The 72,089-nt window shown below is 35.5% G+C and overlaps 2 protein-coding genes and 1 pseudogene across 3 annotated transcripts in view; 2 read left to right on the top strand and 1 right to left on the bottom strand.

Moving 5' to 3' along the window:
- Positions 1 to 16,161: 16,161 nt before the first annotated feature.
- On the top strand, positions 16,162 to 42,303 carry LOC143531206 (auxin response factor 2B-like). 2 transcript variants are annotated; one of them, XM_077026551.1, is made up of 15 exons: positions 16,162 to 16,354; positions 17,134 to 17,249; positions 17,348 to 17,443; positions 17,973 to 18,029; positions 18,118 to 18,273; positions 18,374 to 18,458; positions 18,542 to 18,632; positions 18,724 to 18,888; positions 18,982 to 19,101; positions 19,177 to 19,252; positions 19,340 to 19,511; positions 20,318 to 21,135; positions 21,225 to 21,415; positions 22,041 to 22,209; positions 22,282 to 22,440. In XM_077026551.1, exons 1-14 carry the CDS (start codon positions 16,294 to 16,296, stop codon positions 22,180 to 22,182), a joined length of 2,346 nt encoding a protein of 781 aa, XP_076882666.1. In that variant the 5' UTR covers positions 16,162 to 16,293; the 3' UTR covers positions 22,183 to 22,209; positions 22,282 to 22,440. The 2 variants fall into 2 exon arrangements, with proteins under 2 accessions (XP_076882666.1, XP_076882667.1); XM_077026552.1 differs by lacking the exons at positions 22,041 to 22,209; positions 22,282 to 22,440 and adding an exon at positions 42,231 to 42,303.
- Positions 42,304 to 44,951: 2,648 nt separating this feature from the next.
- LOC143531166 (uncharacterized) lies at positions 44,952 to 48,161 on the top strand (annotated as a pseudogene).
- Positions 48,162 to 70,921: 22,760 nt separating this feature from the next.
- Positions 70,922 to 72,089, bottom strand: part of LOC143531190 (transcription factor ICE1-like) — a 1,987-nt gene continuing 819 nt past the window's right edge. Inside the window, exons 2-5 of the mRNA XM_077026537.1 lie at positions 71,931 to 72,089; positions 71,553 to 71,816; positions 71,268 to 71,438; positions 70,922 to 71,194 (exon numbers count right to left, since the gene is read on the bottom strand). The exon at positions 71,931 to 72,089 is cut by the window's right edge and continues 180 nt beyond it. Of these exons, the coding sequence (XP_076882652.1) occupies positions 71,111 to 71,194; positions 71,268 to 71,438; positions 71,553 to 71,816; positions 71,931 to 72,089 (678 nt within the window). The 3' untranslated portion in view covers positions 70,922 to 71,110. The remainder of the gene's footprint in view (positions 71,195 to 71,267; positions 71,439 to 71,552; positions 71,817 to 71,930) is intronic.

The raw sequence follows: 72,089 nt of genomic DNA, 5'->3' as shown, positions 1-72,089 counted from the left end.
TAAAACACTAATACTTGAATTTTTTTTTATTTTACAAAAAATAGCCACCAACACAAACTCATGTAACATAAATCAAAGCAACTAGATGATTAAACCGTATATGCATTGATGACTTAACAAATTTAATCCAACCTCAAAAACAAAATGTTCGAAACTAAAGGCAGCCACAAAAAAATTGCATACGAAGCATTTAAGTGGTGTTTGTCTTCACTCTCCACTAGTTAGGGTCATTGTCTTCGATCTTCATCTCTTCGTTCTCCTTAGCCATGGGTTCATTCTTTTGTGTGGCATGTGATATGGGTCCTTTGACAAATAAATACATGAACTAGTGGGATGACCAGATAAGGACGTGTCAAGTCTTCTTACTCCCAACGTTGTCGGTGGACCGCTGTAAGTCCTTGATTAATAAGGTAATTAACTAGATGAGGTTATTTCTCTTGATTCCAATGTTCATTCTGGCGGGGGGGAAAAGAAAGAAAGAGAGAATGTTACGCGGATCCAAGCAAGGGTTGGTTATTTGATAAGGGTGCAGAAATGTGTTATTTCAGATACGCTAACTGTCTACCGACCCAAATCAACCACCCCATGTTGAACACATGAGGGCCTGAGAGGTAAATCAAACTCATTATACGGCAAGACGACAAAGGGTGTTAACCATATATATGGATCAAACACAGGACCTCTTGTTTGGTAAGGGTGCAAAGCACTACACCCTCAACCAACCAAGCCACATGCCTCATGGTTTAATTTTAGCTTTAATGTTTTCATACTTTAATTTGACTTTTAAATCCAATGTAATGTGTTTTTAACTTATAACAATGTTTTTTTAAACCAAAACATTGAAGATAAACCACCGTTATTATGCCAACCGGCAAACCAAACTATTAATTTTAAAACAATTGTTTCTTTCTTTTATGCTACCTTATCACCCATTTACCCATTTTAATTTCCATCACATCTCTCAAAGACGAGCTAGCAATATGCATATATAACACCCCAAATTCATTTATAATAATTTATTATCGAAGAACTACTATATTTTGTGGGAACTTAATATTAACAAATTCAAAAAAAAATATATTATTAATTCTTGGTGTAATACCAAGTTGAAAAGGATGCTTATAAATTATTGTCATGATATAAAAATATAAAATTGAAGTGGTGATGGGCTATACACAAAAGTTGAAAGATAAATAGTTGAAATGATTGAGTGGAATATGAGGAAACACCATTTTATTTGTACCAAAAGTAAAGTTTTATATGTGGTTTTGGCCGTTGGTATTGGGTGCTTCTAGAGAGATATACAAGGAAATTGATAATGAAGTTGGATGAGTATTGCTAGACAAATTCCTTGTTATTCTCAAGCTCTTGATGGATATACATATATATTATTTTTGAAAGGCAAGCTTTATAAATCAAGAAACAAAACAACCCAGTTAGCAGACCGCTAACCAGAAAAGAAACATGCCAATTACATGAAGAGAAATTTTACAACCAACCGATCCACTCAACATTACATTTACTATTACAACCAGAATACCATAAACTTGGAAACGTGTATGAGGTTATTCGCTTTATCTTGGAAAATATATCAAGGAGTGGGTTCATGTTCATATTTGAAGTGGGGGTTGGAGACATGCATAAGGATATCATAACACTTGGTGAACAATAACTAGTAACATCATTGGATATCACATGCTTCACGTGAAATATGAACATATATATATAAAAGCAGACTTTGAAATAGTCTTTTATAACTACGGGTCCATTCTTTTGGTCTTGACTTTTTATACATAAAAGCGCGGTTTTATATTATTTTTGATAAAAAGATCATGGGTTCATTCTTTTGGTCTTGAGCTTTTATACATACATTGTCATCATCATTGACGACTTGCATGATGGTAACGGTAAAAACATACTAACATGTAAAACTAAATGCCATCCAAACTTTTTTCAGCAACACTTCATTTTCCGTTAGTGTTCGCCTCCCATCTTTATGTGCAAGCATGCACATCCTACACTCGAGTTGCACTTATGGCATACATTGTAGAAATACACCATTGCACAACAGATGCAAAACACATACTTCATGCTAGACATCAATCACACAAACAACCACTACCGAGACACAAACAACGACCAAATCTTACGATAATACACACTAAAAACATTATATACATACAGAAACAGACATCTATCGTCCTTATAAGAAAAAAGCATGTGTACAAATTAATTAAGAATTTAAAGAAAACAAGTTGTGAAAGGATATAAAAGAGAGCATTGACAACCAAAATAAAAGAACATGTATTACTTGGTTAATATTATTAGATACATTTTAAATAAAGGCATCACACTTAATATTCGCACGTTTTTCATATCATAAATTGTCCTAGAAACAACATGAACATGAAGTATTGTCCATTCACATGTTTGTAGCCTTCAACGCAATGCACGTTTCTTATAAGATTTTTGTTTATCCTACACGTAATCATATTCTAAAGTACATTACTTTTTATTTATTTATAAACATATAATCAAGCTTCTCGTATTAGGCTATGTATGGTGGAGGGCTACAAAGTAGGGATGATTTTCAACACGTGACACCACTCAGCAGAAGAACGATTTTTATTTTAGGGGTGTACTGGTTTTGTAGCCCCATCACATTACGTGTGTGTGTGTATTACACATACTTAATATAATTATATTAAATCCAAAAACACACCAGGCGACATGTATACTGTCGCCCCTCTTATCACCCGGGGGGGGGGGGGGGGGTTCCTCGCCCAAATCACCCCCTGTCACCCCATATTGCCGCTCACTACACAATGTCTTACAATATTTTTGAGTGAATCTACACGCCTTCGTTGTAAAATTTTGTGTTATATGTAAACTAGTATTGTACCCGGCGTGAACGCGCCGAGGCAGTTGGTAAAACCTCAACCGGGTGCTGGTAAAACTCGAGTGTTGGTAACGGCCGAGCGTTACGTCGGTGTGTCGACGGGAATTAAGTCAGTATTGTTTGCGTTCGTTATGGTATAGACACCATTGGTAAAACCTTAGCGTTAAACCCCAAAATATATTTGTCAAAAGTAACATATAAAAAATAAATTATTTAAAATGATGTTTCTTTGGTCGGTAAACCCGGGTGGTGGTAAAACCCAAGTGTTATCAGTCTCATGCATTGAGACGGTAACTGGACACGAATTCGGTTGGTTTTGGCTATGCTCGTTATGGTACCGAAGCTACCAAAAGGGAAAATATAAAAATTGACTGGACCAAAGGGTGGTGTCGGTCAGTAAACCCAGGTGTTGGTAAAACCCGAGTGACGTCGGTCCCGAGCGATGAGGCAGCAAGTCTATGCGAATTCGGTCGGTTTCCGTCACGTCTGCTACTTTATCGGAATTAAAACGAACAAAAAAATTGTTGTTCGGTAGGTACCGAAACGAAAAAAAAAACAAATTTCTATGGATGAGTAAGGTGCCGTCGTTCGGTCGGCTTCCGTTATGCTCGTTACGACACCGAAACGGAAAAAAAATTACTAAGGACAAGTAAGGCGCCGCCAAGTGGCCCAGCGGCGACTTAGCGGCACCAAATATAAAACGATATTTATTTGGTTAGTAAAACTCAAACGTTTTAAGAGTTGGATTTATAATAAACATTTTTTATAAACACTTTAAATTTATGTTAAGCAAAACATGTTTTTAAACATTTTAGCGGTACCAAAGATAAAACGATATTTATTCGGTCGATAAAACTCAAACATTTTCAGAGTTGGATTTATAATAAACATGTTTTATAAATACTTTAAATTTATGTTAAGCCAAAACATGTTTTTAAACAGTGGGAAAAAATGTTGAGATATTTACCTTTGTGAAGAATCGAACCTGCGCCAATCAAGGAAACACAATCTGCTCTACCAACATCACCAAAAGCCAACAAACCAGAACTAACTTAGGGGCTGTTTGGCAAGTGCTGAACCATTAAGTGCTGAATCAATAAGAGATCTAAATGGTTAAGAGAATATGAGTCATTAAGTGTAGAAACAGTTATGTCTGTTTGGTCGAACCTCTGAATAACTGTGCAAAATGACTATCCTACCCCTCTGAACTATTTCGTGCTGAGTGAAATTTATTTGTTTGGTTAGAACTCTGAATGATAAATAATTATAAAAAGAAAATACAAAACATCATAGAAAATCCAAATTACATATTATTTCGTGCAGAAGGTATACATAATAATCATAAATGCAAGTTATGTATCTTTTTTTTTAACTAAAAAAACGAACTTTCATAACCAACAACGACAGTTATGGTACAATGGAAACTCAACAAGGAGCTGAAGTAAACATAAACCACATGGAAATCTAAAAATACCAAATCAAAATCTCCTACAGCATGACAATGAGAAGCTATAATATTCATGGTCACACCCACCGTTTGGGTAGGCCTTCTATTTGGGTTGAGCCATCCAATCATTCAACATAAAATTCTTATCCATCTTGTATCTTAACTAGCATTCAAACCCCCGCGTTGTGGTGGGGCGTCAAATCAACCAACCGTTAAACAAAAGTTGTTCTCAAATTTCATCAACATTCGTAGACCAGAGATCCACGGAGTGAAGATCGAGTAAACACATATCCAAGATTAGAAAGCTGCATAATAACAATATAGAATGATCATATATATAATAAAAAAACTTCAATCATAAGAATCAATATTCAGAATCTCTTTATACCTTTTCTTAGAAGCTCCACTGCTGCATTTATGCTTAGATGATGAGCTACACAAATAGTAAGTAAAAAACCACACAATTAGCTTAAAAATCAGTCAATTGATAAATTAATAAGTTTGGAAGCATAGTTTCAGACCTTTGCAATCTTGTGTACCAACCAACTTGTGTGTGCATTCTTCATAGAGCCCAATCAGAAGATCAGAACATCATAAATAAAATTATAATCCAAATTGATTTTCAATGCATATGAAGTTACCGATATAAGCAGGGCCGGCTCGGGGGGGGGGGGGGGGGGGCAATGAAATGGAAGGTGATCTCATCAAAATTTGTCAACTGCCTGAAAGTTGAAGTTCATAAAGATATAATTGTAGCATGATGTGAATTGAATCCATAAATAATTGAAGCTTTGCTAGAAGCAAATTAATTATTATATTAACATACCACATCTAATAAGTGTATTTGAGGGTAAATAAGGTGTGGCAGTCTGGTATCAAACTGAATTTGTGGACAATAATAAACTTCAATTATAACTTTATTGATGACATTAACCAAACGTAAAACAACATAATCTAAGTCATAGTTCATGGCACACATACCGAATCATTAGAACAAACTCACACTTCCGAATTCTCTCTTCTAATATCTTAGAAGCCAGCAGCTTGGCATGCTTATCGGTTGCACTGCATTTTAATTGGGCTTTTTTGTACTCGTCCTCACAACCTCATTAGAACAAGCGCACACTTCCGGATTCTCTCTTCTAATCTCTAAGAAGCCGTTGGTTACCGTTTTAAAATTTTAAAACCGACTGACCGGGAGTTAAATAAAAAAACTGACTACCGGTTTGAATGGTTTACTGGTTTGAAACCGAGCCCTTAACACCCGTAGTTTGAACGGTTTGACGGTTTGATAACTTAAACTTGTTTGAAGTTAGACAACCAACACATTTAAGGTTATACGAAACTGAACACACATTTGATCAATTTCTTATGCTAATAACTCAATACATGATTACAGCATTATATAAAAGATTATGACATACTCTAATAGCATTCCAAATCTAAGAAAGATGGGCCATAAACTGAAATTAACACATGTGATAAAGAGATAGCCCATTGATATAAACACAAACACAATATACATGACGAATCCCACTTTATTTCACCATTTTGGTGAAAAATAAAATTGAAACCCTAATTTCCATAAATTATGACCAATCCTATCAATCATAAATAATCCTTGTTATAAAGTATAATCATATGCTTAGCAATTCGGAAATAAAATGGCAAATTGCTATTAGAGAAAAAATTACCTGGGTACAAATGGGATCGATTGTGTAGCAGATCTGTTAGGAGGGCCGACCGATTGGTTAGCAACACCGTATAATCGTGATTTGGGAGGGAGGGAGTCGATGATTAGGTTGAGCAACGATAATTGGATTTGCAGATTGTTTGAAGAGGTTAGAGCATTCCCGGTGGTTGTGAAAGGAGGAGAGATAAAATGTTACTGTTTATGGTTAAATTTGGGGAAACACAATGTTGATGTCTATAATTTTTTAATATTTTTGAAAGTGGTTGTGAGTGAATGAGAGAAAAAAGGTAATGATAAAAGTATAAAAAAAGTATTATTTAATTGAAAATGAGAGAGAAAAGATGGTATTTTTAATGTAATTATATGATATATATGGATATAGGGTAGGGAATGAGTTGAGAATGCTTATGTTGTGTCTAGGGTTATTCTTGTCTCTTTTTCATTCAGCTTCAATATTGTCACCGGCCGATTAAGAGGTTCAACTTTCCATTCAGAAGACATTTTTGAAATAGCCAAACGCTCTTATCTCTGTGCGATTCAGATATACCATCTGAATGGTTTCATTCAGTGGCAAACAAACACCCCCTTAATTGATTTGGTTGCATAAATATCTAATATATATGAAATGTTGGAACCTACCTTTGTGGCACAAACCTTCTCTTTTACTATATATAGATGATGTCTACATGACCCTAAGTGATGTCACCAAAAGTTGTCTAGATCTAGTAACGAGTGCTACTAGTCTGCTTTTTATATTATTTCACAACAAAATGTTTTGTCGCATGTTTGCGGTGCGCCCATATAATGTATATATGTGTGAACCCTCGGGTGGACAAAAGTGAAATTACACTTGTCACACCCCGAACAATAAAGGCGGAAACGTTGAGGCGCGATATGATTGTTCATTGCGCAACGACACTCTAAAGTGACAATATTTAAACAACACATTTAAATCCATATCATCATAAATAACACAACAATTATTCATACAAAAATGCCAAATAGATAGATAAACAAATAACTTGTTCTTTCATTTTCTAATATCCTAAAGCCAAGATGATAAGTTTCTTCAAGTAATCCAATCAAGCTAACATCAAACCTGTAACATTGTATAAAATAGAGTTTGTCAACACAAAGGTTGGTGAGCAATTTTCATAGTTTTGGACAATAAGTATATAGTATGAAATCCACAACTAGTATATGAAAACAATAAATAATAGCAACAATTTAGATAATAAAACCGTCAATAAGAATACATTGACGAACCGTCAATAAGAATATATTGACGACAATAATGAAATCGTCAATAAGAATACATTGATGACACCTTTCTATATGGGGATACCATATATACTCGGATTAACGTATGATCATACTTTGATGAGGCTACCCGCCTTAGTATTTAAGAATTTGCACATAATCATGTAAAGCATATAACACAAAATCGAGAATTTATTTAAGAAAACATATACAATAAGTGTTGTGGTTTAAGACTCAAGTATAAATCATTTGAATTTGAATAAGTATGCAATGTCACCCCAAAATGAAAGATGGAAAACAGTGGATGAAAAAGTACTCACTTTAACAAGTAACTTGAAAGAGAGTGTCGTGAATAATCGGAGAGATCGGTTTAACAAGCAAGACCTATATTAAACGGGTCTTGTGTTAGTAGGTAGTCTTTGAAGGGTTTAAAGTAAAATGCATGACAAATAAAGTAAATAAATAAAGTTTAGGGTTTAAAATGTAAATATTTGAGAAATTAAAGAAACGCGTTTTGTAAAATAAGTTTACTCGAAACCGGGTCTCGGTATTCTATTCATTAGTTTTTTTTTACTCAACCTATGTTAAGTAATAATGTGGGTTAAAATGCAATATTGCAAAACCCTTGGTTATAAGAATACCAAAACGAGGTTTAAACGAGTGTTCGGGTTTGTCGGTTCGAGATTTGATAATTGACCAGGCTCAAAGTTAACTTCCCAAAATAATAAATGTTATGAGATAACTCAATAAAATCAAAATAGACTTAACCAAGTATGTAGTTCTATTGTGAAGAACCTTAACGTTCGTTAAGCGAGTATCAACTTTATCGGTCCGAACTTGTTATAAGATCAAGTTGGTTACCGACATGCCAAGTATGTTTAGAAATTAACTAAAATTGTTTTAAAATATAATCTTGAAGAAAAATATGAGTTTTAGTGGCTAAAAACACACTTGTGTGTCTTAAGCGAGTGAACTCGGTTTAGTTTGGTTTTTGGTTCGGTCCTTGACTCGGAGTAAGACCGAGGATGGTTACCACATACCCAATTACCATGGAACTTGTAAAATAACTTATAAATAATACTCAGGTTTTACATTCAAAAAGTTAACAATAAAGCTTTTAAACGAAAGTTCGGTTTTTGCTTCGGTTCTCAACTCGGGATGAAACCGAGGCTAGTCACCACATACCCAATACCATGGAACTTGACAAATATGAACAATAAACTAAAATATGCAGAAGTTAAGCAAGTATAACAAGTTATATGGTTAGATTTGTTAAATATGTAAACAAGGACTACAAAGTCCTCCATGTAACTTTGCCTTACTAGCCCGACATTTCAACCGGCCGAGACCGGAGAAATGAAAGACCGAAGGTAAACAAGGAATGTATATTATATATATGTTGTATATGTTGTAACATCAAGCTTTAAGTATCGAGAAGTTCGTTAAAATGAAAGATTAGCTTAGTTTGACCTTAAGAGTCAAACTATGAAGAACAACCTTAGAATTCAAGAATTTGAGAGAGAAATGAGGAAATGAGCAAGCACAAATGAAGAAGATGGGTGTGTATATATAGGGTAAGTTGAATGGGTCTTTCATAAAGGGTGTTGCATGAAAATGGGTTGGTTATAGACCCAAAAAAGCACAAACTACAAATGGGTATTTCAAGTCTCCATTTTGGTAGTTTTAGTCCCTGGAGTTCGTTTTGAGCGTTTTTGGGGCATTTTAAGAACCGAAAAGGGTGTTTTTTTTAGATCCGACAACTATAAAACAAATATGTAACATAAATTCATCATTTTGATAATTTCGAAATGTTCGGGATACAAAACGGGTCGGGTTTACATTAAGAATACAAGTATAAAATAACCTAAAATTGACAAATGTCACAACATTAATTTTGACATTATTTTACTAATCTCGTGAAAATAACGTTAAAAGTGGTGGAAGGTTAATCAGGCATCATGTGGTGGCGTTGATAGCCGAAAGACAAGGGTACACGCACCAATCGGCCGGTGTCCCAGTGGTTGAGTGTTATGTGTCTTATGTCCAAGGCTTGATGCAAAACTACTATCGAGCCGGGGGTCTCACCGGAAGCAGCATCTCTATTCCTATGGGGTAGAGGTAAGGCTGTTTACATCTTACCCTCCTCAAACCCTACCATAACTTTGCTATTGATGAGATTTACTGAGTACGATGATGATGATGAATAAAATGTTTTGTAGGCAACTAGGCAAGTTTGATCATTATAATATATCAAAATGGATTGAAATATATTCTTTTTCATGTAAAATGATAAAATTTTTTGGTTAAAAATTTTTTCATGCAAATGAGAATATATGTTGTTTCTTTTATGGTATCAATCATCGTGGCAATTCTTATTATTAAGAGTACGATGATTGAGGTTGTATAATAACTAGAAAGCATCTTGCGTGCTACGGTCGACACAATTGTAACGATGATATAACATTGTAGCACATAACCTTAGATACATTAGTTTATGCATAAAAACATATAAATGACTAAGTTTGGCTGCATTTGACGTTTGATATTGTTTTATGTTCGAATTTGATTATGCCTGTTCAATTATTACCCGACTTCATCGGATCTCCAACCCACATATATGTTTTATCATTTACAAATGGCCTCCATTCCACCGTAGTGGTTGTTGCAATTTGATTATTGGTTTAAGTCATAAGTTGAAATTTAATTAATGTAATTTAGAGGCTTAATATTTGAAATTTTTGAAAAGAGGTATGACCTATGAAAAAAGTTAATTTGTCAGATTATTCTTGTGATTATGAAGTTCAATAGATGAAAATTTTGATCTTGATGATTATTCTTGCAATTCATATGGCCTTTTTTTTTCAATTCAGTTTTGGCTTCTATGATGATTGAAGGATCCATGGGAAGAATGCGTGAGCTCACTTGCCAAACTTAAACATCCTAATGGAATGTACAACAAATACCATCTCGTGCGTTCTTTGGTTTGGATTTCAATCCTTAGTCTCGTTTTATGTTTTTGGACGAACCAAATTCATAATGGTTAAAACTAAACAGAATACCGTTGAATTCGATTTAGTTTTCGTTTCAAACTAGGTTCCCCACTTATTTAAAGCGCCAGATGTTGATGAGATGCATGCTTATAAAAAAATCAATAGCCATATGAATTCGTTTTCTCAATGTAACCTAATTGAATTTATAGAAATCGAATTGGTGCGAATAACTAATTTGGTTTGGTTTTTAAATCGTTTCGGTTACATCTGATTTTTATTTAGTCAATTTGTAATCGAGTATTAAAACGCTAATTCCATTTAGAAAGAACTATCAAGACATATAAGTGACTAAATAAATTTGAAATAAAATTAAAATTCAGCTGTATCATATTTTTTTGGTACTTCAAAGTTATGATTTAATATATAGCCTTACGTGTAAGTCTTAATATCATTATCAGCATTGTATACCAACATGGAGTTAATAAAATATCGCATATTGCTATTTCTTTTCGTATTGTTGGAATATTCAATGTTTTCATAACCGGATCGGACACTGAACCGGTCGGGTTACCGGTTCACCGGTTCAACCGGTCGAACCGGCCGTACTAAAAAATTATGAAAAAAATGTTAAATGAAAAAATATATAAAAATTCCATAATAAACCGGTTGAACCGGTCCGGTTCACCGGTCTGACCGGTTAAACCGGTTCGGCCCGGCCGGTTTTTTGAGAAGCGAGTGAACTATATCGAACCAGACTGGTCGGTTGACCGAATCCCGGTCCGACCAGTTGGATCGGCCGAACCGATCTGGTTTTAAAAACATTGGGAATATTAATTTAAATAATAAAATGTACACATAAACACAATTCAAGTTGGGTGCAACAAAGATACGTACTTTAGCTCTACAAGTTACACAACACATGTCTATTAGACTATTAAAAAATAATAAACATAATCACCATAACTTAATGGCCATTTTCGTCCCTGTGGTTTGCTACTTTCGTCACTTCAGTCCAAAATTTGTATTTTTGTCAATTTAGTCCTCATAGTTTTAAATATTAGCCAATTACGTCCTATCCGTCTAACGGCATCCAGCTATGCCGTTAGTTTAAGGCTATTTTTGTCGTTCTCTTTTTTATTTTGAGTTATTGGTCATTTTCGTCCCTGTGGTTTGATACTTTTGCCAATTCAGTCCAAAGTTTGAATTTTTTTCAATTTAAGTCAGTTTTTTTTCTACAACCCTAGAGAGCATTATCCAAGCCCAAAACAAGTTTGCATTTACTCTGTCGACAACAGTAATCATACCCCCTCCTCTCGCATTTAGTTTCTAGACGGTTCCTAAACTCTCCCCCATGGTGGAATTCAATGGTAAAGTGGTCAAAGCAATTCTGTGAAACCGAATTGCACGCAAAAACTAAAATCGTTTCTTTGATGAATGCATAATATTTAGGGTTTAGAGATTAACATATCATAACGAAAATCTGGGTCGTAATCAACTATTATACATTAATCAACAAAACAATTTATAGTTTTTTCTGTATAATTCGGTTTCAGGGAATTACCTTGACCACTTTACCATTTAATTCCACCATGGAGAAGATTTTAGGAAATGTCTAGAAACTAAATATAAGGGGGGGATTACTGTTGTCAACAGAGTAAATGCATACCAGTATTTGAGGTTGCTCGATGGTTTTGGGCTTGAATTATGCTCTTCAGGGTTATAAACAAAAAACATAAAAAATAAAAAAAAAACTGAATTAAACTGAACATTAAATTGACAAATTTTCAAACTTTGAACTGAATTGGCAAAGATATTAAACCACATGGACTAAAATGACCATTAACTCAAAATTAAAAGGAGAAAGACAAAAATACCCTTAAACTAACGGCATAGCTGGATGCCGTTAGACGGATGGGACGTAATTGGCTAATATTTAAAACTATGAGGACAAAATTGACAAAATTAAAAATTTTGGACTGAAGCGGCGAAAGTAGCAAACCACAGGGACGAAAATGGCCATTAACTCTTCCAACAATAATAATAATAATTATTATTATTGTTATTATTATTATACTAAAAGAGTAAACGTTGGTCAATAAGCTGGTGGTGAAATGATATGGGAAACTAGATGTTATATGTGATCCATGTTTGATTTCTGCCTATAGCATTTAATTGCAAAGGCATCAGGGTGATGATGAGAAACTGAGCGAGCATATGACTTTCATTAGTTGGATCCTTGAACCAAGCGGGTTTTATCTCACCGTATTGTCGTGCATTCGAACGAGTGTTCACATGCATCGGCCTTATGTGAGAATTTTCCCCAGATCAAAAGACGAATATATCCCGATACAAAAAATTTAGCAAGTAGCTCATTTGAAAAATTCATTTACCGCTCGAAAAAGAGGAGTGAATGTTTGGGGAAAATGAGGAAAAGGGGAGTTGTCCTTTTCAAACAAGTGGGAAGAAAGGATACAAAAGAGGTGACTAGAAAGAAGATAAGGCGTGAAGAGGGTGCATGGTAAGCTTACAATGCACCTTCACTCATGGAACAATAATCTACTTGTCGGACAAAGATTCCTGTGTTTGTTACATGTGGTTGTAGACAAATCATGGGTTTGGTCCCTACACCCTTCCATCAAACACGTGACATTGGTTCCTTGTCACGTGGTCGTCTCTTTGGGGTTTTGAAATTCGCGTTGAAGTTAATCAAACCCTATATTCTTAGTCTGGTCAAAGTGTGATATCGAGTCAAGAAACATCACGTGTAGCCAATGCGTTTTGAACATATTAATTGTGAATAAGAGAAAAGTTTAGTATTGATGAGAAAGTTTCAATCTAATATTCAAAGACAAATTTGTGAGCAAATTATTGACAAATTAGACAATATTGATTAGTATGGGGTCGGATATTAGCGATGCAATTCAATATTATATAAATATAACTATGCAACTATGTATAAGTATATATTTATCCTGAAAACTAGAAGTCATAATTTTATCGTATGCTACTTTTAATCTAAAGTTAAAAATAAATAAATCATTGTGTCATTTATGGGATGTAATACATGTCATAAAGTCGAGAATTAGTATATTATTCAAATCATACACCAGAAACTGAAATTCAAACCAAAACTTATTTGGAATTTGAATTTTTAATTTTCGAAACTCGAATAAGTTACCATCCAAATTGGGTTTCGAGGGCGGTTGGAAGGCGGTTGGAACCGAGTTTGAACTCAAAACTTTAAATTGATTTAGCCTTCATATTCTAATTCAAATTGTCATTATAGATTTATAGTTCTGTTTTTTGGACCAACACGACCCGAACTTTCAAAATTTGTTCTTTTAGTCGTTTTTTAAATCAGTCTGAATTCAAATTTATTTTAACCTTTTAAAAATTATATAACCTGGTTTGACAATCCAATCACAAAGCCATGTACATGACTAAAAGAACTTAAAAATCTTAAATATATATAAAGGAAACATTCATACATTCTTTCACGTTACCAAATTGTTTTTTTTTTCTTTTTTTTTTTTGTAAATGGAAGCTTTTTGTTGTATGGGTTGCACCAACCCCAAATAACCCTGAAATGGGTTAACATTTCATTAAATTAAAAATTAATTTCACCAGATATTTGATATGAAAATCCTATAAATAGGGATATACTAAAAATTTGTATCCGATTCTTAAAAAATAATATTATTTATAATTAAGAAACAATTTTATAGTAAAAAGAACACGGGTCATGGGTTTCATCAGACTCAAATAGTTTTTAAACTGGAATATAATATCTTATTTATTTGTGAACCTGTTTTATAATCAAATTTTAAGTATATTATTAACTTTCTAACAATAAATAAAATTAAAATTCAAAAAACATATAAATATTAGAAGCGTATAACGTAAAATAATCCGTGATACGTAGTTATATATAAAGTAACTTTTTATGTCATTTAATTTATGATTTATTATGACACATATTTTCCTTCTACAAGTGGCCTCCCGGTCCTTTAAAATGTGCACAAGATTTCCGGTCTGGAAAACAAGGATCACTATTATTGGCCAATCAAATAAATTATTAAACGACAAAACCACCCTCTACATTTGTTTATATACCATGTTCAATTTAGTTTTCTTATGTTTTATAATCAGATCTTTTCATTTTATTCCTTTCATGTTACATTAGTTTTATATTATCAGTTTACATTGAGTATCTTTACGGGGTTCTATCACGGCAGGTTTTCGGACAACGGGTTTTTTCTGGAATAGGAGATAGTGAGCTTAGGCTACTCAGTGCTTTCTTGCGGACATATAGGATCACATTTTACCATTAGGCTGCCCCACGCGTTAATAAGAAGTAGATTTATGAAGTGTTTTATCAAAGAGTGGTCCATTATGTAGACTTTGTAAGTGGTTAACCTAATTTATTCAAAGACGGGTCCATTATCTAGCCATTGACTGGTCCAGTAGCTAAGCATCTAGCCTTATTTTTTCCCTATTGATTTTATTACGAATTAAGGCTTTTAAACACATTTTTTTACCTATTTATATTTTCCAAATAATAAGCACGTGAAAGTTAAGGTTATATATATATTTTTCCGGTCACACATTATTGTAAACGGGAATGATATAGTTATTTAAAAAAATATTGACAATAACAGCATCTCCAATGCATTTGGTTTTAAACGTTTACAAGCGTGTTACATTATTTATTAAACCGAATTTTCACCTGTTCAGACACACTCATTTACTATCCAATGATAAGTCAACTTTTAAGCACTTTTTAAAAGTTATAAAAATAAATTATATATATATTCATGTCCAACGGGATTATTTAAAACGAACCAAATAACCAATTACATAGGCATTTGCAGGTCCGTCGATTTAGATTTTCATGTCCAACGGGATGATTTGAACTTTGAAGTCTAAATTACATATTGTGAAAATGGGTTCTAATGAGTATTAGAAAGAGCAACGAAGTTTCCAACGATCATGAAACTTGAAAAGAAAAAAGTGGATACTATTCGTTTTCATATGTTTCAATGAAAAAAGTAAAAATAATATCATGAGTTTGGTTCACTGATGGGAGGCTTGTCTAATTGTCTTTCTTAATGAAGATGCATGTTTGATTCTCATTCGGGCCAGTTTGACGGACATATGGGTGAATGGACGAATTAGAGTTTTAATCCCAAGTTTGAACCTGATAGGGGTAAGGAGGGTAGGGTCTCATGGTGGTAAAGTAAAGGAGTCAACCTTGTATACGCCCCAAACATGATAGGTTTACACGTAATATTTATCTTTTTTTTAAAACACCGGCTTTCTTGCATTTAGGCTATCATACTCTCCGAATTTGGGGACCCCGATACCCACTCTGGCCAAACTATGTTATCTTAGCTGGACCACGCTAACTTCAGAGTTTGGCTTAGGCGTTCTCCCGGGAAACCATACTGCCGACTGCCACTTGACAGTCGTTGTGCCACCACAAGAACAGAACTCTCTAGCGAAACACACAGTAAGATAAAACCCGGGTAAACTTTGTGTTAAACTGACAACCTTTACGTTAAAAAAAAAAGGTAAAAACATGTTTTCACAATGAAGGAAAAAATTTCTCTGTTTACACATCCAACCGTACTATTCGTGTAACACTTTATTCCGTACTTTCCCTTCTTATAAAAAAATATCATTAACATAACATAGGTCCATGACCACATTACCACAGTGCCAATTGGCTGCAAAAGTACAAAAGCCAAATCACCGGCTACAGCCGGTCACCACACGCACTTGTGCTACACAATTACCACCCGCCAATAATATTATTATTGCATTACCAGTCTTTCTCTCTCTCTATATTTACTAAAATCTTATTCATTCATCACACAATTTGTGTACCTAATTCGTTCAGTTACTTGCTTAATTAAACTCCGTTATTTATTTAACTTGTTTAACGTTCAATTTGAGCTGATTCACAGCTGCTGAAAACGGAGAGTTAGGGTTTCGTAGGAATAAGATGACGTCATCTGACGTTTCGAACAGAAACGAAGCAGTTGCTGATTCGATCAACGGCAAAGGTATATTCCGGCGTGTTTTGCTACTGTTTCTAGGGTTTCGTGCTTTAATTTTGTTGTAAGCTTGTTATTGATTGTTAATTATTTGTAATTATGATTCGATCAACGGCAAACGTATATTCCGTCGTGTTTTGTTACTGTTTCTAGGGTTTCGTGCTTTAATTTCGTTGTAAGCTTGTTATTACTTGTAATTGTTTGTAGTTATGATTCAATCAACGGCAAAGGTATATTCCGTCGTGTTTTGTTACTGTTTCTAGGGTTTCGTACTTTAATTTTGTTGTAAGCTTGTTATTGATTGTAATTGTTTGTAATTATGATTCGATCAACGGCAAAGGTATATTCCGGTATATTCCGTTATATTCCGGCGTGTTTTGTTACTTTTTCTAGGGTTTCGTGCTTTAATTTCGTTGTAAGCTTGTTATTGATTGTAATTGTTTGTAATTATGATTTGATTTACGGCAAAGGTATATTCCGGTGTGTTTTATTACTATTTTTAGGGTTTTGTACTTTAATTTTGTTGTAAGCTTGTAATTGATTGTAATTATTTGTAATTATGATTCGATTAATGGCAAAGGTATATTCCGGCGTGTTTTGTTACTGTTTCTAGGGTTTTGTACTTTAATTTTGTTGTAAGCTTGTAATCGATTGTAATTATTTGTAATTATGATTCGATTAACGGTAAAGGCATATTCTGGTGTGTTTTATTACTATTTTTGGGGTTTTGTACTTTATTATTGTTGTAAGCTTGTAATTGATTGTAATTGGTTGTGATTTTGGTTTAGTTGATGCGGATATGGCGTTGTATAAGGATCTATGGCGAGCGTGTGCCGGTCCGCTGGTTACGGTGCCGCGTGAACGCGAGCTGGTGTTTTACTTTCCACAAGGACATATAGAACAGGTTTTGATTTGAATTGTTTTGTGAGTTAGGGTTTTGAATGGATTGAAATTGACGATTGGTGTGTTTTTGAGTGATTTGTGGTGGTTATTGTTGTGTAGGTTGAGGCGTCGACTAATCAGGTGGCGGATCAACAGATGCCAGTGTATAACCTTCCGGCGAAGATACTTTGCCGTGTTGTTAATGTCGAGTTGAAGGTACGGTTGTTGAAGATGTTATTTAATTTTAACGGTGTGCATGAAACTGAAGAAACAGATCAGAAACTGAAAATGGCAAAGCGAAACAAAAATCGATGGTTTGGGTTTGTGTTTTTGTAAAAACCGAACTTACGGTTCGGTTTTGGTTTTGCATCTAATGAAAACCCAAAAGCAAACCGAACTGGATTTATAGATTTTCATTTTAAATTTTTTATATGAACTAGTGTATAAGAATATAATAATTATTTAACTCAAATATTACAGCCCAGATGTGTTATAATCAATTAGCTATTAATTAACAAAATGATTTTGGCCCAAAATCATTGTTGGCCAACCTATTATTTTTGGCCTTAAATTTTCAAGCTCATAAAACCGAAAAAAGCAAAATTGAATGGTTTTTAAAAATTTAAATTCAGAAGTTTCGGTTTTTAGCCCAAAACTGATTCAAACCAAACCGTGAGCACCCCTAATGTGAACTTATGTTGGCTGGTTTGATTATTTTGTGATGGATGTGTGTGTGTGTGTGTAGGCCGAACCGGATACAGATGAGGTGTTTGCACAGATCACTTTGATGCCTGAACGTAATGTGAGTATCAGAACTTGATGAGTTAAAATGATTCTGTTATTTTGTGATCAGATTGTTGATTGTTTTACCAACATTTTTGTGATGGCAGCAAGATGAAAATGCTGTTGAGAAGGATACACCACTGCCCCCGGAACCAAAGTTTCGTGTGCATTCGTTTTGCAAGACGCTGACTGCTTCGGATACTAGTACACATGGTGGATTTTCAGTTTTCAGAAGACATGCTGATGAATGTCTTCCACCATTGGTTAGAACGCTTAATGAAAAAGATTACTATATATTTCTTTTCTTAGTTGGTTTAATTTGTATCATTTGTGAGTGGTGTTTTCTTGTTCTCTCTGTTTCAGGACATGTCTAAGCAACCGCCAACACAGGAATTGGTGGCGAAGGATTTACACCAAAACGAATGGCGCTTTAGACACATATTTCGCGGTAATTGACTGATTGCTGAAATTTTTATTGAGTTGATCAAATGGTAACTTGTTTGTTGATTAATAATTGTTTATAAATGGCAGGTCAACCACGAAGGCATCTGCTGCAAAGTGGTTGGAGTGTTTTTGTTAGTTCTAAAAAGCTTGTTGCTGGTGATGCTTTTATCTTTTTAAGGTAGAATAATTAATGTCACTTTTAATAATCCATATTTTTGATTAGTTATCATTTCATGTTTTCTTGACAATTGGATTGCAAATATATGCAGAGGTGAGAACGGTGAGCTTCGAGTCGGGGTAAGACGTGCAATGAGACAACAAGCAAACGTTCCTTCATCTGTCATATCCAGCCATAGCATGCACCTTGGTGTCCTTGCGACAGCCTGGCACGCCATTCAAACTGGAACAATTTTCACAGTCTATTACAAACCTAGGTATGTTGTATGATGGAATATAAATGTATATATCTATACTTATTTAAGTGGCTATCCAACATTTTATGGTAACATTTTGCTTAAATTTCACAGGACCAGTCCCGCAGAGTTTATTGTTCCATATGATTGGTACATGGAATCTATCAAGAATAAGTACTCTATCGGGATGAGATTTAACATGAGGTTTGAGGGTGAAGAGGCGGCAGATCAAAAGTATAGTTGTCACAAGTTACTCATCTTCTTGAACAATCTCTTGCTTTCAGTATTATAATTTGCTTAATATTGTAGATTTACGGGAACTATCGTTGGAATTGAAGAACGTGATCCAAAGAGCGGTTCTGAATCTAAATGGAGATGTCTGAAGGTATTAATTTACTGCTAATCATGTGAAACTGTACCTTACTTTATGATGGCTATCACAAATGTTAAAAGATGTTGTATGTTATTTTAGGTGCGTTGGGATGAAACATCTTCCATTCCTCGTCCAGATAGAGTGTCTCCATGGAAAATAGAACCCGCTCTCATGCCTCCTGCGATTAATACACTTCCGGTACATAGACAAAAACGACCTCGGTCAAACGTTTTGACTTCGTCTCCCGATTCCTCCGTTCTTACCAGAGAAGGTAGTTTTTCCAAAGGGATTCTAAAATGGGTTAGGCAACAGGTCAAATTGTCAAAAGGGTTCTAAAAACGAGCGAGACTAGATTGAGTTGACTCGTGAGCTTTTTTTTTGGTCTACTTTTAACTTTTTTTTTAAAAAAAAATTATGAATGCTTTAAATGATTAAAAGAAGTATAATGTATGTGGACTGTGGAGCCCACCAAGTACTAACTTTTCTGGTTAAAGCCACTCATATATTGAAAGTTTGAGACTACCTTATAGGACCCATCATCCGTTGTTTATACCAAATCCAGCCAAAATATAATGAAATATTGTAAAACGACCAGCACACTTAGTTTTTTTGTTTACATTGAATTCATTTGTGTTTTGATAGATCGATACAAGGGTATTTTTGTCTTATTGGCATTTTTGTTATTAAGCAAGATTCTGGTATAAATCAAACCAGGTGCATGCTTTTAAAGTAGTTTTAGGATATAGTTGACCTTAATGAAAAAGGTCGAATACATGGATGGCCTCTGCAATCCACATGCATAATCCCTTTTAAAAAAATAATTTACTATGATAATCTAAGTCTTTGAATAAGTTAACTTAGTAGATTGTACACATTAAAATGTCTTCTGAAGACTTTTTAAGCTGTTTGACCCATTCTCTATTTAATTAAGATTTTCTTTTTACCCGTTTGAGATAAAACACGACTAGGCCTGTTAACGAACTGACCACAAGGCTTATCCAACACATTGATAGTTGACTAATCTAGCAAATGCTGAACTAATTAGCATGTTGACTTTCTTTTTTCTTGGTCGTATAGGTTCATCAAAAATGCCTGCAGCAGACCCTTCACCAGGAAGTGCATTCTCAAGGGTCTTGCAAGGTCAAGAACTATCGACCTTGAGAGGCACATTTATTGATAATAATAACGAGTCAGATTCATGTGATAGACTGATCCAATGGACACCATCTGTAAAAACAGATAACGAAAAAGCCGACCTTTCTGTTTCTCGGTGTTACGGGTCAGATAAACTTTTACCTGTTAGCAGGACAACTGAATCCTCCTTTACAGACCTATTATCGGGTTTCGGGTCCATCAACGGTTCTGTTACTTCTGCAACTGAATTCTCTATACCAACCAGTGGTAACACAAACCCATGGTCAATGTCCAGTTCACCCTCCAATCTCTCACTCAGCTTGTTAGGCAGCGGTATGAAAAGTAACTTTCAATCAAGTCAAATCTCATACCCGACAACACGCGATGTTAGGTATAGTGCTTTTGACGATTACGCCCTTCATCCTAGCCCGCAACACGGGAAATGGTTGATGCCACCACCTCAGTCCAGTGACATGATGCAAAAACCGGTTAAGCAAAATGAGCCTACAATACCTAAAGATGGAAGCTGCAAAATATTTGGTGTACCCTTGGCTGCTAACATAAACGCATCAGATGTACGTCATGGTTTGCAACCGCAACAGTACTTTGACTTTGACTCTGATTTGAGGTCTGAACAGTCTAAGAAGTCAAAACCGATTAATAACTTAGCAATTGGTCAAGACCAAGAGAAAGAATACCAAAGTTTCCAGTCAGTTGCTAATGTGAAAGCTCAGGGTGTTTCTACAAGAAGTTGTACAAAGGTATTATTTTTTAAAAGAACTTTACTCTGACCTGCCCGTTTTGCCAAACTTTAATATTGTTTTTGACTTGTAAATCATGATATTTGTAGGTTCATAAGCAGGGGATTGCTCTTGGTAGGTCTGTGGACCTCACAAAGTTCAACAACTACAATGAATTAATGTCGGAATTGGATGATTTATTTGAATTCAATGGTGAACTAAAGAACGGAAACAGAAATTGGTTAGTCGTGTATACAGATGATGAGGGCGACATGATGCTTGTTGGTGATGATCCTTGGCAGTAAGTACTTCTGCATTTTTGTTAGAACTTATCATAGTTATCGAATGCGTTAGGCGCACTTAAGGCGCATATGCCTCTCTGAGGGCCTAGGCGCTAAGTGCAAAAAAAGCGTGGGCTTCAAAAAAAAAAAGAAAAAGAAAAAACGCACTTAAATAAAAAAATCAAAAACAAATTTGTAATGGAAAATATCATTTTTTTTTTCAAATACCAAATATTTTATAACCATAATCCTCAACATAAAGTACCAAAATCATCTAAAAACCCAAAATAGCCAAATTGCTCATACTTAGAACACAATTTTCATAGTAATAAATATTAACAGTTGGCTATCATTTTATAGCAATATTGAGTTAATTTTGTTAAACCTATTAATTTTAGATAAGTTGTTTAAACATGTTAAGTGATATATCTGAACCAAATCAAATAAAATCAAGCTAAAAATATCAAAAAAAAAGCAACTGCCGACTAATTGCCTAAAACTGCGCTGCTTTTATGGAAGTCGCTGCAAGTGCGCTTCGCCTGAAAAAAATGCCCATGCGCAAAAAAGCGTCGCTTTTAATAACTGTGGAACTCATTATATATTTATAACTCAAATATTGTATTTGTTATGGTTTATTTTATTTAGGGAATTCTGCGGTATGGTTCGTAAGATGCTCATTTACACACGAGAGGAGGTTCAGAGGATGAACCCCGGGACTTTAAATTCAAGAGACGACAACTCATCGGTAGCAGAAGGCATGGATGAAAGGAAACTCGAGAACGAATGAGTCTTGATTAATATTCATAAATATTAGGTAAACTCTCTTAAACCATTTGTCTGATTGGTTATAAGTAAGATATTGATGGTGGTTGACTGGTTGTAACAGGTTTTGAACTATTCGTGTTGTATTGCATGAAGATGGCTGATCCAACTTCTTGATGGACCACGGTCTTGGTAATATATTGTTTTCAATTTTGAACAGGTGAAGCTGATATATATATGATACATATAAGCGCGTAATATAATGACAATAGTTGAGTGTTTTGAATCTTTTAATTATGTACAGCCTGTTCTATGTGCCAGTTTTTGCTTGATTGTTAGAAGTTATATGTGAATGAAGCCTGAATCCTGTCATCTTGTATATAGTTTTACATGTGATTAGGCACTTGTGCTTTTTACGGTCACCTTTTGTATTATCTTTGACCAAATGCGTGGGCGATGTTCGCTTAGCTTTGATTGTGCAGTACTAACGCTCTAAACGGATAGGTTCAACCGATGTCGGAAAGACGTGCTAGCTATATAAGCTATTTATTTCTTTCTTCCTTAAGGAAAATAAAGAAATAGTAATCAAGTTTAAATACTTTTCCAATAAAGTAGTAATGCATCCCTTCATAGTTTTCTAAATTAAAGGACTTAAATATAACAATTGGTTTAATTTGGTTGTATACTTGTGATACGATCCATCCTCCATGACCCAACTTAACCAACATTGCACCCACGTTTATTGTTTATTTCAACCATGTTTCCTATTCTCATGCATGCGTATCTTTGTTATTTGTTTTTCAAATTGCACCTTCTCTTTTAACTTCCCTTTTAACTTAGGACTAGGTAACTTAGGTAAAGTAGTGGAGTAGTGGGTGTATTTTCATTTCATTTGCATTGTAGCCTATAAAAAGGCATTTCCATTTAGTAATCAAGAAGAGAAAAATTGTTCCAAATTACTTGTCTTACTTTAATTTACATTCTTGTTATTTACTTGCTTATTTGGGAGACCGCCGATCTCGAATCTGGTTACTATCAACTTGTAAGTATTTTCAACATATGTATTTGGGCTATTGGCACCCGAAGACAAAAGAATTTAAAACATGCAAGTTATGGATGGGCGAAAACCTGTAATATGCCCTTACCGTATGGATATACATACTGATTTTACTCACAAAAGTCGATAAAATAATGATCTAACTTGTTTTTCCTTGTGTGGAGTACATCTGAAGTATCCTTAAGCAAGAAATCTATATATAAACCTAAAACTCAACCGTACCTCCTGAACTCAACTTCAAGAACATCAGTTTATATTTAAACCTAAAACGCTAGAGGTGTAAATTAATCCTAACTGGAGTCCGCTGAGAAGTTGGTCTAGTGGTAAGAGGTCTACCCTCCCAATGTGGAGATGCATATCGCTTTTTACTTGGGCCAGTTCAAAGGACATCTTGGTGAAGGGATGCATCAAGGTTTTAATCCCCGGGTTCGAACCCGACAGGGGACGAGGGTTTACAGATTCCATCCGTTCCCACACATAGAGGGGTACAGTCTCACGTGAGATTTTCTGCTGTTCCAAAAAAATTTTTGGGTCCGCAAGAAAAGGAAATCATCTTTTGTTGAAGCCTGCTATTATTCTTCCCATATTTGATTCTTGAGAGTGAATGGAGATCCATTTTGATTTTTGAATGTTGAATCAATCAGCCAAACATATATTTTAAAAATATATATACAATTTTTTGCGGTCTCGGTTTGTTGGCAATGAACATTGCACCAAGTTCTTTGATGGTCACCACTCACCAACTCACAAATCGATAAATCAAACAAGAAACAACTGATCAAGCACATATCGGAATTTATACAATTTTTGCGGTTTCGGTTTGTGGCAATGACTTCTTGTACAGTGAGGTCGTTAATGGATAGTTGGGAATGTTTGGATGTCATTTTTGAGGGTATGGAGGCAGTGAAAAACTGAATATGTAAGTTAAACGAGCGGGGTTTCATTTTGAGAGTGGTTTTGAGTTGTGACTAACCAGAACAATAACTATCAATTTATTTATAATAACGTAAGGCGGGGTAAATGAGTTTAAAAAAGGTGACAAAACCGTTTTCAAACGGTTAGAAATCCGTTTCAAGTGACTATTAATTGATTTTGGACGGCTAGTAACACCGATGGTTCTAGACCAGTGTGGAAACACTACAAACTGGTCTCAACCCTACGATTTTCCAAAGGATCGGTTACAAACCGGTTCGGGCTTGGTTTCCGAATCAGTTTGATTAACCGTTTTTTTTCTCTCACCTCTAATTAAGATTTCAATTTTACTTAGCATTGGAGTCCTTGGTTGTGTAGAGAGTACAACGTATAGAAAGAGACCAAAAGTTTATTATTTTGTTTTACTTAGAAGGGAAAAAAAACATGAATACAATTTTATTTTTTATAAATAGAAATATATTTACATCTATGCGACTATGCCACCTACGCAAAGAAACACGCTACTAAATATTAAGTCACAATTTTGTTTAAAATTAACATGCTATATTGTTGATTTACTTTTGTGAGAAAAAAATTAAGGGCACAAACAAGCTGAGCTGTTTGCGAGCTACTTAAAATCGGCTCGTTAAAAAGCTCGATTGAGTCGAGCCTGAGTCCGAACCTAAAAGTAAGCTCGTCTAGGCTTTACTTATCAAGCTCGAGCTGGCCCGCGAGCCTAAACAAGTCTTTCATAATATATATTTAATAGTTATTAATTAACATACATAATGTTATGAAAAAATAAAGAAAATAACCAAATAGCACATACTATTTTATAATAAATTGTAACTGGAAAAATATATAATAATAATTATAATTATATAAAAAATAATTAGTAAAGAGTAAATGGGCCGAACTCGAGCCAAGTTCGAGCTTGAAAATCTACTCACGAACCAAGGTCGAGCTTTGGAAATAGAGCTTGAAACAAGCCGAGCTCGAGCTCGAACTCTGTGTAAGTTAAACGAGATAATCTCGAGCCTAGTTGTTGAACCCTAGAAAAAACGGAAGGCATATTAGTTCTATTTATAGTATTTATTCTTAAATATCTATTGTTTCCATAAATAATTATACATATGGGCCTATAAAGCCCAATGTTAGATGCTATAAACTATTATAAATAAATACACTCTCTTTTCAAAGCACCAAACATTATTATTATTATCTAAAGTCTAAAAGAAACGAAGGTGACAAAAACCAATCAATCGATCAAGTGGCCGGTGGGTTTCTTCTTCTTTTTTTCCTACTATTTTCACATATTAATTACTGTATGTACTTAACCGAATGAAATCATCGTTAATTTTTGCATGATGATTTATTCAGGTGAAGTAACAATGAAGAAGAACCCTCGCGCGTTTATTGACGAGTGACTCGTAGGGAAGCCGTTAAGCGAGTTAAAAGATATAAATGCATTGGCTTAACCAACTTAATTTCATGGAATTAGTTGACTATGGTTACTCATATGTTTGCAGGTAGGAGGAGGCAGAGGAGGAAATTACGAGAACGTGGGCGAAAACGGTGAAGAAAACGGAGTTGAAATGAGAAAGATATGAAGAAAACAAGAAAATGAGCAAAAGCTACACCGTGGACCACGGTCAACCCAGCTCCAGTCAGATAGTTTTCACCGTACCGTGGTCATTTGATGCACCGTGGATGGACCGTGGCCCACGGTCTTCTTATTAGGCCGTTTTTGGTTGCCTTTTCATCTACCTTTTTACTTGGGACGGCTTGGAGGCGAATTTTGAAGAGAAGAATCATATTTTGGGTGTTTGTACTCCTTTGTTTATGTTTGGGATTGCTAATAACAAGATACTTGATGCAAGAATGATCTCTCGAGACATGAGTGGCTAGTTCTATGGTATTCCTCTCGGGATGTAAGGTTATTTACAAAACACTTATGTTAGTTGTTCTTGAACTTGGATTGATTATCTAAATGTTTATGTTAGTATAATCATAATGTTTGTGTGATTGTTTGTAGCTTGTCCGTATTGTTTATACCTAGTTTTGAGCCATGCGTTCTTGGTGTCGTTGACAACCGAGATTTAGTGGAAGGAATTAGGGATAATCGTATTGATTGATTGTTGAGTAACAACCTCGCATTTTAGGAATCCGAGTACTTAGTTCTTGATTAATCACAAACAATTGCATGTACACAAAACCGATATATTATGGTTTATCCATTGAATGTTAACAAGAGTGTTGAGTAACAACCCGAACCCCAAGAGGAATGCTTGCTTAGTTATTTGTTTACAACTGTCGTGTTAGTTTATTTTAGATATAAAATCAAATCAAAAACCAACTTGGAAATTACTTTGTGTCATTTACATTTATATTAGTTTATCGTTAAGCTGCTTATTAACACATTTTCCACAAACTCCTTGTGTTCGATACCCACTCACCGCTATCTATTTAGTAGTATTTGGTTTATATTTGAGTGAGCCTTCGACCTCACATCATTTATGGATTTATACACCTATGGATCATCGCGTCAAAGAATTGTAATCGAGGTTAATTATGTTTCTCTAATGTTATTATTATTATGGACAAGAAAAGAAGAAGAATATTAACAATTAGTTAATCCTGCCGTTTGCTTGCAGCTTTACGCTGATGTTGTGCCTAAGACAGCCGAGAATTTTCAAGCACTCTGCACCGGTACGTCCGTCCAGGGTTTTAACATAATGCACATTTGCGGTTTCGGTCATATACCAATTAAATTAACGTGCCAACTGTATATACAGCATAGTGCAATTACGATTTGATTCGCATGTTTAGTACCGTTTTTTATTTAGTTTGCAAGTTAACTTTTCCATAATTATTGTTATTATTATTATTATTATTATTATTCATTATTATTGTGTATTGCAGGGGAAAAGGGGATTGGACCAATTACCGGGAAACCATTGCACTACTTAGGATCTACGGTCCACTTATATGCGCTACATGCCGCTATCATGGTATGCTTCTTCTGCCTGCTGCTAATTATCTCAAATCAATCAAACACTTACTTGCAAAGTCGTTGGCACTAGGGTGTAAACGAGCCGAGCCGAGCCGAGCCGAGCCCGAGCTCGACTAGGCTCGAGCTTGGCTCGTTTAACTTACACAGAGCTCAAGCTCGATTCGTTTCAAGCTCTATTTTCAAAGCTCAAGCTCGGCTCGTGAGTAGATTTTCAAGCTCGAGTTCGGCTCGCTTACTATATTTATCAATTATTTTTTATATACTTTTTTGTAATATAATTTTATGTGTAAAATAATATATATTATGTAGTTATTTTTATTTGTTTTTTCATAACATTATATATATTAATTAATAATTATTAAATACATATTTTAAAAAATTATATAAATGACAGGCTCGCGAGCTGGCTCGAGCTCGGGCTCGTTTATTAAACGAGCTTACTTTTAGGCTCAAGCTCGGGCTCGGCTCGATGAAGCTTGGCTCGATCGAGCTTTTTAACGAGCCGATCTTGAGTAGCTCGGCTCGTTTGCACCCCTAGTCTTTGCTACCCTTGCTTTGGATTTTTTTTTCTTTTCTTTTTTTATATAATTGGTAGGATGATGATTCAGTTTAAAATATATTACTAATAATTAGGGGTGAGCAGAAAACCGAATTAACCGAATCGAAAAAACTGCACCGAAAACACCGAACCGAAGCATTAACCGACGGTTTATTTTTTATTTTTTTGAAAAACCGAAATTTCGGTTTCGATTCGGTTATCCATTTTTAAAAAACCGAAAAAAACCGAACCGAACCGATTGATGATGATAAATATTATCAAGATGAGGAGGAATGGACTAAACTTTTAAGATAAATAAATAATATGATGAATGAAGATCGAGACTAAACTTTTAATGTTTTTTAGTTTTTAAACTCTATTTAGCAACTTTATATTCGTATAGTTTCACGTAGCACGTGCCTATTTTTGTTTTTTGAATTCAATATATATGTGGACTGTGCTACTTTAGCACGTTCTTATACAAGCTTAAAATATGCATTTTTATTTTTTAATTTTTTTTTGCAACGTCAACACATACTTGAAAAAAACCGAAAAACCGGAAAACCGAAAACCGAACGGTTTGCATATTCAAATAACCGATTACTTCGGTTTCGGTTTGGGTTTTGCCTAATAACCGAGCCGAACCGAACCGTGCTCAGCCCTACTAATAATACTTCTTTTTCCTTTGTTGCAGGGAGGTAATTTTGGTAGTCATGATGGTATGTATTTTTATATAAATAATAATTAAATCTTTCTTGCTTTTGATAAGACTCAGTCAGTCAGTCAGTCAGTCAGTCAACAAGGCTTAAGCATTTCTTGGTATGTTGGTTTGCAGGCACCGGTGGCGAAACCATCTATGGAAAAACTTTTCCAGGTACAATATTAACAGTCATGACATTATTATTATTATTATTATTAGCAGTATCTGTAAGTACTAATACTTTCTGTGGTTTTTGTAGCTGAGACGAATCCAATGGGTATTGGTCAACACGGTGTACTCACGACGGTAAATGCAAGACCAGGTGCCACTGGATCTCAGTTGCGTATACGCTTCAAACGTACTCCCCATTCGAGGTAGGTAAATCACAGGTGGATGTGGATTACAATTATTAACTTATGACATAGCCTTCTTTATGCAATCACAACCACGGGAGCCCGCTGTCGTTAGCATGCATTTTTGTTTTCTGGATGGTGTTGAAATGTCTTCTAGTGATCCCTCAGATGATACAAGAGACTCCAGGATGCTGACAACTCATCGGTAGCAGAAGGCATGGATGAAAGGAAACTTGAGAATGCTTAGAGTTTTGACTGTCTAGAACTCTAGATTTATATTCATAAATATTAAGTAAACTTTAGTTATTTGACTGATTATATATATGATTTTGATGTTGATGCTTATAAGAGGTTTTGAGTTATTCGTGTTGCATTGCATGAAGATGGTTGATTCAACTTCTTGATGGACCGCGGTGTTGGTAATATATATTGTTTTCGATTTTGAGCATCTGAAACTAATAGGTATAATGATTTTTAGTGATCCCAACTATTGTCTTTTGGTCACTGCTGGTCCCAACTAATGAATTGGCTACTGATGGTCCCAACTTTCAAATTATTTGTTTCTAACGGTCCGCGACTAACAGAATCCTAACGTCGTTAGTTTCATGTCGCCGGAAAAACGGTTTTGGCCGGAAAACTCAATTTTTTTCCCGAAAACTCAACATTTTCATCCCAAACATCTTGGTAACTTCGCATCGGACCTTTAGGAGCCTTTTTCTAGTAAAAGCCCCAATTATTGAGGTCGCCGGAAACCTTAGAACCATCGTCGGAATTGGTTGATGGTGCCCAAGTGGTGGTAGTTGGTTAGCGGTGAGTCAATTGACGGTGGTTGCGGTGTTCAGGAGGTGTTTTCCGGCAACAGATTTGAATTTTCCGGCCAAAAACGTTTTTCCGACGACTTGAAACTAACGGCGTTAGGATTCTGTTAGTCGCAGACCATTAGGAACAACTACTTTAAAAGTTGGGACCATCAGTAGCCAATTCATTAGTTGGGACCAGCAGTGACCAAAAGTCAATAGTTGGGACCATTAAAAACCAATATACCAAACTAATATTACATGATTTACATAAGCACGAAATATAATGATGATAGTTGAGAGTGTTCTAAAATCATTTTAATCTGTACAATGTTGTGTTCGAATTTTTGTGAATGAAGCCTGAATCCTGTCATTTTGTATATAGTTTGTAGATGTGGTCATGCACTTGTGCATTTGATGGTCACGTTTTGTATTGTCATTGATCAAATGCACGGTCAATGTTCGTTTAGCTTTGATTGTGCCACGAGTTAAATGGAGACGTTTAATCTAGTCATGTCATTAAGAACATTTTCATTACCCATGTTTATAATTCTTTTTATATTTAAGATCCGTTTGTTCTGATGATATCTGGATGACTGAGAAACCAGGCGCATCACGAATTATTGCGTCGCCTAGACGTAATTCTGGAACTTGGCAACCGAAAACAAAAGCCTAATGCACCTTATATGTGATTATGCCTCCTTGTACTTACTAGTTTATGGGTTTTGTGAAATTAGCATCAAGAACATTATTGTAAGAAGTTCTTTGGTGGTCACTAGCTCACAAATCGATAAATCGAACAACATCTCGTTGGTAGATATGAAGTTTGATACAAAGAACGATTGATCTACAGATTAAACCAGAGTATTTCTTGCGATTAAGATTTCGATTTTACTTAGCAGTGTCCTTGTTGTGTACAAAGATTTTTCATGTCAACAAATTATATTTACATCTATGCTACAAGCAAAGAAGCATACTACTAAAAGTTAAACAATTTTGTTCAACATTAACATGTCTGAGAAAAAAAAAATAAAAAATGGAAGGTATGTTAGTTTTTTTAAGTGCTTGCTCTTAAATAGGGCCGTCTAAACCGCTCGCCGCTCGTTCAGAAATCGTTCGGAAAATGCTCGCTTGTTTTTTCACTCGATTGTAAACAAGTCGCTTTGCTCGGTTTGGTTTGTAAACAAGCCAAAACAACGAGCAAAGGTCTTCTTAGTTCGGTTCAGATCGATTATTTTTTAATTTATTTTATATATAATTATATATTAATAGACACACCGGCGAAGCTTACTTAGGGCTGGGGGTCGCCCCGATCCCTCTATTTTTTCGCGTAGTAGTGTAAATTTACTCGTTTTTGTCCAAAAATTTTTTTTACGTACTGCAAAATTTAGGCGTTTTCGGCTAAAAATTTGAGTCCCCCCCCAATCGTTTGTGAATTTTTGTATATATTTTGAGTCCGCCCCAGTGTCTTAGTCCAAGCTTTGCCACTGAATAGATATATAAATATATAGATAATATACATAAACCCACCTGAGTTGTGAAAACTCTAGAAACTCATTTTCAACCACATATTTTTAATTAATGTTTAAATCTTGTGGTCAACAATTAAAGTGCATAAAAAATGTAAATATAAATATAACGTTTTCTCTCTCCTTAAAACATATATAAAAATTAATAAAAAAATGTTAAAAAATAGCAAAACATTTTTTTTTATGTTTCGATGTTTTGTATTAAATGTTACAACATATATTACATGTAACAAAAAAAACCCGATGTTACATAGGGTTTTCGCGGGTTTTCACAACTCAAGTGAGTTTTCATTTTAACCTTACCCAACACACATATATATAAGTATACAACTTTTTAACCTTTTAAATTTTTTTTCCTATTCTATCAATTTTATAGTTTCATTTGTTCACTTCAAGTTTTAAGAATAGTAAAAGTTTGTTTACATGATCATTATGGCATGTTTGGGATTGAGTTTGAAAAATGCTTATTGGCTTTTTTTAAAAAATCATTTTGAAAAGCCAGGATTTAAGGCTTTTTAAAAATTGCTTTTTAACCCTTTCAAAAAGTTAAAATAAAAAAAAATTGTGATTGACAAACAATTTTAACTTATTGACTTTTTAAAAACATCGATAAGCAAATAAGCATTTTTCAAACTCAATCCCAAACACACTCTATATCTCACTTCAAATTTCTTTCTAATAAAAAGTTACAACCTATTACACGGTTGTCTCAAAACTACTAATTTGTTTACAAAATATATTATTTACAAGCTTCAAACTTGTTTCTTATAGAAAATTTTAAAGTGAAAAGAAATAAATAATGTTCAAGAAATGATCGATTTCGATCAAAAAATGGGTTTTCATCCCACTATGTTACGCCAGAGAGTTTTGCTCATGTGGTGGCCTAACGACTATCAAGTGGCAGCCGGCGGTGTGGTTTCATGGGGAAACGCCCAAGCCAAACTCTGAAGCCAACGTGGGCCTGGTTAAGACAGCATAGTCTGACCAGAGTGGGGCATTGGGGCTCTCCAAATTCGGAGAGTGCGGTAGCCTTATACAAAAAGGTCCTCGTTCTAAAAAAATCTCGATGTTCAATCGAAAATTGCTCGATTGGATTTGGCTCATTTCGATTTTCGCTCGATTCGAATTTCAGCTGTTCGGTTCAGTTCGATTGTAAATGAGCAAACCTTCACTCGATTCAACTAGACCCGTGAAGAGCCCTCCTCTTAATTCTTACATATATTGTTTCCATAATTCATTGGCCCACATGGGGCCTTAAAGCCCAATATAAGACGTTTGAATTTTGAAATTAGTATTAGTATAAATAAATATGTTATTATACTATATTTTATCCCCCGTATTACGGGGGTTGTTTTACATTATTCGTTTTTAATATTTATATATGTATATTTGGATTTTAGTTTTATTTATTGTAAAAAAGTTAATAATTAATATACTTAAGGTTTGATGATAAAATGGTTTCACAAATAAATGATATGTTATAATCCGGTACCTTTACCCGTGAATTCGGGTCAAATGATTGTTTACAAATAAAGCAATCTGATGGCTTGAGAGAATGATTGTTTTACATTTTTTGTTTTATAATATTTATTTTTTGGATTTTAATTTTCTTTATTGTAAGAAAGTTAATAATATGCTTAGGGTTTGATGATGAAAGAATTTCATAAATAAATGATATGTTACAAACCGTTTAAAAGTTATCTGGATTTGGTGACCCATGACCCTCTTATGTTTTTTTACTATAAAATTGTTTATTAATTATAAATAATATCTTTTTCTTTTTAAATTGGATATTAAATTTTAGTATATCCCTATTTTATAGGATTTTCATATCAAATAATTGGTAAAAATTTAATTTAATGAGATGTTATAACCCGTTTAAGAGCTATCTGGTTTTGGTAAGACCCATACCCATGAATTTGGGTTAAATCAATGAGAGACCTCCATTTAAAAATCAAGCAATCTGATGACTTCCATAAAAGGAGGGAGCGACCACATCGCGACACGTAGGATTTTAGGGTTTTTGTTTATATGTATTATAGATAGATACATAACATAAAAAGACAATGTCGGTGTCACATAATCTTCAAGTGATATTATTTAAGAGTTTAAATGAAAAAATAGCCAGAATTAAACATATCTAATCCATTGCTTTGTTGGTTGGATGTGGAATGCTTTACTCTTCTCATGCTTTTCTCCCGAAGTTCCAGTTGTAAAAAAGAAACTATTTGAACGACAGTCGCAAACATGACCAGACTTTAAGAATGATTTTGGCACTTTACTCTTTGATTTATATTGGCATCTTTTTTGCAGGCTTTAATTTTTTTAATGTATTGATGGACCCATAAACTCGCTCATTAGCCATTTATGATTATGAGTTCCCAAGAACATGTATAAGGATCTTAATAAAAGTTTCGCATCGACTCGTCGTCGGGTCACTTAATGCACCACCTACTGGCCATGGCATTTTGTGTTTTAGTTCTAGTTTTAGTTTTAGTTTTTGTACCTTAACAAACATAAGGAAGCCGACCAAAAGCCAACTTTGTTTTTTATAATTCCGGTACCGTAACACGAAAGCCCACCAAACGCCATTTTTTTTAATTTCTAGTACCGTAACAAACGTGACGGAAGCCAACTGAATTCGCTTAGACTTTCCGCCTCAATGCTCGAGATCAACAACGTTCGGGTTTACCAACACACAAGTTTACCGACCAACACCCCTCGGCCCTCACTGGCCCACCTTAATTTATATATATATATATTTTTTCTTTTCTTTGCTTTGTACCATAATGAATGTAATCGAAACCGACCCAATTTGTGTAAAGCTACCACCTTAATGCCTATAACATACTTGGGTTTTAGCACTCCGGCCAAATATACGTCTAAATATTTTGCTTTTTTATATATTAATCTTTTTTATACGCTAATTTAACTAATTAATTTTTAAAATTTTAACACTCATTCCGTTTATCTCACCAAGACGTCAGACTCTGAGTTTTAGGGTTTCATAAGCGCCATCATTACTCCGTATTCAGGATCTCGTTATTATTAACTAAGGTGAAAAAAATTAATCAATCGATCAATGGCCGGTATGTTTCTTCTTCTTCTTATTGTCTTCAGTTGTTAATAATATAAGTGGGGGACTTGATTGCACTTGTTAGTTAGTACAGGGACTGATTGTGTCAAACTGTAAATATAGTTAGTTAGCATCTGTCTGTCTGTTGTAACTAACTGTATGTACTTAACAGAATCATTAGATTACTTTAGATGCTATTTGCTAGTGTTAATTTTATTGGCAAATTGGGTTTTAATAATCCAAACTAACTGCTATTAGCCGATAATAATCCCAACTTCGTTTATTGCCGCTGGTGGTCCCAAATTTAAAAAAATTGGCTCTCAAATTCTCAATGGTCCCCCGTTAAAAAAAACTTAACGGCGTTAAGTTTTTCCCGAATTTCAAACTCATTTTTTAGGGCTTTTGATACGTCGATTGATGTAAAACGTAGCTCGAACGATGCTCCCAGCAGCTTAATTTTTGTTAATTTGAAGTTCAAACGCTCAATTTGAAGCACTAATCAAGCCGTTTGGAGCATCGTTTCGAGCTACGTTGTACATCAATCGACTCGTATCCTCCTTCCGATCAAAAGCCCTAAAAGTTCAGTTTTAAAATTCGAAAAAAACTTAATGCCGTTAAGTTTTTTTAACGAGGGACCATTGAGAGCCAAATTTTATAAATTTGGGACCACCGGTGGCAATGAACCAATAGCTTTTAGTTGGGATTATTAAAATCCAATTTGCCTGATAGTTATTGTATGATTTAATTTAGGTGAAGAAACAATGAAAAAGACGAACCCTCGCTTGTTTATGGATATATCCTTCTGTGGAGCACCTAGTGAGCGGATAGTTATCGAGGTTCGCTCACTATATATGTTTCTTCCTTCAATATTATTACTATTATTATGGAGGACAAGAAGAAGAAGAAGATGCTAATAATTAACTAATGCCATTTGCTTGCAGCTTTATGGACAGCCGAGAATTTTCGAGCACTCTGCACAGGTCTGTCCGCCCACCTCCATGGTGTTTCAATATCATTATTATTATTATTATTGTCTGCAGGGGAAAAGGGGATTGGACCAATTACCGGAAAACCATTGCACTACAAAGGATCTAAGTTCTATTTTATCTCTCCGGGCTCGGCTATTTTGGTATATGCTTATCTCAATCAAATACTTGCAAAGTTTTTGGCTTTTTGCGACCCTTGCTTTGGATTTTGATAATAGGATGGTCATTCATTTTAACATTTAATAATAATAATAATAATAATAATAATAATAATAATACCTTTTTTCCTTGTTGCAGGGAGGTGATTTTGAAAACTTTAATGGTATGTACTTTTATATAAATAAATAAATCTTGGTTTTGCTAAAGAGAGAGTCAGTCAGTCAGTCGACAAGGCTTAAGCATTTCTTGGTTTGCAGGCACCGGTGGCGAAACCATCTATGGAAAAACTTTTCCAGGTACAACATTAACAATCGTGACATTTTTGTTATCATTAGTATCTATAACTACGGACTAATACTTTCAGTGTTTTTTCTAGCTGAGACCAATCCAATGGATGTTGATGACTACGGTGTACTCACGACGGTAAATCCAAGACCTGGTGCCACTGGATCTCTGTTTGCTATACGTTTTTTAACTAGTGACTATGCTCGGTAGGTAATTCATAAGTCTCACGTTGGATTAGAATTATGGATGCATTTCAAGTCAGTTTCATTAAATACTGGACATTGTTGTCTGATCATTATTAACTTATGACATATGCCTTTAAATGTTGTTGTCCGTTCCCTAAAAGTAGAAACCGCCTGGAATCGGTTAAGCTCACAATATGCTTTGAGATCAAAAGATAGTAGCCCTTGTTCTAACTAGCCATTGTTACTGATCCTCGCTTATATGGCAGGAATAATGCTGTTTTTGGAAAGGTTTTTGGAATGATGACTCTTTCAATGCTTAAGCAGCTGGACAGAAATTCACTTGTAAAGATTACACACTGTGGTCAACTTCCTGATGATCCCGAAAGTAGTTCACATGCCTTCCTTTTTAAATTTTATTTTATTAATCTCATTCCCTGGTTTATTAATCCAGTTAATTAATTGCATGAATCGTCAGTTGAGCGATTGAGTTTTGTTAGAGCGGTGGACAACTTCCTTTCTAAACATGGATTGCAACCATTAGATTCACAACCACAGGGCAATGCCTTTTGTATCTCTCCGGATGGACGGTTTTTTTTTGCTTCTTCATATGATACAAGCTGCTCCAGGTATGCTGATAATTTTTCTACAATGATGTATACTTTTAGGCGTGTTTGGATGCGCTTTTGGAACTGGTTATGCGATGATATTAAATAATGGCTGATAAGAGAGAGATAAATACTGTGTGGATATATATGCTTTGCTAAACTGGCAATATATGTCCAATGATAGGGAAGTTAATCTAGTCGAGATGCCGGAATCACTTGAATCGAATGCTGAGATATCACAAGATTTGCAACCACAAGAGTGCCTTGACTCTGACTCTGATTTGAGGTCCGAACAGTTGAAAAAGTCAAAACCGGTTAATAATCAAGACCAAGAGAAAGAATACCAAAGTTTCCAGTCGGTTCAGACGAATGGTCCTGTGAAAGCTCAGGTTGTTTCTAAAAGAAGTTGTAAAAACCTTGTTTTGACCTGCACATGTTGCCACTTGCGATTATTTTGGTTTTTATTAATCCCAACTATTGATTTTTGATCGTTGCCGGTCCGACTAAGGAATTGGCTGTTGGCGGTCTCAACTTTTAACATATTTGTTCCCAATGGCTCACGACTAACAAAATCCTAACTCCGTAACTTGTAAGTCGCTGAAAAAACAATTTTGGCCAGAAAAGTCATAGATTTTGTCAGTAAACTCAACCTGAACATCACCACCACCACCAGCTGACTCACAACCAAACAACAACCACCATTTGAGCACCACCAATCCATTCTGACAATGGTTCTAGGGTTCCGGTGATCTCGATAACTGGGGCTTTTACCAGAAAAAGGTTTCTAAAGGTTTGATCTAAGATTACAAAGATGTTTGGGACGAAAATGTTGAGTTAATCGGAAAAAATGTGAGTTTTCCTGCCAAAAACGTTTTTCCGGCGACCTACAAGTAAAGGCCTTAGAATTCTGTTAGTCGTGGACCGTTGGGAACAAATACTTTAAAAGTTGTGACCATTTGCAGCCAATTCATGAGTTGGGACTGGCAGCGACTAAAAGATGATAGTTGGGATTAATAAAAACCAATACTCCTAATTTTAATACTGATTTGACTTGTAAATCATTATATTTGTAGGTTCATAAGCAGGGGTTTGCACTTGGTAGGTCTGTGGACCTCACAAAGTTTAACAACTATAATGAATTAATCTCTGAACTGGATGAGTTATTCGAATTCAATGGCGAACTAAAGAACGGAAACAAAAATTGGCTAGTCGTGTATACAGATGATGAGGGTGACATGATGCTTGTTGGTGATGATCCCTGGCAGTAAGTACTTCTAAATTTTTTAAGAATTTGTTTCATATTTATATCCCAAATCTTGTATTTTTTAATATCGTTGTTTATTTTATTAGGGAATTCTGTGGGTTGGTCCGGAGGATGTTTATTTACACACGAGAGGAGGTTCATAGGATGAAACCGGGGACTTAAAATTCAAGAGACGACGTCTCATATTTTTTGTGATTATGCCTCCTTGTACTAGTTTCTGGGATTTTGCATGCATGTTAGAAGTTAATATGTGAATGAAGCCTGAACCATCTCATCTTGTATATAGTTTAACGCGTGATCATGCACTTGTTCTTTTGATGGACACTTTTCTATTGTTTTGGACCAAATGCGCTGTCGATGTACGTTTAGCTTTGATCGTGCAGTAGCTTCATAACTTGGATTAATGAAGTAATAATTAAGTTTAAATAGTACTTTTCCGGTAAATTAGTAATACTTCCCTTCATAGTTTATACTTGTATACGATAGATTTCATCATAGTTGCCATGAGTTAAATGGAGACGGTTAATCTAGTCGTGTCATAACGTGCACTTTCATAGTTTCACTACCCTTGTTGATCTTTATATTTAAGATCCGTTTGTTCTGATTTAGATGCATCTTTATTGTGATTATGCCTCCTTGTATTAGCTTATTGAGTTTTGTGAAATTAACATTAAGAGTTCTTTGGTGGTCACTAGCTCACAAATCAATAAATCAAACATCTCGTTGCTATAGAGGTTGGATCAAATACAGATACAAATACAAATAAAAAACTCATACGAAGCAAATAGAATCCGGAAACTAAAATACAACTATATTATTAGAAAGTGTAATTAGCCGTATAAGTAGAGTAATTATGTGTATGAGAAGAGTAATTACTTTGTAGTGTGAATTAGTGTTTTTTTTTTTGTAGTGTAATTATTTTATAAAGTTGAATAATTAGTTTTCTAAATAGTATAATAATTATCTTATAACTAGAGTAATATATTTATTTAGTTGTTTGAAGTTTCTAATTAATGGAGGGAAATTAATATCATCAAATTTGAAATCACGATAAGATGGTATATATTCATGATCTCATTATCAATTCGTGAAGATTGGTTTAAATTTATGAAAATTTGATGGTCATAGTTCAACAAAAAGTCAAAATCAGTTTGATCGGAGACTGGAATTGAAGATCTATTCATATTCTATTTAAATTAAATTGTTGATACTAATTGTTCTCATATTCAAGGTGAGAGATCCATTCAATGAATTAGTGGCTATGGCTCTGTTTCGGGAATTCAACAAGATCCATATAAAATTGGAATCAAAAGCCAGCATTGGATGCAAACTAATGAAGCATAGCAGTACAACGAATTTGAAGATGCTTCTTCGATAGCAGAAAGACACGACTCACATAATGGTTTATGAATAATTACGAATTTGTCACTGCCATTTTCTTCACTTCGCACGTTTAGCACAAATTTTTAGTTTCTATGTTAACTTTCCCAATGTATTATTGTTATTATTATTGTTGTTGTTATTGTTATGGACAGCAAGAAGAATATATTAATAATTAATGTTGTTTGCTTGCAGCTTTATGCTGATGTTGTGCCTAAGACAGCCGAGAATTTTCAAGCACTATGCATAGGTGTGTCCGCCCACCCACATGCTGTTTTAGCATTTGCATTGTAACTAACTAGTTGGTTTACCCACGGCGCGGGCATAGAATTGTCGGTTATTATTTTTGTTAGTTACTGTCAAAAACATATTTGAGAAATTATTTAAGTGTGAAACATGGATTACAGTATATACAACACAAAATACTTTTAACATACACATTTATTCTTTGAAGCAAACACAACAAAACACAAAAGGGAAACTCCAAGAATTCATGATCATAATTTTGATTGATTACAATATAATCAATTCAAAACAAACATTCAAACTAAAAAAAGGGTAGATGAGATACCATGTAATTGTAGCCTCTTGGCTCTAAATTTTCATCTTCCCCTTACTATTCTTCTTTGATTCAACCTAATAGAATCATAATCAAACCTTAATTTGCTTAGAATCCTTATAAATTGAGAAACTTTGCGTTACCAAATGAGGGAAAGAAGGGTGTGATGCAAAGGCACGCGTACAACAAACGGAAACACGTGGCACGCAAAATATGTATTGCATGTAAGTACAATGTGCATTAAAGTTGGTAGGCCTAGTATAGTAACTTTCTGTGAGTACCACACACTTTCAAATTATTATTATTATGTGCAGGGGAAAAGGGGACTGGACAAAATACCGGAAAACCATTGCACTACAAATGCTCGGCTATTTTGGTATATGCTTATCTCAATCAAATGCTTACTTGCAAAGTTTTTGCTAACCTTGCTTTGGATTTTTTATATTAGGATGATTGTGATTCATTTCAACATATAATAATAATAATAATACCATGTTGTAGGGAGGTGATTTCAAAAATGGTGATGGTATGTGATAGTAGCCGGATTCGAGATCGGCGGTCTCCCAAGATATGACCTTTTGAGCGGGTTAGACTCTAAACAAATAAGATAAAGAGAGACATTTTACTTCATAATTTTCTGCTTAACCATTCCAAATGCAAGTGTACGGCATTTAAAGAAACTACCACAAACATGAAAATAGGAAATAATGTAAACATGCACAACTGCATGAACTAAACTTATAAAGCAACGTGGGTATGTGATTAGTGGCACGTATCAGTATTCATTTAATTCCTTGGTGCGTTGGTTTGCATGCACCGGTGGGGAAACCATCTATGGAAAAACCTTTCCAGGTACAACATTAACAATCATGACAATTTTTATTATTATTATTGGTATCTTTAAATACTAATACTTTCTGCTGTTTTTGTAGCTGAGATGAATCCAATGGGCATTGGTGAATATGTGTACTCACGACGGTAAATGCAAGACCAGGCTTCAAATGTAATGTCTATGCGCGGTAGGTAATTCATAAGTCTCATGTTGGATTAGAATTATGGATGCATTTTAAGTGAGTTTCTTTTAAATAATGTACATTGTTGTCTGATTATTATAAACTTATGACATATGCTGTTAAATGTTGTTGATTTTCAATTTGCATTCCCTAAAAGTAGAAACCAGCTAAAATCAATTAAGCCCACAATAGACACGAGACGTGACCTGTGGTACTAAATACGATAACTAATCGTATCATTTTTCCAAACATGAACCTGTTTAGTAACAGGCGAACATGTTAAGACCTGTTTAAAGACATAGTAAATAATATACATGTATTGAAACAAAAAGTTTTAAACGAGCATAAAAGTCTTAACTAATACGTAATCCGTAACAAATTTGAAACAAAAAACCACATATCCATAATATACTTGAAACAAATAACCATAGAAGCAATCAGGCTAACACGTTAAGACCTGTCAAGCTCAAACCCAAACCTGTTAAAACCTGTGTCGTGTCGTGTTAGCAGGGTCCATGTCAGAAATTGATAGCATAGTCCACAATATGCTTTGAGATCAAAATAGAGTAGCCCCTGTTTAACTAGCCATTGTTATTGACCCTCGCTTATATGGCAGGAACGATGCTGTTTTTGGAAGGGTCATAGAGGGAATGAGCTTTGTTCGCAGCTTGAGCTGCTAGAAAGTCATGTACCGATAGTGATTATAGAATGTGGTCAACTTTCTGATGATCCAAGTAGTTCACATGTCCCACTTTGTTTTTCATTTTTTTAATATTAATTTCATTGTCAGGTATATTAATCCAGTTAATTAATTTTGGAACTGGTTATGGGTGATATTAAATAATGGCTGTTATAATGTTATCTGTATGTATATAAGCTATCTTATATAAAAGTTTTGTTGTTGTATTATTATTTTTAACTACATTAACAATGTGAAATGTAAGAAGATAGAAAGCATTTAAAACAGGTCAAATGAGAGGAGTGAATGGGTAGTTTTAATTTTTCCTTGAACGGTCGGCTCGTTTTTTGTTTTGAAACTGATGACTGAACTTGTAGTTTTCAGATATTTTCAGTAAAAGTCACTTTATTCAAAAACTCTAAAAACTGATTTTTGCATCACAGTTTCATACCGGTCTCTGAAGATGAAAACAACATTGTGACGGAGTCTGATAAAGGTATCTCATTATTAATAGATAAAGCCTCTTAAATTAAGTTTATTCAGATTCACATAGTTATCTTATTGCTGGTAGATCTCGAGATCATAAAACTGAATCTTCAGTAAGATATAATCATGTCGTTTTTTAAATCACGCGAATCGAATGCTGAGAAGAAAATGGCTAAAAGAAGTTGTACAAAGGTATTGTTATTTAAAAATAAAAAGAATCTTATTTTGACCTGCACATTTTTCTACTTGTGATAATTTTAATGTTGTTTTTGACTTGTAAATCATGATATTAATCTCTGAGCTGGATGATTTATTTGAATTCAATGGTGAACTAAAGAACGGTAACAGAAATTGGCTAGTCATGTATACAGATGACGAAGGCAACATGATGCTTGTTGGCGACAATCCTTGGCAGCAAGTACTTCTGCATTTTTTTAAAATTTGTTATATATTTATAACTCAAATCTTGTATTTATAATGGTTCACTGTTTTATAAGGGAATTCTGCGGTATGGTTCGGAAGATGTTCATTTACACACGAGAGGAGGTTTAGAGGAACCCCGGGACTTTAAATTCAAGAGACGATGACAAGTGAGTCCTTTTCGCGTTCGAAAGGGGTAAGGATAAATGGAGGAAAAGAATCGATGAGTCAAAGTCTTGATGGTAGTAGTCAATATGGAAAAAAAAAATACCAAGGTGATGGAACTTGTTTGTATTTGTGGCCCCTCTTTTAGGCCAACCTTTCAAAAGACTTCATATAACACCATCATTATTCACAACTTAACTCAAGCCAGCCGTTAATAAAAACTAATTTCTCTCATCCAATCCCTAAATTTTCCCTCTCATTAGCAACCCCAACCTAAGCCAATTTTTTATTAAATAAATATGATTTTTGATTCTTTAAAATATAAAAAAAAAATACATTTTAAAAATAGTAACTTTGCGAATCAACAGTTTTATATCGGAACTGTATTAAAAAAATCATAAATATTTGGAAATAAGTCCGCTTTTAATAAAATTTGTATCGGAATGTTCATAAAAAGATAAACAAAACTGTGTTTTTAGATTTTTATAAAAAAAAGTTAAATATTACAACTTATTAGAAAAATCAATTTATATGTGAAATTAATTGTTAGAAAGAAAAAGAAAGTTTAATATGACTAGTAGTTTTTGACATGTGTCATTATTTGATATTAAGAATTAAAAAAAATTCACAACCTAAACCAACCCAAGGTTGGTGGAGCAACCGGGTTGCCATTTTTTGATGACGTTTTCTTTTCTTTTTAATTTTTTGAACAACCTAACCCAACTTACCAACTTAAGGTCACTAATAGATGCGGTCTAAGTGTAACCGTCTAAGTATTGAACATAGCAATTTTGAAAAAGCCACAACTAGCTCTCTTTTAGGCATTTCATTGAACAACTTATATGCATCCAAAACTAATTGATAAATTATATACATTAAAACTGAATAAAGAATGCATGTCTTTGCAATCGAGAATCAAAATCATATGTAAGTAGTCAAACACGATTTAGTTGTAACAGAAACGAACATGGAGCCATAAAAGTATATGTAAATGTTGAAAACATTAAACTCATAAAAACATAAATTTCAATTTTGGCACGGAGACTGAGCTAGAACTTAAAATATCACTTACCGAACAATAACAGAAAAAATAACCATTTATTCTCTGTTCCCGAGTTCACCTAATGAGAGAAAAGAAAAGAAAGAAGGTTTTTTTTTTCTTTTGTTTCCTATTTTATCTTTTATTTTTTTTCTTTCAATTTATTTCCAAATTGGAAAGAAAACATTTCATTCCAACTTGCTCTTTATTTCTTCTTGATTTTCTTTCATTTATTTTCTTTTCCTCTATTGAATGAAACTCTAAAACATAACTTTCTCTTGTTTCGTTTCTTTTCTTTCCTTAAAAATATAATGTGAAACACAATATTTTTTTTTTTACTTCTTTCCTTCTATTTTATTTTTTTCCCTTTAAGATTCCTTAAATGAACTAAAAAACAGAGTGTGTAAATTATAATCTCTAAGATAAACTAAAATTATTTGAATTATTATTGTATATGATGAAAATATAAATTTAATTTTTAATATAATTGGTAGACGTTACGTTAGTTATTGACCTTTCTCGATTCGAACTCTTAAAAAATAATTGAATCTACTTCATTTAATTCTTTTTTATATAATTCAAAAATCAGAAAAATCTTGTGTTTTCACCTTAAATCAGTTTCCACATCTTTATTTTTTACCTCCAAATTTTATGAGAAGAAATAGTAAAACTTCAAATATGGGGTTCACTATGCACCTCCTATAATTATTAATTATATTTTTTTTATGAAAATGTTTAAATTCGGAGTACATATACTTAACTTGATTAAATCGGCCTGAACCTTGCAAACAAACCAAATGTATCGAAAAATCACAATATATGTGATTAAAGTTTAACTAAAAACATACTTGTCTCACTATCTTGACTTATTGACCATCTTTATATGTTTCTATAATACAAAATGATTTTGTATTTTAGTGTGTATGGCTAATTGCTTGGAAGATCACAAGGAAGAAGGAGATAAAATAAAGCCTACATCAACGACCTTTTCTTTCCATCTTTCTTTTCCCTCGTTAATACGTTCGAGGAATGGACCCTATGATGCTCTAAATCAAAATTTTCGTTTGCTACACGACATTGAATCCTATTGTCGATGTCACCAACTAGCGTGAATACATAATAATACAGTCTTGTACAGGGGTGGCTTGTGGGACAGCGAAAACAAGTTAAGGCTTTAGGCCCACACTTAATTAAGGCCTCCAAGTCCAAAAAAAACTTTATATATAAATAAAAATATTATAATGGGTAAAGTACACTCAAAGTAATGTATTTGTGTGGTGGTAGGCTTGTTTTTACTAAAGTATAAGTTATGAGTTCAAAACTTATAATAATCAATTTTTTTTCTTAACAATCATGATGAAAAGGCCTCAAAAAATCTTGTTTCGATTTAGGCGTCCACATTCGTTGAGCCGGCCCTGGTCTTGTAACATATTCTCTAAATACGTATTTCTTTTATCAATTAAGGAAGACACTACTTGTGGAAAATTAAATATGGCAGTGCCCGAATATCTTATTTTGATAAAATTAAGAGAAAGGATTGGCGCTCAAGTATAAATTAGGATTTAGGAATCAATAAACATCATTTTTCAAAAATATGAAAACGCAAATTATATTGTCTTGTTCAATCTTGTTACTTTTATCTCAAGCTCTACTAGTCATTTCAATTTCAAAGTATACTTGTCCATCTTTGAAGGAAGCCAATGCTCTCCTTATATGGAAATCTAGCCTGCAAGACCCAGACGACTCCCCACTTACTTATTGGGCAACCCCGGCCAAGAATTCTACCTATTCTCCATGGTCCGGTGTAGTTTGCAATGATGATGGGACCATTCAGAGTTTAAACCTCGATTTCTTTGGACTAAGAGGTACGCTCAACCAATTCCCATTCTATTTTCTGCACAACCTTTCTCGTTTTGCGCTTAGTGGAAACTACCTTTATGGTCCAATCCCCACACAAATCCGACTCCTGTCCAAACTTGTTTATATCGATCTTTCAAGGAACAAGTTTTCTGGGATAATTCCACCAGAAATAGGGAAGTTAGCCAATCTCCAGACCCTCTACCTTTTTGAGAATCAATTAAATGGGTCGATGCCACAAGAGATTGGTCAACTGACCTCACTCGTCGAGCTTGCCTTGTATGATAATTCCCTGGAAGGAGAACTGCCTCCAACATTGGGCAACTTAAGAAATCTGACTTACTTAATTCTTGATGATAACATGTTTTCTGGTCAAATTCCACATGAGTTTGGACACCTTTTCAATCTTGTGGAAATGTATATCAGTAACAATTCTCTGAGTGGTCCTATCCACCTATCATTGGGAATTTGAAGCAGCTTACCGTTTTGAATATTTTCCAAAACAATTTGTCCGGTTTGATCCCACAAGAACTTGGAAGCCTGGTGTCACTTCAGAGCCTCAGCCTCTTTTCAAACAATCTAACAGGCCCAATTCCTTCATCGCTGGGTAATTTGGAGTCTTTGGATCTCCTACACTTGTACCAAAATCAACTAATTGGACCTATTCCTACTGAACTTGGGAATTTGAAGTCTCTCACTCAACTAGCGCTAAGCGAAAATCAACTCAGTGGTTCTATACCTTCGTCACTAAAAAACCTGAGAGACCTACAATATTTGTATCTTTGTGTGAACAATTTATCCGGTCCAATACCACAAGGAGTACTGTCAAGTCCAGACATGATTGAGCTAGAAATAGACAGTAATCAATTGTCCGGGCATTTACCTGAAGATTTATGCCATGGGAGAATGCTTCAACAATTATCGTTAAGTCATAATCGATTCACAGGCCCTATACCGATAGGCATAAGGAACTGTCATAGCTTAATAAGAGGTCATTTTGATTTTAACCAATTTACTGGAGACATATCAGATAGTTTCGGAGTGTATCCAAGTTTAGATCTACTTGACGTCAGTCACAACAATTTTCATGGGCAGTTGTCTCAAAACTGGAGTAAATGCAGGAACTTGACATCCTTGCTTGTGGGATATAACAACATCAGTGGGTGCATACCACCCCAGTTTGGAAATTCTACTCGACTAAAAGTACTTAATCTTTCTTCAAATAACTTGGCTTGTGAGATTCCAAAGGAACTTGGAAATGTGAGAGGTATGTTGATGTTGTTATTGCGAGATAACAAACTTTCAGGTGTTATACCTCAAGAGCTTGGGTCACTTCAAAATCTCCTTGCTCTTGATCTATCCTCAAACAGATTGCACGGGCCAATATCGAGACACGTCGATCAGTGGGAACACATATATTACTTGAATTTTAGTGATAACAAGCTCAGCGGAGAAATCCCATCTCAGATTAGTAAATTAGAGCAACTTACCACACTTGATTTCTCTTGGAATTCACTTATGGGAGTGATACCATCTGAAATTCAAAGTTTAATATCTTTGGAATATTTGAATCTTTCTCACAACAAATTATCTGGTTCAAATCCTGGTGCCTTTAAAACATTGCCAGGTGGGATTGATATCGATCTCTCTTACAATGAGCTCGTAGGTCCAGTTCCCACATCATTTGCTATCTTCAAAAATTCATCCATACAAATATTCCAAGGCAATCCAGGTTTGTGTGGAAACGTTACTGGATTGAAATTTTGTAATGACAGCTTTCATCATAAGCTCGTCCTTCTCATAATCATAATGATCCCCCTTTTTGGGGTAATTTTACTCAGCTTAATATGGATACTTAGGTGGAGAAAAAAAGTGAAGCACGATATCAATGCTGAGATTTTCATAAAAAATAATGAATTCCTCGCTCTAAAAAGGTACTCTTATTCACAAATCTAGAAGATTACAAACTCCTTTGAAGTTAAATTAGGCCAGGGTGGCTTTGGATCTGTGTACAAAGGATCATTAAGCAATGGAAATCTAGTGGCAGCAAAGATTTTAAGTGAATTAAAAGGTAATGGTGAAGATTTCATTAATGAAGTTGCTAGTGTTAGCAGGACTTCCCATGTTAATATTGTCAATCTAGTGGGATTTTGTTTAGAGGGCCGCCGAAGAGCTTTAATATATGATTTCATGCCTAATGGATCCCTTGAGAAGTTCATATATGGTCGGGGCTCATCAAGTATTAGTCAACTTAGGTGGGAAAAGTTGCACCAGATTGCTATTGGGATTGCTAGAGGTTTAGAATACTTGCATAGGGGTTGTAACACACGGATCTTACATTTCGACATAAAGCCCCATAATATTCTTTTGGATCAAGAGTTTTGTCCTAAGATATCAGACTTTGGACTTGCTAAGCTATTCCCTGAAAAAAGAAGCATGATATCCATGTCCCATATGAGAGGAACACCAGGGTATATAGCTCCTGAAATATATTCTAGGAACTTTGGTCCAGTCTCCCACAAATCAGATGTTTATAGTTATGGAATGATGATCCTAGAAATGGTTGGAGGGAGGAGAAATGTTGAGGTTGAAGTTGATCATACAAGTGAAATATACTTTCCTCATTGGATATATAAGAAAGTTGAATCAGAAGAAGAACAACTTGAACTGCATGGGATTGTGAGCAATGAAGAAAACGAATTAGCAAGGAAGATGATCATTGTGGGTTTGTGGTGCATACAAACTAATCCCTTGAACCGTCCAACAATCACCAAGGTGTTGGAAATGCTAGAAGGCAACTTAGAGTTATTGGAAATCCCTCCAAAACCTTACATGTTTTCACCACAAAGATCAGGTGATATATCATTTACAGATAATTAGTTGCATTCTTATTGTTTACTACTGAAACTTTATAATGATTGTGTCATCTAAGTACTGCTATGCTAATTAATTCCTGGTGATCGAATGTTAAGAGAATGTGTGCATATACAAGTTAATACTTCTATTATGCTAAGTTAACTTAACCGAATCATTAATATGTTCATATATTTTTCGCTTTTTTTAACCTCCATAACACATAGTCCATGGTTCAGGCTAATGTTATGTGAATGAAGCCTGAATTTTCATCTTTGTATAGTTTAACATATGATGATGCACTTATGTATTTGATGGCCACTTTGTGTATTTTTTTCGGTCAAATGCGTGGCCAACGTTCGTTTAGGTTTAATTGTGTAGTAGCTTCATAACTCGGATTAGATTTATAATACCTAAGCCAGAGACCATCGCACATTTTTAAAAGGGAAGATATAATATTGACCATCGCACATTGTGCTAGCTATATAAGCTCTTTATTTCTTTATATTTTTTAAAAGGGAAGATATAATGAAATAATATTGAAGTTTTAATAGTGATCCAACAAAGTACTAAGCCATTTGGTTTTAACAAATGAATCATTGTTAGTAAAAATTTTCATAGCATTCTAAACTGAATGACGAATAGATGATTATATTATGAAATTTGGTTGTATTCTAATGATTTTTTTCCTTCATATATGTGTTTCCTCGTAAGGTACTAAGGTATGAGTTGTGACAAATACATGCCTTCTCTTTTTAGCGCGTTCTAGTCATTCAAAAATTCAAATAAACTAGATGGCTAAAGTAGTGTATCATAAACGTGAGTCGCATGTGGTCAGTATTGCATGTTTCGTTTTATTAAGGAAAAAGTAAAACAAAGTGTATAACCTAACGTAACTTACTATGCTAACAAGCTATGTTATGTAGACATAATTCTGTTCAATGTATGGAATATTTTCTTCCTTTTAATTCCCTTCACTGGTGGGCCAATTAGTGGGCTTCTAGATTTTACTTGTGGGGCTCATCTTCTTTGCCTTTTCGTTTTGATGGCCCAACTCATGAGTTGGCCCATTATTCATTTGTTACTGCAATACAATTTACAAAGAAACAAAATAACTTGATTACATCTTTAATAAATTAATTGCACCGTTCGTTTGTAGCACTGTTTCGTGATAAGTTGTACCTCAATTGACTCGTATCCCCTTTTAACTAAAAACCCTAAAAAATTAGTTTGAAATTTGGATAACAGTTAACTGAGTTAAGCTTTTTTAATGAATATCTAGTGAGAAAAAATAGTTTAAAAAGTGGGACTGATGGCAAAAATATTCTCAGGTGGTATTATTATTGGCTAACTACAAAAACGTAGGATTTTTAAAATTTGATTTTTCTTATTGTTATCTCAGTAGTATAAATAAATAACTGTAATCATCATCATCATCATCAAATAACCAATAATTTGATATACTTTATGTTATATTATATTAGATTCAGTTTTTTGTTTGAAGTTTACATTTCTGATTTAATTAGTTTTATATATATATGGACATTAAAAAATATAAATACAAGATCTTAGAAATAATCTTATTTTGGTTATACTTATTTAAATTAAAGTTTAACAACTTACTTTTCCTAACTTTACAACATTAAATTAGACGTAATCATTAAAAGTATATAGATATATTTGGCTTTGTATACCGGCTCTTTGTTTCTACAAGTACCTTCGGCATGATCACTATTTTTTTTTTGAAAGGCATGATTTTAACTGATTTTAAATAGCATATTACATGTGAGTAAAAAGATAACACTAATAATAGCATATATATTTGGCTTTATAGGCCTACTTTTATTATTCGTAAGTATTTTAACTGATTGAGGACAGAAAAAAACAGAACTTGACATAAAAATTTGAAATATACAAGACAAGTAATGTTATGGGTACGAAATCGGTAGACAAATGATTTTAAACATTTTCATAGGTTTGAGATATGTATAATATGAGAATAGTCTGATTACCCGTGCTTTTTAACCTGCGTTGTAACATAGTACATTATATGATCTTATATAAAGTATTAATATACAGGTTTTCGTAATGAAATTTGAAATTATTAAAATTATAAAGATGTTAATGGTGTTCAGTATTTGATATTTTAAGTTATTTTAAAGTAAGTCTAAGATCGAGTTTCGAGTAATTGCATTTAGATAGTTAAATGTTAACCACATATAACATGGGTATGCCCGATGAGTAAAAATTAACAATACCCAACAAATATGAAACCGGGTATGTAATATTTTTATTGTCAAATATAAATTAATAAGGGGAAGGTTTATGTACAAAATAATTTTAACATGAGAACATAAAAAACAATATTAATCTACCAAAAATGAGAACGTAGAAAACAATATCAACTACAATATCAATCTATATAAGCAATGTTTTATAATAACAAAGAAAAAACCCTAATAATAACAACAAAATGATCAAAATTAACAAAACAATAACAGCAAATACTTATAATAGCATAAGGAAAAAAACCTAATAATAACAACAAAATATAAATAAACAAATACTTATAACGTCTCGTAATCGGAAATCAGCAAATACGAACAAAAAATATCAGCAAACAATTATAAAAACAAGCCTAATAATAACAACAAATTGTTTTCATTATTTTCATATTAAAAATAAAATGTATTTGATCCTAAACAGATTAATAATATCTATAAAATTGGGAACAAAATTCTAAGACCGGTATAACGGTAACCTCATAAAAGTTTAAAAGAAAATGTAACGTTAGTTATCTTCACGATTAACGGTGGTATCCGCAAGTGAATAATGGAGACTAAAGGTGTATTTTTGAAAAAGTTGTGACTAAAATTGCAATAAGCCTTTGTCACATGGATTATTTGTGTTATTAGTTCCTATAATAAACTATTTAGCTTTTAATATCATATATATGTATGTAAAAAGTTATGTTAAAATATTTCATAATCAAGAACACAAAATATAAATAAATATATTGAAATTTAATGTAATTTGAGGTTTTAAATTTCTGGTAAATTGGATTTTAATAATCCTAACTTTCTGTTATTGGCCGATAATAACCGTAACTTAGTTTATTCACACCAATGGTCCCAAATTTTAAAAAAATTGGCTCTCAATGGCCCCCGGCTAAAAAAAACTTAACGACGTTAAGTTTTTTCCGAATTTCAAACTGATTTTTTAGGGCTTTTAATCGGAAGAAGGATACGAGTCGATTGACGTAAAACTTAGCTCGAAACGATACTTCAAACAACTTAATTTTTGTTAATATGAAGTTCAAACACCCGATTTGAAGCACAAATCAAGCCATTTGAACTATCATTTCGAGCTAAGTTTTATGTTAATCGACTCGTATCCTCCTTCCGATCAAAAGCCCTAAAAATCAGTTTGAAATTCGGAAAAACTTAACGCCGTTAGGTTTTTTTTAACGGAGGGCCATTGAGAGCCACCTTTTTTAAATTTGGAACCACTAGTGGGAATAAACTAAGTTGGGATTATTATCGACCAATAATAGAAAGTTGGGATTATTAAAATCCAATTTTCCTAAATTTTTTAGGCAATTTGGATCCTATTAATTCCACAACTGAGAATATTTTTGTTGTAGTTCCCACTTTTTAGAAACAATTCTCATTGGACCTCTATTAAGAAACTTAACGACATTAAGTCTTATTTGAATTTCAAACTGATGTTCTGGTGCTTTTGATCGAAAGAAATATACAAGTCATTTGATGTAAAACCTACATGAAACGGTGCTACGATTTGGGTGTTTGAATTTTCAATTAAGAAAAATCAAGTTGTTTGGAGCACCATTTCGGGATAGGCATTACATGTCACACCCCGACTAGCATAATGCGGAAGCGTAAAACGGGAATGTAACAGACACCTCTGGTATCAACACATTGTTTATAAAGAAACATTACAAACTAATTTACAATATATTACAACTCATTGTTCTATCATTGTTTTACAGTCTAGGTGATACAAACAAAACTGGTTCGTTAACTATACATTCTTACTACTAACGCCCTTGCTTCTATTCACATAGTATCAACCACACACCTCAGGCAAGTAACAGATCACCAAATCATTCCGATTTAGGTACACCTTAAAAGCAGTTTAAAATAGGTCAACTACTAGAGTTGGTGAGTTTCACGAGTTTCAAAAAAACAGTAATGAGTATTCACAAGTCAACACTTGTAATTATAAAATAAGTATGTATGTATGTATGTAAATGATGTAATTATGCTTAGCTACAGTGAAGCGTTGACTGTATGTGCTGCTTGCATCCATTTCCCACGCTCAATCAACCACTGTGGCCCCTTTCCGCCCACAACATGCCCCAAGTAGCTATGTCTAACACTACATAGCGTGTTGTATAATTATGGTCATGTGCAAACGGGGTAAAGTCTCAGCAATACATGCTGGCTCCGTTTGGGTTTGTCAAACCAATAGTACTATTCACAAGCCACCGGCTCGAAGTTAATCACTGTGTTAGTGGGGACTTTCGTGTGTTAGCACTTAGATAATTCACATCAATACATGTTTCAGGTATGTATATGTAATCAAACATGCTTTTCACCCCAAAAGTTTGTAAAACTGTTTAAAGAGTGGGGTCATGAAACTCACGGTTTAGTAGATAAGCAGTACTGTATCAGCTCGTGGTTTGTTCGGTCCGCTATCAGTAGTTCCTATAATCAATATTATAATAATATTAATATTTTAATATTATTATAATCTCAATACTAAACTGGGCTGTATAACTAATCTGGGTGTAGCTGGAACGCCCAGAAAGTGGCAATAGGCTTAGGTTGTGATGTTGTTCAATGTCTAATACTTAAAACTGAACTTGGCTCAGATTCTCGTTTTCCCAACTGGGCCAAGTTGTTCGTTTACGCGTTTAGAAAACAGTTATGGGAAAATAAGCTTGGGTAAATGTATTGGTTAATAAAATGATTAAGTTATAAAAAAAGATCACATACTGGGGTCCTGGATTAGCCACGGGGCCCGTTTCCGTTTATTCAGTTTGATTTGAGAAGAAACGCGCACAATCCACCCGGATTGTCTAGGTTTCTCATAGAAAAGTTCATTTTTACCTAATTAGTCCAAAAATATGATTTTTGATCACTCTTGGTGTCTTGACATTCCCGCAGATTCGTTAATCGCGAACTTGCCGGTTTTTATAGAAACTGAATTTTTTTAATATTCAAATTAGCATAATTAATTAACCGCTAATCATTAAATTATGAAAATTTAGCCACTTATCAATTAAAATATGTATATTTTAATAAAAGTATTTCTGGAATTATTTACTGATTTATTAATTTATAAAAAATTCATTTTATCAGCTATATTTCGCCTGAAAATCGTCCGTTTACCCCAAACAATTTTCAAAAATTCCACAAAAGTTCCTGAATACTCAAATCATGTCCCGAAACAACCTGTATTAATTCCAGAATGTAAAAAGCTCGTGCGATATTCTTTTCGACCCAAATTCGGCTATAAAAATTCACACGAACGCATATACACAAAACACCTTTAGACTTCTCCAAATGATCCCAAAATTCATATGTTATCAAAATACATCAAATATGAGTTCCCAAAAAAATTTCATAATTTTTGAAGTATTTTAGCTATTTTTCCCAAATAAACGTCCCAATTCAGTAATAAATTCGCCAAATATTCTCGGATGGTCGAAAAATTATCAAATTTAAAAAGGGACTCGTTGAAATGGTCCATGATGTCCCTGAAAAATTTCAAGGCCTAATAATATGCACATCACAACCATAACCTAAATAGCCCGTAAGCGAGTGTTTCGGCATTACCTTAGCGGGTTTGGCTCGTTTCCGACTTTCTAATCAAGTTTCCAGGTTCTTGTGCTTCTATGAAAGCTATATACAAGTCCTATATCACAAAACAAGCAGGTTTCATCAATAGAAAAGCCCTTTAACTTAGGGTTTCGGCTAGTGCACAAAAACGAACTTTTGAACTGTAAAAACGCCGTTTCAACCCTTTAATCCGTGTTTATGGCCAAAAAAGATCATGATTCTGATTTGAAACTAGGTTTAACATCAAAGTATGTTTTTGAATGATTTTTGAGAGTTTTACATGGTTAACTATGATTTTTAACAATCAAGACATGTTTATATGTTGTTAAACGAGTTTAAACGAATCAAAAATCGATTAATCATAAGGTTTTTACCTAGTTTCTTGCTGGTTTTAGCTGTAGAAGAAGAGTTCCAGAAGTTGTGTTTGAAAATATGTGTAAAAATATCTCAAATCTAGTTTATATGTGAAAGGAAAAAAAAACGGGGTGGGGTGGCTGCTGCGGCCGGAAGCCCATGGGCCCATTTTCGCCCAAGTTTCTGATTTCTCAAGCCCAAATACGAAAAGCCCAGTCCAAATTTAGTTTGGATTCGGTTTTTGGCGCGAAAAACTTATCGGGTGCGTTAAACAGTGCGAAAACGAGTGTTTTTTGGCTAGTTTTGTGTAAAATTATAAAAACATACTATATGTTTGTAAAAATCAAAAATATTTTCACGGATCAGTTAAAAAATTTCAAATAAGTGTTTGGTAAGTCTTTTTCGGCTTAACGGATGATACAATGTTTGGTTTGTAACTATCTTACGCGTTTAAATCTATAGCGGGTAGTTAAACGAGCATGTTTTCGTTTAACTTGTTTGCTATCAAACTAAGGCCATATTACTAATATTTTAGCTTGTATAGATCGTATATCACTTATAGATGGCCCCTCGAGACATCTGGGTCATAACCCGACCCGTTCGGTTAATCGTTAGTTTGTTACAAAAAAGGCGTTTATTTGCTTAATCGGTAAATACGTACTGAGGTGTACCTTGTTTTGGCTCAAATGTCACATTGCATCAATCGACTTGTATGCTCATTCTGGTTAAAAGACCTAAAACATCAGTTTGAAATTCGAATAAAACTTAACGTCGTTAGTTTTTTTTTTAACGGAAGTTCAATTAGAGATAATAATAATAATAATAAAAAGTAGGACCTCCAGCAGAAGTATTCTTGATTGGACTTATTAACGGCCAACCGTATAAAGATGAGATTATTAAAATCCAATTGTCAATTTTAAATCATAACAATTGCATAATTATAAAATAATAACATAAAACTGATGACGTGGATTTAACCAGAAGTTATTTCTAATGATGTTTTTAAAATTTTTCCTTCTTATAAGAAATGTTGGTTAAACACGTGAGGATGACTATTTTTCAGGATTGCAAGATGTTAAGTGACTAGGGTTGAGATCAGTACCATACCAGTATCGATATCGAAAATACCGGTACTGAAATGTTTGATTCGGTACCGCAAACTCAAAACTTGGTATCGGTACCAATCGGTACGAGTACCGAATTTGCTCATCCCTGTATGTGACAATGTAGAGGGTTATGTTCTAGCTACTGAAAATCGTTTAGCTTTTTTGAGCTTGCTCACTATTTTAGGATTTCAGATTTCTACAAACTTGGCGTGAGTATTAATGAAAAAGTGATTTATGGTGATATTAAGAAATATCCTTCTTTTTAAGACGATTATCCATTAAACGTTTTAGTACATGACGATGATAGTATTTTGATATCGCAAGGTGTTGTTTTTATGTGTTCGATTATAACCCCAGATGACGTGGATTTATACAAAAAGTGATTCCTAGTAATATTTTAAATAAATGTCCTTCCTTTTATGAGAAATGTTGGTTGAACAAGTGACAAGGACAAGTTTATGAGATTGTGGGGTGTTATGCGACGTTGTGCAGGGTCCTTTCTAGCTTTCCAAACACTTTTGGTTTCTTTGAGTGTATTCGCTATTTAGTGTTTTCAATTCACGATGTGTGACGTGGTACAAATGAAAGTTAGAATCATTTCTGTTTATATTTTTCAAAAAAAAAATGGTCCCACCTTTTGAGGGAATTGTTGGTTAGAAGCGTGAGGATGATAATTCTTTTTTAAAGATTGCATGTGTTATATGACGTTGTGGAGGGTTCTGTTCTAGATTTCCAGACACTTTTGGTTTTTCTGTTTGTGTTCGTTAAATGTTGTGTCTTTGATTCCAACACTAAGTGGCATGGATTTAAACTAAAGTGATTTCTAGTGATATTATGAAAAATATAGAAATGTTGGATATGCACGTGATGATGACAATTTCCGAGATTGCAGGCTGTTCATTCTACCTTTCCTAACACTTTTTGTTTCTTTGTCTTTATACGTTATTTTTTTGTGTCTTCAGTTCAAACACTGCGTAACATGGTTTATGTAACATTTCGGATTTTCAAACTCGTATTCGTTTGCGTATAACCCGACCCGGTGATTGTGACATCTGCCCGAATCCGACCCGACCCAGGTACCCGTTTTCTGATCCGATTCTTTTTATGATTTAAAATTTAATTATTTTCTTTTAAAACTTGACATTTAAAATATATATATTACTAATAATATTTTCCTTCCCGCCTCTTCCTCTCTCTTCCTTTCCGCCGTCCCGTCCCTCTTCTTCTCTCCGCCTTCTTTTCCCTCTTGTTGCCGTCCCGCCTCTTTCTCTCTCTTGTCGTTGTTCCACCTTAAGCCCTGAACCCCCCTTCTCTCTTTGTCCTTTGTTTCTTCCCGCCTAAGGTTGTCTGCGCAGCTCCACGCGCCAGACTCCTTACAAGGAAGCCTGCGTGATGACCATCTGTTGCTGCGATACGCGAGGCGAACTGTCCCCGCAGCGCGCTATGGATACAGTTCTTCCCGCGACGCGCTAAGGATTATAATTCTTCCTGCGACGCGCTAAGAAGAATAGTTCTTCCCGCGGCGCGCTTAGAATTGTAGTTCTTCCCGCGGTGCGCTAAGGTTGGTTCTGTCTGCCTTCGCGCTCTCGCACTCTTGACCTGTGTCTGCCTTCGAGCGCTCGAGCCTTCTCGCGCTAAACCCTTTTGAGTCTTCTGTTTAATCTAGCCGTTTACTTTTGTGATGTCTTATCTTCTGTGCTGTTGAACTGACCTATCTTATGTCTGAAAAGCCACTTTTGGCGCAGCATGCGCACCAACCCCATTGGTTGGCAGAAAAAGTGACTGACATTATCTTTTGAGATCTGCTTTTCCCATGCTTGACCAGTACCTTTATCTGACCCTCCCATGCCTGTTTACTGTTACCTGTCAGCTTTTCCTTGTCCCCTGCAGCTGCCATATCTTTTGATATCTTTTGCTTTTGGAATCTTTTGCTTTTTGGAGATCTTTTCCCCTTTTTATGGGATTATGTTTTCTAGGGTTTCCCTATAAATAGTATTGTTTTCTTAATAGTTTATCACTACACACACAAACACTTAAACTCTCCTGCTCTTATCTTCCTTGCTCTCTGCCGATTGTTCCTCAGCCGCCTCCTCTCTTTGCCTTCGTCCTCTCTCCTGTTCTGCCCAGATTCCCGGTAATAAATAATATATATATAATAATTTGTTAAAGATACATATTACTATGCTATCATATATTCAAGACATTAAAACAAATCATTAAAACAATAATCTTTAATTATAGGTTAACTTGTGCTTGTTTAAAGTTGGTTCTTGCATTATCTTTCAACGCATCTTTATCAAGTGAGTAATCTCGTACCTAATCCCTTTTTATTTTTAATGTTTTGGGATGTTCATGTGTTCATACAAACTTAGAGTCTTAAACTTGTTTATGAACTTTAGTCGCGCAGTATCCCATGTGTTGAGGACGTTTACTTGGCTGTTTATTTGTATGTGTGTATCATTAACCGCTTTGTTCGGCCTATTCCGAAGTTTTCATGGATCCATTAGATGAACACGGGAGACCTATCGTTTACGGTTTTCTTTGTTTACACTTGCACAGATGTTTTCTTGTTTTTGTGCTCATTGGGAGCACGGATTGAACTATGAACTATGATCTATTTAGGCTTGATCACAATCTGATTACACCCTTGTTAAACACCAGACATACACGTGTTGCGCACAATGATTATTGTTATCTATTATCTATTAAACTTGATTTCTCACCAACACGCAAGTGTTTGACGTTTTATTTTAACACATGTTCAGGTTTGCTGTAGCTACATTTGGAGCTGGTGGACACGTAGGACGTTTTTACTTTTGGACCTAGATTAAAATGTATCAAGACAAGTTATTATTGTTCGAATATTTTGTCTTATAATATATTGATTTATGTTGTCATGTGTTTACGTTGCGCGTGCGCGAATGAATATATTTATTAAATATTGACACCCAATAGTGTCACGAGTAATGAAACAATATGTGGCGCCCCGATGTATAATCCGCCTTTGGTCGGGGTGTTACAGATTGGTATCAGAGCTCGTTGACTTTAGGATAGGTGGTTAGACGTAACTGCCTAGAATACCTAAGAGTCCCTTCTCGCGCATGAGAGAAATCTCATGTTTGCGCGCTTATTGTTAATTACTCGTTATTTATAAATATGCTTGCGTAGACGCAGCGTATGGTTTTATGTTTTATTTCGCGATATTTCGATTTTTGCTGAATTTCGATTTTTATTGATTTTACTTACATATTCGTTTGTTGGGATTGAAAATCCGAAAAGTCATGGTGATACATGAATAGTTGATTTTCAAATTCCATTTACGATTATGTTCTGAGGTTGGAGACTTGAAAAGTCATGGTGATACATGAATTGTCAACCTCCAATACTCATTTTCTTGTATATTTTATATTGAGGATTGAAAAGTCATGGTGATACATGAATCGTCAATCTCCAATACTCGTTTACTCGTCATTTTAAATTGAGAATTCGGAAAGTCATGGTGATACATGAATTGTCGATTCTCGATTCGAATTTGTTATCTGTATTAAGTTTGCATTCAAATTCATGTTTTACTTTAACTGTTGATGGTATCTAACCCCGCGAAACCAAGCTTTGTAATATTATACTTTGCGCTAAGATATTAACAAAACTAAAACTTTTATAGAATGCCTCCGCTATCTCGCCGTCATCAGAGGAGAGAAGCCTCGCGCAGGCGTAGACAGCAACGTTCCCAGGAAATGGCCGCCGCAATAGCCCAAGCTTTGAGCCAAAACAATACCTCCGGTTACAACATTAAGTCCTTTAATGCGGGTAATCCTCCGAAATTCACAGGGCTTGAAGGAGCCACCGTGATGCTCCAATGGCTCGAGAAGATTGAAAACACTTTCCTCCATACCCAATGCCCTCCTGACAGACGAACCCTATATGCTTCCAGTGTCCTGGAATCTAGAGCGCTTACATGGTGGAATGGAGTAGCTCATGCGCGTGGCGCAGAGGCTGCTTCTAGCATGCCCTGGGAGGAATTCAAAGAAATTCTGACGCGAGAATTCTGCCCTCCCAACGAAGTTAAGCGCCTGGAGGAAGAATTTTGGAATCTTAAGCAGTACAGTGGCGAAGCGCGCGAGTACGCGACGCGTTTCCATGAACTAAGCCTGCTTGTCCCTCACCTTGTTACCCCTTCCCGCCGAGCCATCGAGAAATTCCTTGGGGGTCTCCCCATGGAAATTCAAGATTCTGTATGGGCCAGAAACCCAGTAACCCTCTCTGACGCCATTGAGTTGGCCGCTGTGCTCAGCGACAACCATGTCAGAGCAGGAACCCTGTTCCTGCGGGGAACTGAAAAGACCAAACCCACCAAGACTGCCCCTGAACCAACAGAAAACAAACCAGAACCCTCAAACCATAACAACCTCAAGCGCAGGCGCAAAGCCTATGCGCTTACCAGCCCACCCATTGTCCAGCAACCCACCTACCTACCTCCAGTATACGCCCCTAACCCACTGTCAACCTACCCAACACCTCCTGTAGTCCATAACTATGCCTTAACCAATCCCGCACTCCCTGCCCCGCCAACTAAGAAACCTTACACAGGAACCCAACCCTTTTGCCCAACCTGTAAACTTCACCACCCAACCCAAACCCCGTGTCGACAATGTAACCGATGTGGCCGCGTTGGTCACTCTGCCGAGTTCTGTAGAGTCCCTTCCGCCAACCCAATCGCGCAAACACCACCAACCTACCCGCAAAACCCTCAACCAACTTACCTTAATCCACGACCCAGGTCGTGCTTTAACTGCGGTGATCCCAGTCATTTCCGGAACGCGTGCCCGAGACTACAAGTGCAAATCACACAAGCGAATCCGGTGAACCAAATCTCGAACCAAGTGACGCGCGGACGAGCTTTTAACATAACCGCGCACCAAGCGCAAGCGAATAATGACGTAGTTAATGGTACATTTTTGCTTAACGGACATTATGCTTTCGTACTTTTTGATACTGGCGCCGATAGAAGTTTTATTTCTCGCGCGTTCGAGCAGAAGCTTGCGCGACCGCGCGATAACTTAAAAGAAAATTTTTCAGTTGAATTGGCTAATGGTGAAACTGTTTTAATTAACTCCGTGATTAAGGATTGCACGCTTAACCTTAACGAAAACGATTTTCTAATCGACCTCATCCCCATGCCTCTTGGAAGTTTTGATGTTATCATTGGTATGGACTGGCTCTCGAAGAATCGCGCCGAAGTTATTTGCGCCAAGAAGTTGATTCGCATTCCTCGAGAAAACGGTGATCTTCACATCTACGGCGAGAAACCCTCCAGTGGTCTTAAGCTTATGTCTTGCGCCGAAGCCCAAAGACTCATGCGGAAGAAGTGTATTGCATTTTTAGCCCATGTGGTTAAATCCGATGAAGGAAAGAAGAAACTTCGCGAAATCCCTATTGTGCGTGACTTCCCTGAAGTTTTTCCCGATGATCTTCCTGGTATCCCTCCCGCTCGTGAAGTCGAGTTTCGTGTTGATCTTGTCCCTGGTGCTTCCCCCGTAGCCAAATCTCCTTATCGTCTTGCACCCGCTGAGATGCAAGAATTAGCAAGTCAACTTCAAGAGTTGACCGCTAAAGGATTCATTCGCCCTAGCTCTTCGCCCTGGGGTGCTCCGGTGTTGTTCGTTAAAAAGAAAGATGGTACGTTTCGCATGTGTATCGATTACCGCGAGTTGAACAAACTCACCATTAAGAACCGGTATCCCTTACCGCGTATTGACGACCTCTTTGATCAACTCCAAGGTGCCTCTTGTTTCTCCAAGATCGATCTCCGCTCTGGCTATCACCAGTTGCGCATCCGCGATGAAGATATTCCCAAGACTGCTTTTCGTACTCGCTATGGCCATTTTGAATTCTTGGTCATGTCCTTCGGTTTAACCAACGCACCCGCCGTTTTCATGGATCTAATGAATCGGGTGTGTAGGCCTTTCTTGGATAAATTCGTGATTGTGTTTATCGATGATGTTCTGGTGTATTCTAAGACCAAGGCCGAGCATGAGCAACATCTTCGGTTGGTATTGCAAAAGCTTAGAGCCGAGCAGCTCTTTGCCAAGCTCTCCAAGTGTGAATTCTGGTCTGATGAAGTACAGTTTCTTGGTCATGTTGTAAACAAGATGGGTATTCATGTCGACCCATCCAAGATTGAAGCAATCAAGAACTGGATTACGCCATCCACCCCTACCGAAATCCGTTCCTTCTTGGGCTTAGCTGGTTACTACCGGCGATTTATTTCGAACTTCTCAAAGATCGCATTGCCTTTAACAGCTCTAACGCACAAAGGTAAACCGTATATTTGGGGCTCGAAGCAAGAAGAAGCCTTTCTAACGCTCAAGCGTTTGTTGTGTGAAGCTCCTGTTCTAGCGTTACCTGAGGGTAATGATGATTTTGTCGTGTATTGCGATGCATCCAACCAAGGTCTCGGTTGTGTTCTTATGCAACGAGGCAAGGTTATCGCTTACGCATCAAGGCAACTCAAGGTTCATGAAAAGAATTATACAACTCACGACCTCGAACTAGGCGCAGTTGTATTTGCCTTGAAGATCTGGAGACACTACCTTTATGGTACTAAGTGTATCCTCTACACCGACCATAAAAGCCTTCAGCACATCTTTGATCAAAAGGAACTTAACATGAGGCAACGCCGATGGAACGAACTCATCAGCGATTACGATTGTGAGATCCGGTATCATCCTGGTAAGGCTAATGTGGTAGCCAATGCGCTCAGCCGCAAACCCTGCCAGCTTAATTGTATCTTGCCGCGCACGCAGCTTCACTTTGCGCCGATTCAGAGCAACCTTGAATCACGCATTCGCGACGCGCAGCGCGCATCCATCAGTAATGGTAACCTTCGCGCCGAGTTAGCGTGTGGCGCGGAAGCTCATTTTGTCCCTAATCTGAGTGGAATTCTCTGCCATCTCAATCGCATCTGGATTCCCTTTGATGAGAATCTTCGCGCTGATATCCTGAGTGAAGCGCATAAATCTCGGTATTCTATTCATCCCGGCGCTGATAAAATGTACAAGGATTTGCGCATTACTTATTGGTGGCCCGGTATGAAAAAGGATATTGCTGTGTTCGTAGCTAAATGCCTGACTTGTTCTAAGGTAAAAGCTGAACATCAACGCCCATCTGGTTTGCTCGAACAACCTGAAATTCCTACGTGGAAATGGGAAGGTATAGCGATGGACTTCATTACCAAGTTACCTTTGACAGCAAGCAAACATGATAGCATTTGGGTAATAGTGGATCGTTTGACTAAGTCTGCTCACTTTCTGCCCATTCGTGAAAACTACCGTGTTGAGCAACTCGCGCAGCTTTATGTCAAGGAGATTGTCTGCCGTCATGGTACTCCTTTGAGCATCATATCCGATCGCGATGGCCGTTTTATATCCCGCTTTTGGAAATCTCTCCAATCTGCGCTAGGAACTCGCTTGGACATGAGTACTGCATATCATCCTCAGACTGACGGACAGTCTGAGCGAACTATTCAAACTCTTGAGGATATGCTCCGATCTTGTGTTCTTGATTTTGGAGGTAATTGGGATTCACACCTAACTTTGATTGAGTTCTCTTATAATAACAGCTATCATTCCAGCATTGGTATGGCCCCATTTGAAGCACTTTACGGTCGTAAGTGTCGCTCCCCGATTTGTTGGAGTGAAGTGGGTGAAGCTCAAATCACAGGACCCGAACTAGTTCAAGAGACAACCGATAAAATCGCCAAAATCCGTGATCATCTGCTGACTGCCAGAAGCCGACAGAAGAGTTACGCAGATCGCAGGCGAAAGCCTCTCGAATTTCAAGTTGGTGATCTTGTTCTCCTCAAAGTGTCGCCCTGGAAGGGTGTTGTCCGCTTTGGGAAGAAAGGTAAGCTTGCTCCTCGTTATGTTGGGCCAGTCAAGATTCTCGCGCGTGTAGGAAAAGTTGCCTACAGACTTGACCTGCCGCCCGCGCTCAGCAATGTGCATCCAACGTTCCATGTTTCCAATCTCAAGAAGTGTTTAGCCGACGAGAACCTTCACATTCCACTTGATGAAGTTCAAGTTGATGAATCCATGCATTTCGTTGAGAAGCCTGTTGAGATTATGGATCGTGAGGTTAAGCAAACCAAGCGCAGTCGTATCCCTATTGTTAAAATTCGCTGGGAGTCCAAGCGCGGAGCCGAGTTTACATGGGAAAGGGAAGATCAAATGAAGATCAAGTACCCGCACCTGTTCTCTGCGCAACCTACTTCGAGATAAATTTCGGGACGAAATTTCTTAAAGTAGGGGAGACTGTGACATCTGCCCGAATCCGACCCGACCCAGGTACCCGTTTTCTGATCCGATTCTTTTTATGATTTAAAATTTAATTATTTTCTTTTAAAACTTGACATTTAAAATATATATATTACTAATAATATTTTCCTTCCCGCCTCTTCCTCTCTCTTCCTTTCCGCCGTCCCGTCCCTCTTCTTCTCTCCGCCTTCTTTTCCCTCTTGTTGCCGTCCCGCCTCTTTCTCTCTCTTGTCGTTGTTCCGCCTTAAGCCCTGAACCCCCCTTCTCTCTTTGTCCTTTGTTTCTTCCCGCCTAAGGTTGTCTGCGCAGCTCCACGCACCAGACTCCTTACAAGGAAGCCTGCGTGATGACCATCTGTTGCTGCGATACGCGAGGCGAACTGTCCCCGCAGCGCGCTATGGATACAGTTCTTCCCGCGACGCGCTAAGGATTATAATTCTTCCTGCGACGCGCTAAGAAGAATAGTTCTTCCCGCGGCGCGCTTAGAATTGTAGTTCTTCCCGCGGTGCGCTAAGGTTGGTTCTGTCTGCCTTCGCGCTCTCGCACTCTTGACCTGTGTCTGCCTTCGAGCGCTCGAGCTTTCTCGCGCTAAACCCTTTTGAGTCTTCTGTTTAATCTAGCCGTTTACTTTTGTGATGTCTTATCTTCTGTGCTGTTGAACTGACCTATCTTATGTCTGAAAAGCCACTTTTGGCGCAGCATGCGCACCAACCCCATTGGTTGGCAGAAAAAGTGACTGACATTATCTTTTGAGATCTGCTTTTCCCATGCTTGACCAGTACCTTTATCTGACCCTCCCATGCCTGTTTACTGTTACCTGTCAGCTTTTCCTTGTCCCCTGCAGCTGCCATATCTTTTGATATCTTTTGCTTTTGGAATCTTTTGCTTTTTGGAGATCTTTTCCCCTTTTTATGGGATTATGTTTTCTAGGGTTTCCCTATAAATAGTATTGTTTTCTTAATAGTTTATCACTACACACACAAACACTTAAACTCTCCTGCTCTTATCTTCCTTGCTCTCTGCCGATTGTTCCTCAGCAACCTCCTCTCTTTGCCTTCGTCCTCTCTCCTGTTCTGCCCAGATTCCCGGTAATAAATAATATATATATAATAATTTGTTAAAGATACATATTACTATGCTATCATATATTCAAGACATTAAAACAAATCATTAAAACAATAATCTTTAATTATAGGTTAACTTGTGCTTGTTTAAAGTTGGTTCTTGCATTATCTTTCAACGCATCTTTATCAAGTGAGTAATCTCGTACCTAATCCCTTTTTATTTTTAATGTTTTGGGATGTTCATGTGTTCATACAAACTTAGAGTCTTAAACTTGTTTATGAACTTTAGTCGCGCAGTATCCCATGTGTTGAGGACGTTTACTTGGCTGTTTATTTGTATGTGTGTATCATTAACCGCTTTGTTCTGCCTATTCCGAAGTTTTCATGGATCCATTAGATGAACACGGGAGACCTATCGTTTACGGTTTTCTTTGTTTACACTTGCACAGATGTTTTCTTGTTTTTGTGCTCATTGGGAGCACGGATTGAACTATGAACTATGATCTATTTAGGCTTGATCACAATCTGATTACACCCTTGTTAAACACCAGACATACACGTGTTGCGCGCAATGATTATTGTTATCTATTATCTATTAAACTTGATTTCTCACCAACACGCAAGTGTTTGACGTTTTATTTTAACACATGTTCAGGTTTGCTGTAGCTACATTTGGAGCTGGTGGACACGTAGGACGTTTTTACTTTTGGACCTAGATTAAAATGTATCAAGACAAGTTATTATTGTTCGAATATTTTGTCTTATAATATATTGATTTATGTTGTCATGTGTTTACGTTGCGCGTGCGCGAATGAATATATTTATTAAATATTGACACCCAATAGTGTCACGAGTAATGAAACAATATGTGGCGCCCCGATGTATAATCCGCCTTTGGTCGGGGTGTTACAGTGATGTGCTAAAAGTAGTTATATAAAAACACGCTAATCTAGACACTAAGTAATAAATTCTAGACTCTTAAACTTAACTAAACTACTAACCGGCAAGTGAACCAGTCGACTCTAGTACAGCTAAGTAAGTCCGGATATCGAACCCACGAGACTCTTTAAATTACGTTTACTAGCTAATTAGACTTGACTACAAAACACGACTTATTATTTATATTTGTTTACGGGGGTTTTTATTTAAAATACTAAATTAATACTATAATTAAAACTAATTAAGAAAACAAATAAATTAAACGAAAACAAAGTTTGTTATGAAAATAAGATGATGATGAGAAAACTACCTAGGCTAGACTCCCCTAAATTTTGGTAATGAATTGACTCGGGAAAATATTTAGTTATGGACTGGGATCGTAAAATAGACACTTAAAAGAAAAACCAAATAGGACCCCTGACCCTTCTCAAGAGAAAGCCTATGGATTTCTAACAAGTTTTAACGCACACCAGTATTAAAAATCAAGTTCGCTTACGGTCACCCAATTGTTTACAATTTAGTTCATTTATACGAATCCTACCTTACAACGCAGAAATCAAAGGCAGTTTAATATATCGAATTGATTCAATAGACAATAATTAAATAATCAAACCTAGACGGACTCCTTACGAAGAACTAAATCTAGCAAGATCAAATAATAAAGATCTATCAATAACCTAGCACCTTACAGATTTAGGTTAGCAGTACACTTAGGTTTAATTAATTAATAATTATTATTCCTATGATCTTAATGCATATCAATCATAAAATAGTCAAAAACACAAAGTAGATGACCTAATAGCAACCTATCATAATGACAAACAATAATCTAGGCAACTATGGAATAATAACAATTAATCAAACAATCCTAAATATCCATATGCATCAATTTAATATGATTAAACCTTTTACTAAATCATAAAAATCATAACGATAAATAAATCCCAAATCAAAACACAACGTCAAAATAGGTTCATCATAAGCCTAGGCAGTTTATAATTTTTAGCCTAACATCATAAAATAAAACAAAACAATAATAAAGGAATTCATGGTGGAAAACAAAAGAAACGAAAGATTAAAGGCGATAAAACCCGTGGTTTTCGTTCTTGGATGATAAGCACGCCATCGTATGATTCCAAGCCTTCAAAACCTCCAAAAGATCACCTCTTGAGCTCCAAATTTTGTTTTTGGCTTTCAGGTTATGATTAGGGTTAAGTTTATGGGTGTTTATATAGACTTTTAAGGCCCATCAACTTAAAATTAGTAGAAGATTATGTAAATCTAAGCCCATAAACATAATATTTGTAGAATATTCTAGAAAACTGAGCCTAAAGTCTTAATATTTGTAGAAGATTCTAGAAAAATGAGCCTAAAGTGCCGCGCGACGGGCCTTCTCCCATTTTGCTTGTTTTTGCCCTCTTTTTGACATGGTTGAAACCCGGAACCTAAAATATTCAAATAAATTAGTAATATACAAATTTTAATAAAAACCGAACGAAAACTAATAAAATATTATGTTAAATATACAAGGGATTTATATATATTTAGCCTTATATCACCCGGTAACACTTTTAGATCTTTATTATTCATCAAGAAATTAATATTTATAAGAATTAAAGATTACAAGTTCAATTTATACCCTTATACTTTCAAGAATGTTCAAAATCTTAGTTATATCAAAAAAAGTTCAATAATTAACCAATAAACAAACTTCAAGGACCAATATCGTCAAAAATCAAAACTTAGGCACCCTAGGCCGGAGCTTCACGCAGTGGGCTACCCCTCCCCCACCGCGTGACGCTGTGGGACATCTGCACACACTCGTTTCGTGTTAGATCGTGTTCTAGTTCGTTTAAGGTATAAAATCGTTTATTTTAAGAATATTTAAGTGAATTAAGGACCAAGTAAACATAATATAACTAAAACACATATTCTAATTCATTTCTTACTGCCCAAGATTAGATGTTTATGAATCTTTCGACGATTCTCTCCTTAAAACGATATTTACTTGCTTAAACGGGCCAAAAAGCCCATAATTAGTTCGTTTTAGCTATTCCTATATAAACACATCATAATTCCCTGCTTTAAACTTTAATCTAACCCTAATACACCTCCCTCAGCCGTCTCTAGCCTCTTCCATCTCGTAAACCCTTCGATTTTTGCATATTCGTTGAAGATACAAGACTTGTTCGCTGACTTTGCTTGCTTTAGGACCTTTGACTCGTTATATCTCCTTGTTCGTTCACTTTCCGGGTAAGTTGTAAACTGAGTTTTCATTCATAAACATCCCTAGTCGATAACCTTCAATCAATTTCTGATATTGAAGGGTATTGACTGGTTAATTGCTTTTAAACCCGATAAAGGGTAAAAACAGTCAACAACTTTGACTTATCGTTTTCTCACACTTCTGGTTGGATCCAACGTTCGGTCCAGAAGACTTTTATTCTCTTAACGTAATTTTAAGGCTACTGACCAAAACCCGACTTCCGACTCGTTGTTCGGATTCTAGTCAGTACCAGCTCGCTTAAACGTTTAATTCAACATAACTAGAGTTCTACTCATCCGTTTGAATTGATTCCAGCGGCATTAAGTTTGTTTTTATTTATAGTTTCATACCACAAAGTTTCATGTGCTGATCAGTTATCTCGTTTGACGGGTATTGGACGACTCGCTTATCCGTTGACTCGTTTATTCTTAATTATACTCACTTATCATTAATCTAAGGTGAGTTTTATCATTCCCCTATTTTACTCAGTTTTCTAAAACGTTTTGGGGATATATGCGTATATCATACTATATATATACGTGTATATACATATATGTCAAACAATCGCAAACATGATCATTGTGTGTTGTATCAATTAAATGCTATTTGCTAATTGTTAATTGTTTAAGTGTGTTTGTATTATATCAAGTCTTGGATTCTCATTAGTATGATCATACGACCGTCTTAGTAACCGAAGCCCGATTCGCTTGGCGAAGGTAAACTGACAATCTCAGTCATTGTAATCAATGCCCGATTCGCTTGGCAACGATTCATTAGCACACTATCAAGTCTTTGGTTGTGATTTGGTTATATACATGTTTTTTTATGATTTGATTGATTACTATCACATGGTTGGTTTGCACATTTATCACTTATCATTTATCAATTATCTATCATATATATATATATATATATATATATTATTTGTTGTGTCAAAATTGGTATCATCTCACTCAACTTTATGTTGACAAAACTCCATTTTCTAAGCATATACAGGTTGCTTGTATTGAAGATTGAAGTTTGGACACGTAGACAAGACCTTAGGATATAATCAAGATAATCATTATTTGACATTATGTTCATGTATTTAAATTGTTTGTTGTAATTTGAATTATGTGTGTATACTTTGAATAAAATAATTAATTAGATATTGTCACTTAAATTCATGATAGTATCCTCGAGCTGTGAACAATCGGCTCACGCCCCTGCATTTCCGCCTTAGGTTGGAGTGTGACAGTTTAAAAAGTTATTTTACAATTATATTTTTCTATTATAACACTAGATGGCGTGGATATATACAAAAAAAAGTGATTTCTAGTGATATTTTAAATAAATATCCTACCTTTTTTGAGAATGTTGGTTGAACACGTGATAATGACAAGTTTATGAGATTTGGAGAGTGTTATGTGACGTTGTGCAGGGTCCGTTGTAGATTTCCAAACACTTTTGGTTTCTTTGAGTGTGTTCGCTATTAGGTGTCTTCGATTCACACTGTATGACGTGGTACAAGTGAAAGTTAAAGTGATTTCTATTTATATTTTTAAAATATGTCCCTCCTTTTGTGGGACTTGTTGGTTAAACGTGCGAAGATTATGATGTTTTTAAAGATTGCAAGGTGTTATATGACGTTGTGGATGGTTCAGTTCTATATTTCCAGACACTTTTGGTTTTTCTGTATGTGTTCGTTAAATGTTGTGTCTTTGATTCCAACACTAAGTGGCATGGATTTAAAAGTGATTTATGGTGATATTATGAGAAATATTGAAATGTTGGATAAACACGTGATGATGACAAGTTCCCGAGATTGCTGGCTGTTATGTATACGTTATTTTTTGGTTTCTTTGTCTGCATACGTTATTTTTTGTGTCTTCAATTCGAGCACCGCGTGACATGGTTAAATGTGTGATATGACATTGGGGAGGGTTCTTTCTAGCATTCAAAATACTTTTGATTTCTGTTAGCGTGTCCGTTATTTTTGTGTCTGAGATTCCAACACAGCGTGACACGGTTTAAACTAAAGTGATGTCAAGTTATATTTTCTTTTTTTTTAACCATCCTTTCTTTTGAAGGAATTGTTGGTTAAACGCATGAGTATGACAATTTTTGAGACTAAAAGGTGTCACGTGATGTTGTGGAGGGTTCTATTTTAGCTTTGCAAACACTTCGCTTCTTTGAGCGTGTCCATTATTTCTGTGCTTTCGCTTCCAAAGCAATGTGTGATGGGGTTTAAACTAAAGTGATACAATTTTAAAACTATTCTTCATTTAAGGAAAATGTTGGCTAAACGGTTGAGTATGATAGTACTGAGATTGCAAAGGGTTATGTGACGTTGTGTAGGGTCCGTTAACCTAACGCCTGTTTAAACGAAAAGCGGTGATATTTTTCTAAAAATGTCCTTCCCTTAAAGGAAATGTGGGTGAAATTTTTTAGTATGACAAGAGATTACTAGGTATTTCATATAGTTGTGTGAGGTTTTATTCTAGCTTTCAAACACTTTTAGCTTCTTTGCCCGCGTTTTTTTTCCCCCAAAATTGTGCTTCCCTTGACATGAAATCTTGTGAAACATGTAAGGCTGGCTGGTTTTGCATTCTTCTCCTCACCACGCCAATGTGGTTCCATCATGGCGTGGATGACTCAAGGACGCCACATACTGCCATAGCAAATGCCCGTGGTCACGGGTGGGAATAGAAAGAAGACGTGAGAGTGAGGGAGCTCGTGTGTGAATGTGGGGTCCAGTTTTTGGCGTGGATCTGTCTGTAAACTTGACAAATTACGAACATTTTATAAGACAAGCCGACAAGGTTAACAAATTAAGAACATTTTATAAGACAAGCCGACAAGGTTGTCGTGTGCCACATTGTAACGCTAATGTGTCGCGCTAACCATAACAAATATCAATAAAGTAAGAAATATACCAAAACCGCAAATAAACACTAAATTCAACAAAATAAAAATATATTTCATTCCAAATTCCCAATACCAATAAACCTCTAAAACATTTCACAGATTCCCCTAATTTCACTACATGCCCCACAAATGAAAACAAGAACATTCATATAAAACATAACCAAAACAACCCCCAAATCACTAAACAACTTTATTCCACTTCACTTTCATACTTGCACTTAACTCAACTCAAACCACACCATGGTACCCTGCAGACTCCAACAACACTGCCTTAACCTGATCAGGATGAACATCTTGCCCTTCTTTGCATTGCTACAAAACCGAAAACCAACAAACGAATCAAAACAAGTCATAAAAATAAATAAAAAATCGTTTAAATTTTAACCTCGGCCCGGAAAACATCAAGAGCGAAACCATTGAAGCAACTTATCACAGCTTGTTGAATGTCTAGACCAAGACTATCAAATGCTCTCATGGTTGACAACAACAAACCAGGCCTCCTACCGCAAAACATATGGATGTTCAACGCGCGTCCCTCTCTTTGCCTAACTTCAATCTAAAACCAACACGAACAAACCGGGCGTTATATTAAATAATTCATTACAATGTATCATCATAATTCAAGAAACATGATTATGAAATATAGTAATTAGTGAAATTAGTTAATTACTCTTGCAGGCTGGCCGGTTGGGCTTGAGATTGTGGTGGGGCAAAGTTCTTCTTTGATTCTTGAAGGGAGGCCGGTGGGAGTTGGGGTTAAAGGGTAAAAGCTATTGGCGGTGGCGGCTGCAGCCGCCATGGAGGTAGTGGCTGCGGTCGGAGTGAGCGCTGAGCTTGGTGGGGCGGCTTCAAGTTCAAGGTTAAGGTCATTGATCTTTTGAAGAAGCTCTTTAAGATACTCGATTGCATCGCCTAGAATCGAAGCCCGGTCCATCTGTAATCATGAACATTAAATGCAGTTCATGAGATTCTTGATCAAGCATTGATTAAACATTCAATAAATCTATATCAATATTCAAAATTTAAACCAAAAAAAAAAAAATCTTACCTTACTGATTTTGGGGACAACAGACCTGAGCATGTAGAGCCTATCATTCAACTTCTTCCTCCGGCGCCTTTCCGCCATTAAATTCTTCGCCGGAACCCCCTTTTTCTTCCCTTTCTGATTGCTACCACCACTCTCACCGCCACCAGCAGCAGCAGTGAC

This window comes from Bidens hawaiensis, unplaced genomic scaffold (assembly GCF_021521415.1).
Source record: "Bidens hawaiensis isolate Kalapana, Puna unplaced genomic scaffold, B.hawaiensis_p1.1 tig00009086_1, whole genome shotgun sequence".
Lineage (NCBI taxonomy): Eukaryota > Viridiplantae > Streptophyta > Magnoliopsida > Asterales > Asteraceae > Bidens > Bidens hawaiensis.
Note: the sequence above shows the minus strand (reverse complement) of the source record. Positions and strands in the feature narration are given on the sequence as shown.

Coding starts and splice junctions, on each gene's coding strand:
- LOC143531206 (XM_077026551.1), top strand. CDS start 16,294: ATGACGTCATCTGACGTTTCGAACAGAAACGAAGCAGTTGCTGATTCG. Junction 18,274..18,373: donor ATGAATGTCTTCCACCATTG/GTTAGAACGCTT, acceptor TCTCTGTTTCAG/GACATGTCTAAGCAACCGCC. Junction 18,633..18,723: donor GATGCTTTTATCTTTTTAAG/GTAGAATAATTA, acceptor AAATATATGCAG/AGGTGAGAACGGTGAGCTTC.